At 45.0% G+C, this 72,089-nt stretch overlaps 1 protein-coding gene across 1 annotated transcript; it reads left to right on the forward strand.

Moving 5' to 3' along the window:
• Positions 1–14,716: 14,716 nt before the first annotated feature.
• Positions 14,717–24,041, forward strand: LOC123144223 (TBCC domain-containing protein 1). The gene is made up of 9 exons (XM_044563298.1): positions 14,717–15,340; positions 16,272–16,412; positions 17,742–18,131; positions 18,714–18,818; positions 20,097–20,237; positions 20,686–20,889; positions 21,015–21,107; positions 21,688–21,799; positions 23,605–24,041. The coding sequence occupies exons 1-9, from the start codon at positions 14,732–14,734 to the stop codon at positions 23,646–23,648; spliced, it is 1,839 nt and encodes a 612-aa protein (XP_044419233.1). The 5' UTR covers positions 14,717–14,731; the 3' UTR covers positions 23,649–24,041.
• The last annotated feature ends 48,048 nt before the right edge of the window (positions 24,042–72,089 follow it).

Below are 72,089 nucleotides of genomic sequence, written 5' to 3' on the forward strand. Positions count from 1 at the left end.
TCAAAGTCCATACTTTGTTCTCATACATGGATCCCATCTCAGATTTCATGGCCTCAAACCATTTTGCGGAATCTGGGCTCATCATCGCTTCCTCATAGTTCGTAGGTTCATCATGGTCTAGTAACATGACTTCCAGAACAAGATTACCGTACCACTCTGGTGCGGATCATACTCTGGTTGACCTACGAGGTTCGGTAGCAACTTGATCTGAAGTTACATGATCATCATCATTAGCTTCCTCACTAATTGGTGTAGGAGCCACAGGAACAGATTTCTGTGATGAACTACTTTCCAATAAGGGAGCAGGTACAGTTACCTCATCAAGTTCTACTTTCCTCCCACTCACTTCTTTCGAGAGAAACTCCTTCTCTAGAAAGGATCCATTCTTACCAACGAATATCTTGCCTTCGGATCTGTGATAGAAGGTGTACCCAACAGTAACTTTTGGGTATCCTATGAAGACGCACTTTTCCTATTTGGGTTTGAGCTTATCAGGATGAAACTTTTTCACATAAGCATTGCAACCCCAAACTTTAAGAAACGACAACTTTGGTTTCTTGCCAAACCACAGTTCATAAGATGTCATCTCAACGGATTTAGACGGTACCCTATTTAACATGAATGCAGCTGTCTCTAATGCATAACCCCAAAACGATAGTGGTAGATCGGTAAGAGACATCATATATCGCACCATATCTAATAAAGTACGGTTACGATGTTCGGACACACCATTACACTGTGGTGTTCCAGGTGGCGTGAGTAGTGAAACTATTTCACATTGTTTTAACTGAAGGCCAAACTCGTAACTCAAATACTCTTCTCCACGATCAGATCGTAGAAACTTTATTTTCTTGTTACGATGATTTTCCACTTCACTCTGAAATTATATGAACTTTTCAAATGTTTCAGACTTCTGTTTCATTAAGTAGATATACCCATATCTGCTCAAATCATCTATGAAGGTCAGAAAATAATGATACCTGCTACGAGCCTCAATATTCATCGGACCACATACATCTGTATGTATGATTTCCAACAAATCTGTTGCTCTCTCCATAGTTCCGGAGAACGGCATTTTAGTCATCTTGCCCATGAGGCATGGTTCGCAAGCATCAAGTGATTCATAATCAAGTGATTCCAAAATCCCATCAGTATGGAGTTTCTTCATGCGCTTTACACCAATATGACCTAAACGGCAGTGCCACAAATAAGTTGCACTATCATTATTAACTTTGCATCTTTTGGCTTCATTATTATGAATATGTGTATCACTACGATCGAGATCCAACAAACCATTTTATTGGGTGTATGACCATAGAAGGTTTTATTCATGTAAACAGAACAACAATTATTCTCTAATTTAAATGAATAAACATATTGCAATAAACATGATCAAATCATATTCATGCTCAACGCAAACACCAAATAACACTTATTTAGTTTCAACACTAATCCCGAAAGTATAGGGAGTGTGCGATGATGATCATATCAATCTTGGAACTACTTCCAACACATCGTCACCTCGCCTTTTACTAGTCTCTGTTTATTCTGCAGCTCCCGTTTTGAGTTACTACTCTTAGCAACTGAACCAGTATCAAATGCTGAGGGGTTGCTATAAACACTAGTAAAGTACACATCAATAACATGTATATCCAATATACCTTTGTTCACTTTGCCATCCTTCTTATCCACCAAATACTTGGGGTAGTTCCACTTCCAGTGACTAGTCTCTTTGCAGTAGAAACACTTAGTCTCAGGCTTAGGTCCAGACTTGGGCTTCTTCACTTGAGCAGCAACTTGCTTGCCGTTCTTCTTGAAGTTCCCCTTCTATCCCTTTGCCCTTTTCTTGAAACTAGTGGTCTTGTTAACCATCAACACTTGATGCTCTTTCTTGATTTCTACCTTCGTCGATTTCAGCATCGCGAAGAGCTCGGGAATTACTTTCGTCATCCCTTGCATACTATAGTTCATCACGAAGTTCTACTAACTTGGTGATGGTGACTAGAGAATTCTGTCAATCACTATTTTATCTGGAAGATTAACTCCCACTTGTTTCAAGCGATTGTAGTACCCAGACAATCTGAGCACATGCTCACTGCTTGAGCTATTCTCCTCCATCTTTTAGCTATAGAACTTGTTGGAGACTTCATATCTCTCAACTCGGGTATTTGCTTGAAATATTAACTTCAACTCCTAGAACATCTCATATGGTCCATGACGTTCAAAACGTCTTTGAAGTCCCGATTCTAAGCCGTTAAGCATGGTGCACTAAACTATCAAGTAGTCATCATATTGAGCTAGCCAAACGTTCATAACGTCTGCATCTGCTCCTGCAATAGGTATGTCCCCTAGCGGTGCATCAAGGACATAATTCTTCTGTGCAGCAATGAGGATAATCCTCAGATCACGGATCCAATCCGCATCTTTGCTACTAACATCTTTCAACATAATTTTTCTCTAGGAACATATCAAAAATAAACACAGGGAAGCAACAACGCGAGCTATTGATCTACAATATAATTTGCAAAATACTATCAGGACTAAGTTCATGATAAATTTAAGTTCAATTAATCATATTACTTAAGAACTCCCACTTAGATAGACATCCTTCTAATCCTCTCAGTGATCACGTGATCCATATCAACTAAACCATGTCCGATCATCACGTGAGATGGAGTAGTTTCAACGGTGAACATCACTATGTTGATCATATCTACTATATGATTCACGCTCGACCTTTCGGTCTCCGTGTTCCGAGGCCATATCTGTTATATGCTAGGCTCATCAAGTTTAACCTGAGTATTCCGCGTGTGCAACTGTTTTGCACCCGTTGTATTTGAACGTAGAGCCTATCACACCCGATCATCACGTGGTGTCTCAGCACGAAGAACTTTCGCAACGGTGCATACTCAGGGAGAACACTTATACTTTGATAATTTAGTGAAGGATCATCTTATAATGCTACCGTCAATCAAAGCAAGATAAGATGCATAAAACATAAACATCACATGCAATCAATATAAGTGATATGATATGGCCATCATCATCTTGTGCTTGTGATCTCCATCTCCGAAGCACCGTCATGATCACCATCGTCATCGGCGTGACACCTTGATCTCCATCGTAGCATCGTTGTCGTCTCGCCAACTATTGCTTCTACGACTATCGCTACCGCTTAGTGATAAAGTAAAACAATTACATGGCGATTGAATTGCATACAATAAAGCGACAACCATATGGCTCCTGCCAGTTGCCGATAACTCGGTTAAAAAACATGATCATCTCATACAATAAAATTCAGTATCATGTCTTGACCATATCACATCACAACATGCCCTGCAAAAACAAGTTAGACGTCCTCTACTTTGTTGTTGCAAGTTTTACGTGGCTGCTACGGGCTTAGCAAGAACCGTTCTTACCTACGCATCAAAACCACAACGATAGTTTGTCAAGTTGGTGTTGTTTTAACCTTCGCAAGGACCGGGCGTAGCCACACTCGGTTCAACTAAAGTGAGAGACACAGACACCCGCCGGTCACCTTTAAGCAACGAGTGCTCGCAACAGTGAAACCAGTCTCGCGTAAGCGTACGCGTAATGTCGGTCCGGGCCGCTTCATCTCACAATACCGCCGAACCAAAGTATGACATGCTCGTAAGCAGTATGACTTATATCGCCCACAACTCACTTGTGTTCTACTCGTGCATAACATCAACGCATAAAACCAGGCTCTGATACCACTGTTGGGGAACGTAGTAATTTCAAAATTTCCTACGCACACGCAAGATCATGGTGATGCATAGCAACGAGAGGGGAGAGTGTTGTCCACGTACCCTCGTAGATCGAAAGCGGAAGCGTTAACACAACGCGGTTGATGTAGTCGTACGTCTTCACGATCCGACCGATCAAGTACCGAACGCACGACACCTCCGAGTTCAGCACACGTTCAGCTCGATGACGTCCCTCGAACTCCGATCCAACCGAGTGTTGAGGAAGAGTTTCGTCAGCACGACGGCGTGGTGACGATGGTGATGTTCTACCGACGCAGGGCTTCGCCTAAGCACCGCTACGATATTATCGAGGTGTAATATGGTGGAGGGGGGCACCGCACACGGCTAAGAGATCAATAGATCAATTGTTGTGTATCTGGGGTGCCCCCTGCCCCCGTATATAAAGGAGCAAGGGGGGAGGCGGCCGGCCTAGGAGGAGGGCGCGCCAAGGGGGGAGTCCTACTCCCACCGGGAGTAGGACTCCTCCTTTCCTTGTTGGAGTAGGAGAAGGGAAGGGAGAAGGAGAAGGAAGGAAGGGGGCGCCCCCCCTCCCTAGTCCAATTCGGACTAGTCCATGGGGAGGGGTGCGGCCACCCTTTGGGGCCTTTCTCTCCTTTCCCGTATGGCCCATTAAGGCCCAATACGAATTCCCGTAACTCTCCGGTACTCTGAAAAATACCCAAATCACTCGGAACCTTTCCGATGTCCGAATATAGTCATCAATATATCGATTTTTACGTCTCGGCCATTTCGAGACTCCTCGTCATGTCCCCGATCTCATCCGGGACTCCGAACTACCTTCGTTACATCAAAACACATAAACTCATAATATAACCGTCATCGAACTTTAAGCGTGCGGACCCTACGGGTTCGAGAACTATGTAGACATGACCGAGACACGTCTCCGGTCAATAACCAATAGCGGAACCTGGATGCTCATATTGGCTCCCACATATTCTACGAAGATCTTTATCGGTCAGACCGCATAACAACATACGTTGTTCCCTTTGTCATCGGTATGTTACTTGCCCGAGATTCGATCGTCGGTATCTCAATACCTAGTTCAATCTCGTTACCGGCAAGTCTCTTTACTCGTTCCGTAATACATCATCTCGCAACTAGCTCATTAGTTGCAATGCTTGCAAGGCTTAAGTGATGTGCATTACCGAGACGGCCCAGAGATACCTCTCCGACAATCGGAGTGACAAATCCTAATCTCGAAATACGCCAACCCAACAATTACCTTCGGAGACACCTGTAGAGCACCTTTATAATCACCCAGTTACGTTGTGACGTTTGGTAGCACACAAAGTGTTCCTCCGGTAAACGGGAGTTGCATAATCTCATAGTCATAGGAACATGTATAAGTCATGAAGAAAGCAGTAGCAACATACTAAACGATCGAGTGCTAAGCTAACGGAATGGGTCAAGTAAATCACATCATTCTCCTAATGATGTGATCCCGTTAATCAAATGACAACTCATCTCTATGGCTAGGAAACATAACCATCTTTGATCAACGAGCTAGTCAAGTAGAGGCATACTAGTGACACTCTGTTTGTCTATGTATTCACACAAGTATTATGTTTACGGTTAATACAATTCTAGCATGAATAATAAACATTTATCATGATATAAGGAAATAAATAATAACTTTATTATTGCCTCTAGGGCATATTTCCTTCAGGCATTCCTGCCGAGTTGCTTGAGGAGGCACTTCTGCATGCAGAGCTAAAACGTTTCACCGGCATTTCTCAAGCCGAATGTCATTGTCAGGTAGTAGAAGGCTTCGAATGGTGTGATGAAGGCGGTCTTCAGGCGGTCTGCTGGGTTCAACTTGATCTGGTGGCAACCTGAGTAGGCATCCAAGAAACTCAACAGCTCGCATCCGGCTGTGGAGTCTATCACTTGGTCAATCCGAGGCAATGCAAACGGATCCTTGGGGCAGGCTTTGTTGAGACTGGTGTAATCAATGCACATGCTCCACTTTTTATTATTCTTCAGTACAAGGACTGGGTTGGCAAGCCATTCTGGGAAGAAAATTTCCATGATGAAGCCGGCTGCCAACAGGCGGGCGATCTCTTCTCCAACGATTGTTCTCTTCTCTTCCGACAGTCGGCGGAGGGGTTGCTTGACAGGCTTGGCATCTGCTCTAACATGTAGCTTGTGCTCGGCGAAATCCGTCGGAACACCTGGCATGTCTTTGGGATACCATGCAAAGATGTCCCGATTCTCACAAAGGAAATCGATGAGCTCGCTTTCCTATTTGCTATCAAGGTTGGTACCTACGATAGCGTGCCTTTCCGGGTGCTCAGGGTCCAAGGGAATCTTCTTTGTTTCTTTGGCCGGCTGGAAGGAGCCCTGGGTCTCTGAATCTTTGGGTTCTGATGATGGGCCCGACTGCTTGCCGGCCATGGCCACCACCTAGTCCAGGAGCTTCTTCTCAGCGGCAATCACAAGGTACTCGGCCAGCCGGCTGCTGGCTGCAGCACAGGCGGACGACTTCTCATAGTCTTCGTTTATCGTGATAATGCCCTTGGTTCCTGGCATCTTCATCTTGAGGTAGGCATAATGTGGCACTGCCATGAACTTGGCTAGAGCTGGCCGGCCTAAGAGCACGTGGTAAGGGCTCTTCAGGTCAACCACCTCAAACCAAATTTCCTCACGGCGGAAATGATTCTTGTCTCCAAAGATGACATCTATCTTGATCTTGCCGATTGGTGAGCAGGAAAGGCCAGGCACAATGCCATGAAATACAGTCCGACTGGGCAGCTGCTGCTTCTCTTTGATGTTCAACTTCCCCATGGTATCGCGGTAAAGGATGTTGATGCTGCTACCGCCATCTATCAGGATTCAGGAGAAACGAGCAGCTCGCCTCTTCGTGGCAAGGGTAGCATCCAACACCAGGGCATAAGAACCCGGAGAAGGCATCACTTCCGGGGGGTCAGCTCGGCTCCAGCTAATAGGCTTCTCAAACCAGTGCATGAATTCTGGAGTGGTCGAGGCAACTGCATTCACATCACGGTGCTGCTGACGTCGGTTGTGTCTGTCGTTGGCCACATTGGTGAAGACAACGTAAGCTCCATGTTCCTCAGGGAAATCATCTTGGACCGCGCCGACTACTGGACGGGCGGCCGGCTGCTGAGGAGGCGGAGCCGGCGGGCCAGCAGGCGGAGGAGGCAGTCCTTCTCCCTTGGCGGTGCGGACAAGCCTGTGGCACTTCCGAGTTGTATGGTTGGACGGCTTTGCGCCGCTGTGGAACTTGCAGGGGGCATCAAGGGTCTGCTCAAAGGAGAAAGAGGGCAGCCACGCCGGCTTGCCACCCTTCTGATGCTTGGGGAGGGGTTGTCCTTCAGGCGGCTGGTCCTCAACTGTCACCACCAGCCGGCTGGTGGAAGCCGGCTGGGGGGCTTTGCGCTTGTTGTCGTTCGGCTGCTGGCGCTGACTGTTGTCTCCAGCCGGCGTTCGAGGAGTCGGAGGGAGCACTTTCCCAGAAGCATCCACTCGGAGCTCCGACTTCATGGAGGAGTCGGCGGTAGCGTACTTGTCTGCTATGATCAGCAGCTCGTCGAGTGTAGCCGGCTCATCGCAGAGGAGTCGATGTTTGAGTAAGGTGCCTTCTCGGCACCCGGCAGTGAAGTACTCGATTGCTTGGACCTCATGCACCCCTTCGCAGGAGTTGCGCAGTTTAGCCCATCGCGTCAAGTAGTCGCGGGTGGACTCGTCAGGGCCTTGAACGCACAGCGAGAGCTGGTGGGGCTTGGGAGGCCGCTTGTAGGTGCTGGTGAAGTTGCGGACGAAGACTTCAATGAAATCTACCCAGTTGTTGATGCTGCGGGGCTTCAGGCTGTTCAACCATGTCCGGACCATGCCCTGGAGCATGAGCGGAACGTACTTCACGGCAACGCGCTTGTTGCCGTTTGCTATGCTGACGGCAGTTGAGTAGTCAACCAACCAATCTTCCGGCTTCATGGAGCCGTTGTACTTGGGCGTGTCTCTCGGGAGCGAGAACCCTTTGGGAAAGGGCTCGTCGCGGATGCGGGGGCCGAAACAAGACGGGCCCATCGCGTCTTCTTCTTCTAACGCCAGGGATCGAGCAAGGCGGTCGATCCGGTGGCATGCGTCGTTCTCTCCGACTCCTTCTCGGCGGCCCAGCCGGTCGCCGAGTGTCGGGTGCTTAACAGACGGAGGGGAGGCGCGCCTCTCCCTATGGGGAGGGGAGGAGGCGGATAGTCGTCCCGTCGATCCACACTCATGGGCGGCCATCTTGGTCGCGCTCGATGGTGAGGCGTGTGCGGCTGCGGCTAGCAGCCGGCTCTTTGTCTCGTCTGTCGCAGACGCCGCCTGTCGGCGTCCGAGATGTCGTGCCTTGATCTCGGCGAGGGGCGGGTTTTCAATCCGCTGGCCGGGTTCTTCCACACAGCAACCGGCTTCTTGCTGCGCGGCAACCACGCCGAGGAGCTGCTGGACGCGCTCCGCCATGCAGCATCGCTCGTCACCCTCCAGGTGGTCCAGCTCGTCTGCTGCCGCCTGGCCGGCTCGTATGTTTTCCATGGGCGTGGCATAGACAGGGCGGTCTGCCCCAAACATGCTGGCGACAGCAGCGCCGCACTACCGGACCGTGCCGATGCGGCTGGGCCCGCTAGCAGCCGGCGTGCTGCCAACAGTGCGGTCGATCTCGCGCTGGTAGGCCTCTGAGAGGCGTCTCATAGTGGCCAACTTCTTGGTGCTTTCGACGAGCGAGACGCGGTGGGCTTCCAGCATTTCAGTGTCGGTGTCTTCTGTGATGGGTGCAGACAGATCCCGCAGCGCTGCCTGCAGCGGGTCTTGGGCACCCCCACCAGAGGCTCCTTCGTGGCTGATGACGAGCACCTCCGTGACGGTGTTGCCGCCGCTGTCGGCGCGAGGGAGCGGGTCGTCGATGATCACCACGTTGGTGGGGAAGGCGTCAAGGGATGCGGTGTCGGAGTCGACAAGTATCGGGTCGGTGGAGCCGATCGACTCCAGGTCGGAGGCCGGCTCGTTGGCGATGTCGAGCTTGCCAAGGAGGTCGAGGAGGCAGCTCTCGGAGCTGGCTGCTCCCGTGTCGGGCGCGGGATCATCGGAGAGGCAGATCTCGCCGATGAGGTCAGCGAGGCAGTTCGCCGCGCAGGCCTCCTCCGCGCCCTGCAGCGCATCGGCGCAAACGCCATCAGGCGTGCCAGGCTGGCTGCGCTCGCCAGGGAGGAACAAGGTTCCCGTCCAGAAAAGATCTTCGGACGACGGTGCACCTAGCCCCACGGTGGGCGCCAAATGTCGGGGGTGTCGTGCGACATATGCCAAAGGATGGCTTATCATGGAGGGGGCTAATAATACGTCGCCGGTGCCAGGAAACGGGATAAGGCACAAACATGCCCGCCGACGAATCTTACCCAGGTTCAGGGCTCTCCTACGAGATAACACCCCTACTCCTGCTCTGCGGAGTCTCCGCATGATTACTCAAGCAACAATGGTGGCTACAAGCTTGCTCCTTGAGCTGTTTCTCTAAAGGGGGAAGAAGAGCAAGGCTAGCCATAACTTCCTGTGTGTGTGTGTGTGAGTGGGCTAAGGTCTGAACCCTTTGCATGGGTGCCCTGGGGGGTTTATATAGGTCTACCCCTCAGGGGTACAAAGGTAATCTGGCTGGGTGTAGGACCCGACTATTAGTGTCTGCGGTCGCCGGCTTCTCCGCCGGCCGCTGGGGCCCGCCGCCTGGTGGGCCCTGCTGGCTGTCTCGTACTTAGCCGACAGGTCGCGCCCGCTGCTGGCGGGTCCTGCCGGCTGCTTAGTACTGTGGCAATGCCACTGATGATGCATGCTTTGTCGGGGAAGGTGTGGCTACAGTACCGCCGCCTGGCGGGCGATCACTGTAGCCACTCCCTGTCTCTTCTAATTAATGGCACACAGACTTTGAGGGAGGGGGAGGGCCGCCTGCTGGGAGCCGGCCTCCCCCGTGCCGACTGATGGGAGCTTGCCGCCTTCTGGCTTCTCATGGACAGGTAGGGCCCGCCGCCTGGGGCCGTACCGACAGCCCGTAGTGGGAGCATGGCCTTCTCTGCCATGGGTGATGTCATGGACTGCGTGGCAACAGTGCCGCGCCGGGCGGGGGATGTCCGCCCAGTACGCCGCACTGTGGCCATGCTCTGCCTTGGATTCGGGGGTGGCAGGCTGCACTGTAGCCACGCCCCGTCTCGTCGTCATAATGTGGTGCAAACTTAAAGGGGCGGAGGGGCCGCCTGCTAGGAGCCGGCCTCTCTGGGGGCCGCCTGCTAGGAGCGGCCCGCTCGGCGATCGTCTGCTGTGCTTTGCTGCCTTCTGGCAGCCGGCCATATGGACCAGCCGGCCCCAAGGAGGCAGCCTTCGGTCTTTGATTCTTGAGGGGCGCAGCCGGCCCCGATGTCTTGAAATACCATGGGAGGCTGATGAGGCTACCTGTGGTCATTTACTCCGAAACTCATCATTCACATTTTATTGACTTATTCTTCTAACAATTAAGCACAATTTTTCGATCCATCATTTTCAACTTGTGCTTCCAAGTAGACACGTGTTGGGCCTCCAAGTGCAGAGTTTTGTAGGACAGTAGAAATTTTCCCTCAAGTGGATGACCTAAGGTTTATCAATCCGTGAGAGGCGTAGGATGAAGATGGTCTCTCTCAAATAACCCTGCAACCAAATAATAAAAAGTCTCTTGTGTCCCCAACACACCAAATACAATGGTAATTTGTATAGGTGCACTAGTTCGGCGAAGAGATGGTGATACAAGTGTAATATGGATAGTAGATATTGATTTTTGTAATAAGAACAATAAAAACAGCAAGGTAGCAATTGATAAAACGGAGCACAAACGGTATTGCAATGCTTTAAAATGAGGCCTAGGGTCCGTACTTTCGCTAGTGCAATCTCTCAACAATGCTAATATAATTGGATCATATAACCATCCCTCAACGTGCAACGAAGAATCACTCCAAAGTTCCTATCTAGCGGAGAACATAAGAAAAAATCGTTTGTAGGGTACGAAACCACCTCGAAGCTATTCTTTCCGATCGATCTATCAAGAGTTCGTACTAAAATAACATCAAATAATTTCAGATTCATAGTACTCAATCCAACACAAAGAACCTCAAAGAGTGCCCCAAGATTTCTACCGGAGAAACAAAGACAAGAACGTGCATCAACCCCTATGCATAGATTACCCCAATGTCACCTCGGGAATCCGCGAGTTGAGTGCCAAAACATATATCAAGTGAATCAATATGATACCCCATTGTCACCACGAGTATTCATTTGCAAGACATATATCAAGTGCTCTCAAATCCATAAAAGTATTCAATCTGATAAAACGAAATCTCAAAGGGAAAACTCAATTCATCACAACAAGATAGAGAGGGGGAAACACCAAATGATCCGACTATGTTAACAAAGCCCGCGATACATCAAGATTGTGATATCTCAAGAACACGAAAGAGAGAGACTAAACACATAACTACTGGTACAAACCCTCAGCCCCGAGGGTGGACTACTCCCTCCTGTAAGTGCATCTAGTGCCCCTTAGTGATTTTGGTGTATTGAAGACTTATAGGTTAAGGGACTAATGCGTTTGTGAGTGTACACAGATCTATAAGTCTATGAGGAGTTTGATAATTACAGAGAAAGTCGACCCCTAAAAATGAAGTTCTTCGACTGAAGACTTTGGATTTCTGAAGACTTTGAAGGTGAAGAAATTGGTGTGACCTTGAAGACTTGGTATTCATTTGAGGAATATGAAGCGTGAAGACTTTTGTTTTCGTAGTTTCATTTTCTCTTTCTTCAGTCTGAGTACTTCTGCAAGTAATTCTTCGCTAAGGAATTTCCTCACCCGCAAATTCCTCAGTGAAGAATTCATAAAAATCGCCTATTCACCCCCCTCTAGTTGATATAACGCACTTTCACCTCCTCATCGTGGTGGCCGCCGGGATGATGAAGATGGCCACCGGTGACGATTCCCCCCTTCGACGGAGTGCCGGAACGGGGTCTAGATTGGTTTTCAGTGGCTACATAGGCCTGCGGCGGCGGAACTTCTGATCTAGGTTAACCCCGAGGGTTTTTGGAATATTCGGGAATTTATAGGGCGAAGAGGCGATGCGTGAGGCCACCGAGGTGGGCACAACCCACCTGGGCGCGCCTGGGGTGGGTTGTGCCCCCCTCGGGGGCACCCCCCAAGTGCTGCTCTGGCCCATTGGATGTCTTCTGGTCTATAAAAAATCCATAAAAAGTTTCGCAGTGTTTGGACTCCGTTTGATATTGATTTCCTGCGATGTAAAAAACAAGCAAAAAACAGTAACTGGCACTGGGCACTGGGTCAATAGGTTAGTCCCAAAAAATGTTATAAAGTTGCTATAAAATGATTGTAAAACATCCAAGAATGAAAATATAACGTCACAAATACTTCATAAATTATAGATACGTTGGAGACGTATCAGTCTCGGATTGAGGGTAACATGAATGAAGCAGACGATATTTATCCAGGTTCGAGCCCTCTTCATGGAGGTAAAACCCTACGTCTTGCTCTTGTTTATATTGATGAAGATGTATCGAATACATAGTTGATCTACCTCGAGATTGTAATATGTGGTTTAACTCTAGGGCTAGGTGAATGATTTTGCGTTGATGTCCCTCCTGCGGGCTAAACCTTCTGGCTTATATACACGCCAGGGAGGATATCTAGGGTTACAAGGTAGGTATCTAGGAGCAAGGCGGCAGCAAAGATCTTGGAGTATACGTCAAGTCTTTGGTGGAGGTAGTCTCACGCCTCCTGTGTACGGCCTCCTGAATCCATCTTGACCACGGATGAGGGTCCATCGGCCCAACCCTTAGAGAATGGGCCGACTAGGTTAGGACCCCCCAATCCAGGACACCGACAATATGGATACTTGGCCAAGGTAGCATGAGAAAGCATTTAAAAGTAGCAAGCAATTACCATGTCTTCTTCATCGCAATCACTAGGGTTCATGCGATCAACATTGGCCAAGCAACTCGCCCATTTTTGGCATTAGGTGTCGATGGTGGCTCATCGGTGGCGAATAGAATCCCTCGATCGATAGTGGCCACTTGTGTTGCATCCGTCGAATAAATCTTTGACGCGGTTCCAATATGTGGCCGCGGATTGGTCACTTTCCACGGATGCATCAAGAGAGACTTGCTTCCACGCCGTACAAATCAACACATCTTCGACGTTCGAATAATTTGTGGTTCTTCCCTTTCACATCATCAATGAAGCCCTCCTCTTTCATGTCAGGATTCTCATCATCAAGTTGAGTATCATATTCTTGTGATGCATACTGCTGAGAGACAAAATCTTTGTTCGTGACATTTGTCATGATCAAGACTACAAATGCACATACACACAATCTCACATTCTATTCATATGAAACATGAGAAAATAACAATAAAAAAGAAGAAATTCTTTTTTTACCTATGCGACATTTCGTCGAGCACGTTGGAGGTGGTGGCCGTGGGCATGGACGGGTCCTCCTAGACGGCCGACGGCGTGACTTGTGGTGGTGGGGGAGCAGCCGTGCCATCACCAGGCACACTCGGCGGCAAGTGAGCAATCGAAGCAGCCGCGACCGCCTTGGTCTTATTCGGTCGGGATGAAGCCGCAGCGGGGTTGCGAGGCGGCCGCTGTCGGGCCGCCCCCACGAGGTTTGGCCACGGTCGCCTTCTTCGCCGGTGGCGCACCCATTCCAAAGGCGACCACGGGACGGTGGGAGCAAATCCGGCGCGGCGAGTTGGGGGAGGCATAGCGGCGGTGGCGGAGTTGAAAAAGGTGGGAGACACGATGGCGGCCATGGCGAGGTGCGTAAGACCGGTGGCGGCCGCGGGGTTGGGGGAGTCGACCATGCGGTCTGGTGATGGCTGGTGGGCTGCGGGAGGCGGGAGGGCGGGCGTGCGACAAGAAATTTCCGCATGGCAGTTGGGGGTTCGCGCGACGCGTGGCTGTTTTACTTTTACTCACGCGGTGGCTGGTGATGTATATTTGCATCGCTTGGTGATTATTTTACATCTAAAGAGTAAAACCTGAGATTTTTTTTTTGCATCTACATCATGTGTTGGAGGGACGTTGTTAGGCCTTGGTGATGCATATTTCGGTTATTTTTACATGGGTGTCATAAATAAAAATAAATAATGTCGACAGCAAATTCAACCATGGGTGTCATAAAAATCTACAAATCTTCTTAGACTGGTCATAGTGGGGAGTAACTTAGACTAGTAACATGCATATGTTACGAGTCCATGTTACTATCTCTATAGTGCATACTATCATACATTAGTATTATAGGTGATCTCATTTATTGCCATGCATGACACATAGTAGCATCATATTTATTATGTTACGATATCTATCTATGTTACTATAACCATCTCTCTTCTTTAATTACCTGCCACATAAGCATGTTTACGAGTCCCAAGTGCATGATACTACTTATGTTATCCCCACTATGACCAGCCTTATAGGAACCGGCTCCTCTACTGTGCAGCGGGCACGGCAGAGATGCTACAGTACCCCGAGACAGCGTAAATACAGAAGGCACGGCAGGGTGACTGTAGCCCAAATTACTGTTTGCACATTGTAGCAGAAATGTACTCTTTCGGTTCGGTTCTGTAGCATTCGCACTGTTTGCGCACTGTACCAAATAGATCTGAGCCATTTATACTGCATCTAACAGCTGATAGATGCCCAAAGGCAGGGTACTGTAGCGTCCCTGCCGTGCTCCCTGCACGGTAGAGGAGCCGGTTCCAGCCTTATAACCATGGGTGTCATAAAAATACCAAATCCAAGATCGATCGTACTTCAAAACTTCCGTTAAGGACAGTAGCAGATCGAACTGTGTTATAAGATCCATGCCCGAAATTAGAAAATCCCGCAATTTACCCACAGGAAAAAAATGGGGAAAAAAAGGCGCATCATGGAGGCACAGGCACCGAACCATTTCAGCGTCTCCACGGTCGCATCGCACTCCCACGGCCTCGCTCTCGCAAATCTCTCAGATCTCCTCCTCTTTCCTCCCTCCCCCGCTTCTGTCGCGGCCATGGTTGACGAGCCCCTCGACCCGCCGCAGCCGACGCCGGCGGCGGCGGCGCCTCCCGCGCCGCTCCTCCGCCCGCGGCGCGAGGCGTTCGAGCACGGCCTCCTGCCCATCCCCAAGCTCATCTTCCCGGAGGGCACGCTGGCGCAGACCCTCTCCCAGCTTAAGGAGAAGCTCGCGCCCGCGGCCGCCGCCGCGGGAGACGGGCGCGTGGGCGCCGCGGCCCTCGCGGAGGCGCTGCAGATCCCGCCCGACCAGGCGGCGCTTGCGATCGGCATACTCGCGGCGGTCCTCCCCGCGGAGGACCCGACGCTAGACGCCGGCGGGGGTGGTGCTGGCGCCGACCTCCGCGACGTTCTGCTCTTCCTCTACATCCAGTCGTACAAGCGCCTCGTGCCGCGCCCGCACAAGGACTCGCCCGCCGTCGCCGACGTCTGGCCATCCACCTCAGCGTTCGACGGCTACCTGTCCGCTCTCTCTCCGATCCAGGTCAGGACGCGGTTCCGTTGGTTCGAATGCTCCCGTTAGAATTTTGCTGCTCGCATAGAAGTATATAGAACAACGTAGATGGGAGCTGAAAGGATTAAACCACTTGACGTTTACCAATTGCCATCCGCTTGGAAACTACATCCTATATTATCAACAATGGAACTGGGACATTGAATCAAGCAACGAAACAATTGTGTGTTGCCTTTTGCGTGGATGGATTATTGATTGCACAGAAGTCGTGCTATTCTGGACAAACATGCATTGCTAAGTCCAGTGGTGCATATCGCTGCCATGGGAAACCTAGTATTAAATTTACTTCTAGATGAGCTGCCATATTGCCTACTATCATCCTGTATTCATATAAAACTAGTGTGACTTGCCAAAGCATGCCAAATGTTTTCTAGAGGAAACTGGTGACACGTTTCATCAGACATTTCTTTCATCACCTTCAGTGCTCCAGCAATTGTATCCTTGAACTTTCTACTGCGCTAGTTAACTGTCAACATATTAATGGGGACTTGGAACTCATGTCCCAAACATCTCCGCACAGGCTCTGCTTAGAATAAGAGGTATCTTGCAGTGATATTCATCTAAGCTTGTGTCCATAATCCCATCTTGGAATGCGTTGAGAGCCGCCTGCACTTTTTTTTCCTATATAAATCTGTCATTTGGGGGTTTCTTATCTGTTCCAGTTCCATATTTTGTATTTTTGTAGCAACCATGGCTTATGTTACATGTTTTCTTGTATAATAGACGTTCTTTTTGAGTTAATCGTTATCGTTTGAAAGGGTGCCAATTGCCCTTAGCCCATATCAGTCGTACCATATCGGCACCCTTGTAATTTCTTTTCTTTTGCAAATACAACTAGTTAGCTTATCTTTTCTTTTGACATCATCCTCACTTAGTGCTTCGTATGTCTATTGTTTGGCAGCTTGTACGCAGTAATAGCCGTCGCTTTATACCTTCTCAAGCAGATGAAGAAATTCACCAGTTATCTTATCTGCAAAAGCATATGGCTAATATTCTCACTCTATTGGCTGATTCTGTTGAGGGGGAGGGGGATGATTCTCTGGTATGTCATCTTCTCTTTAAGTTACTCAAATTGTTACTATTCATTATATATTGATCATTCTTCATTCTCCACCTTATTTTTCTAGGTGAGTGAAATATTACTTGGCCTCCGTTTGCTGTTGTTGAACTGTGCCGTATTGTGTTGATTGTATAATCTGCTATAGAAGATTTAGCCACAAAGCTAGGCAAAATCGGGTCAAACAAACACTAAAATAGGCAAAATGGGTTTTGCAAACGAGATTATCATTGACTGTAGATCCACAATGCCAAATACAGCCTTACAGTTCTTACCTCCAATCCTCCATATAGGTTATGAAGTCTGTTAGGTGTTAAACGTAGAGGCATACCAATTCCGTGGATAACTGGTATCGTTGAGGGGTAGGTGCTCCCGGAAATCAATCTGAAGTCAGGCAAATCGCTCCAACCGAGCGGTGTCAGGCACCAATAGCGGCGAGGCGCTGTTGTCCTGCTCGTGCTCTGCTTCGCTCGTTGTGGCGACAGGCACCAACAGCAGCGACGACAGGAACAAGGCGCGGGGAAAAGAAGACCCACGAGTCCGTCGGGACGACGCGGCGGCCACCGACGACGACAGGAACAGGCAACCGCGTCCTGCTCTCTGTTTATGTTGCTCCGCTGGCTACTAGCCTGCTGCCTGCTGCTAGATCGCCTCCAAGCAGTTGCTGCACGCCATGGGAGAGGATAGACGACTGGGACGCGAGGTACTGAGGTACAGCCGGCGCCGGAGAGCGAGAGAGGTGTTTTGGGCGGCGGCGGCGGCTCAGATAGAGAGAGGGAGAGGTGCGGGAGGGACGCGGCGCTGAGGGGGAGAGGCACGCGAGAGAGGTGGTTCCGCGTGGTCCGCTCCTTTTCGAGGAACGCCTTAGGTGTTAACTATAACCAGAGAGGGCTTAGAACCATCCAATGGAAAACATGTCTACAATAAAATTGTATCAAGCAATTTGAAACAAAAGAATCAAGGGATAGAACAAACCCACTGACATAACGTCTGCAGACACAAATGCTATAAAACACATTTAAAGCAAAAGCGTCAATGGTAGCACACAGTTGATTCAGTTAAATATATTACTTTAAGTGAGTTCTTGTCTTTCATGTGCAAACTGAGAATAGATCTATTTTCTTCCTCACATCTGAGCACACTATTCTGAAGGTAGTTCTTTGTTGGAACTTGACAAAGGGGCTTAGTTTTCGACTACAAATAATCGGCTAGCTAGTGTTTATTTTCAATGGAGGAAATATGAAAGACGATCTTGATGTTATGCTGCTAAAATCTGATGATATGATAAACTGTATTATGCCATCTTTTGTGCAGGTACTAACAATGGAGACTTTTGAGCACCTTGGATTTCTAGTGCATTTTTCGGAAGGAACATCCCTAAGCCAGGCAGCCACATTTTTTGCAAATTCTGATCCAGACATGCCGGCTGCTCCAGTATCTGCTGCTCAGGTCCATGATTGGATTTTGCAGAATATTGTTTCTTCATTGGAGTTTTATACTGAGAAATCTACAGCAAAGGAAGGGAGCCAGCAGATAGCGTCTGATCTTGATGTTACCATGGCAGATGCCAATACAAGTCATCCAAGGAACAGCACACCTACTGTTGCCAATCCCGCATTCCATAGAAATTCTACATTTGTGGAGGGTTTCTCCAAAACTTCTGTTGTCAAGCATGCATCTGATGTCAAAGGAAATTCAGTGAAGGTATAAATCGTAGTTATTTTAGTATTAGTACCAGAATGCTTTGTTTAATACTCCTTCCAAGATACTTATTTTGGGACGGAGGGAGTAACAGGTAGCCCAGTTGGATGTTTGAAAGGAATGAAGAGATTTAACACGTTTAATCCCAACATGTTCGCATTGTCCCACCCCAGATGCAATGTAGTGTTGATCAAGAAATTTTGTATGTGTCTAGTGTCATAAGTGATTGCATGGTTGAATTTTCTCCTGGGGCCACTGTAACCATAGTCAAGAATCTTTTGATCACTGGATTTGCAGTGAAGCATTGCTTTCTCTTAGAAGGAAAGAAGTACTATGTAGCCAGGTCTGTATTATTAACGGAATAATCATGCAAAGTTGCATTACTTGGGTCAGGATATATATACAAGGTTAAAGCAGACGAGAAATATGCAGGCCGTTGATCTGATCTGGAAAGAACCAATATAAAATCTCCTGTTGTGCTGGACACTTTGGAACACCCTCTATCCTCTCTAATTGTCAGTGTTGAAATATGTTTTGTGTAAATTATCAGCATTGTTTAACACGTACTGCAAACTGTATGTGTAGGTTTTGAACTGCCATGATTCCGTTATTTATATATTAGCACCGGTGAAGTATGCTACTGTGTATGGATGTTCTGATACTACCGTTGTTCTTGGTGCTGTCGGCAAGGTATGCATGCATGGCATTTGGTCATTCCTCACCCCCTCTGTTAATGTGTATTCAATTTGCTTTGAGGCAATTTGTGTCTTGGTAGAGCTAAATAGCATAATATCTGCTTCAGTATACACTGTGTTCTGTGCATGCAAATAACCATTAGCCACATGCAACACATATGGATTATGGACTTGAAATACTTGTATGATCAATCTTAGTTCCTATGTTCTCCCTACTAATCTTGACTCGTCTTGTTCTTGTTTGACATGAACCTCATAGTGGCTCTCCTTCTAACGATAGCATCACACAGGCAGTTGGCGTGATGCCAATGATGGTGGTATGATACTGTTCGTCACATGAAGAGTTCATGTGATTCCACCAACAGTGACGTGATTTGTCCAAAGAAGAGTCGGTGTGCGATGTCAATGCCAAACGTGAACCGACTTGTCAAGATTAGGGGGAGAATGTTGGAGCTAGTATTATCTGTTTAAATATTTTGAGTCCTTGCATGCTACATATGACTAATCGTTAGCTCCATGCATAGAAGCTAGCGTGTCTTGGACTGTGTAATTAGAACTAATTCCACAGGTGTTTGTGCTGCATGTGGTCTAGTGTGGATGTATCTAGACGTATTTAAGTTCTAGATACATCCATTTTTATCCATTTCTCTCCGTCCCAAAATTCTTGTCTTAGTTTTGTCTAAATACGGATGTATCTAGTTACGTTTTAGTGTTAGATACATCCGTATCTAGACAAATCTAAGACAAGAATTTTGGGACGGAGGGAGTATTATATATGATATGTTTGGATGCAACAACGAAACATAACAGCCTACGACCTACATGTTACGTGTCTGTATTTTCAGTCACTGGTGGACAGTAGCCACCTGGATTCTGCTTTTGCAGCATTGCAGAAAATTCACTTGTTTGTTTTGGAATTGGGGAACCGTTTTTCATTTTGTCTAATGATCGAGTCAACCCTATCACTGAGAGGATAGATGAATATTCATTATTTTTGGCTTTTCGTCCCCATGGAAAAAAAACTAGATGGTGAGAATAATGGCAATAGAGGGGTGGTTCATATTGTTGTGGACCATTGCTGGAAAATTCTTATGACACGGATAAAAATTTCAAGAAGTTATTTGAGTTGATATGCTGTATAAGTAGCAAAGAGGAAAAATGGGAAATATGATCGCAGATGGATAATTGGTGTCTTGTTGGTCATTCGATTTTTGCTATTTTTGCCTCAACTCTGCCAATTACATTTCAAGAATATAATGTTTCGTGTTGTCAGGTTATAAAGGTGGAGCATTGTGAAAGAGTGCATATTATTGCAGCTGCAAAACGAATCTGTATTGCCAACTGTCGTGAGTGCATCTTCTACTTGGGAGTAAATCACCAGCCTCTTATCGTGGGGGACAACCATAAATTACATGTGAGGTTCTGCTACTCTTTCTGTTCTAAACTGTTAGTCAGGACTAGCTGCTGCGTAGCAATTAAGTGGCGTATGATGAACAGTTGTAAATTATTAACAATTCATTGACATGTCTAGTCATCATGTGTAATAATACACCATGAATGAATCATACATCATTTGTGCGGTACATACTGTGTATGTCACTACACCTAGAACTAAGATCCGTAAACTGTATTTATGAGTGAAAATCTGCTGCTCTGTTACTATTAAGTGAAAAAGGAAGATTAATCGCCAATTGTATACGAGTAACCATTCATGACTGCCGAATACTCTGAATACATAGGTTACAGTTGGAAAAGGTGTGACAGTCAATGTTGTGAACTTCTCGACACGATAGTATAGTAACAGTAATGCTTTAATTTTTAAATTTTGACATTGTGAAATTTCTCCATTCATGTATGAACAGATTGCTCCATTTAATACTTACTATCCAAGATTGGGTGAGCATCTGACACAAGTTGGTGTAGATCCCTCTACCAATAAATGGGACCAACCTTTTGTATTGGGAGTCGTTGATCCGCATGATTCATTGTCCCATCCTGCTGGGGTTTCTGATGTTCAAGCCGAATCTGCTACTTGTGTAGATCCTGATCTATTCACAAACTTTTTGGTATGTTAAGTACACTGTAAGCTTTTAGCTATAGCATGATAGTATGCTTCTCGGGCCTTGTTTGTCTTTTGACAATGATTTTCTCTTGTATAAAAACAACTAAACATGACTACTTCCGTCTGCAGATTCCTAATTGGTTTGAGGATGAAGTACAAGAGCCTACAAAATGCAATCCTTTTCCATTGCCTGAAATTTATCAGGCATCGCAAAGCAAGAAGGTACATTAACTTCGATAAACTTCCCTAGAATGATGTTTCTATTATAATTTACTCAATGCTAAGGCTGTCTAGTGTGATTCACACTGCCTCATGGCCATAATGCAAATCAGTATTGATTTGTTAATGTTGTTTGGGTACAGTTTGTTCACTTCTCTATATTTTACTAGCACAATGCTCGTGCGTTGCTACGAACTGCTTAAGAGCATAATTTTGAGTTGGAGTCACATTTTTACAATTTTTATTTGTTCATTCTGCTAGTGTTGGTCTCACATGAAAGTAGTAGTATACTTGTTTATTTGTTTTAGGTCTCACATATAAGTAAAAGCACATTTTTTTATTTATGTATCTTGGAAGGTTGCTAGTCGAGTACTCTTGCTAGTCCCACAAGTGGGTAAGGGTGTATTTTTTATTGATGAAGGTTGTTGGTTCTACATGTGGATAAGGGTGTATTTTTTATTGATGAAGGTTGTTGGTCCCACATATGAACTCACCACCAACTCCAATCTTTATAAGTAGGAAAGATTTACTGTTTAGTATTCCTAAAAGTCACATGTTCCTAAACATGCCATATCATCTTCAGCAAGCTGTTCTGGAAGATTCTAAAAAAACTATTCGGGAGCTGCAACTTGACGAAAATAGGAAAAAGGAATTAGCAAGCGCCCTTCACTCGCAGTTCAAAGATTGGCTATATGGTAATTTTTCATCTGTGCATTCAGTTATTTCATAGCACGTACATATCACTTCTGCCTTTTATATGTCAGTAGTTACACTTGGTGCTTTATCTCCATGTCTCCATCTGTTTCATTATTGTGGTGACGGGGTAAATACCACATAAGATAGGATGCAATGCAACCTTATTTAACTATTTGGAATGCAGTCCAATCTTATTTAACTATTTCGTTAATGCCCTTGGAATGCAACTGGAAGGAAAACAGGACCGGAATGTCATGTCTTCTTGGATTCCTATGAAAATTCTTTAAAGAGGCCTTAAGTTTTTTTTTTGAAACCGAGGCAAAAGATTTGCCTCATCCATTAATTAAGGAGAAGAGAACATAGGTTTGCGAAAAGTTAAAAGAAAATTACACGGGGACTACTTTCCTGGCATAATGCTACTCAGGTGCTTTACGCCAGCAAGTGCCGAAAGCTTTGCCTCTTCTTTGATACTTCCTCCATTACAAAACATAGATGTTTTGAGAATTTTAAGACAGACTAAGGAGGTGGCTGGAATCTCCTTTATATCCTTCGTTTTTCTGCTAGTGACCGAACAGCCAACATTAGAGTGGAGGAGGGGCACGGTAAGAGAACATGTTGGGAAATGTGGACAAGTGACTCAAAACGTCAAGTATTTTGGAAAAATGTTACTCCTTCCGTCCCATAATGTAAGACGTTTTTTGACACTAGCTAGTGTCAAAAAACGTCGTATATTATGGGACGGAGGGAGTAGCTAGCTAGGACGTCACTTAAATTGGAAGAGAGGTAGTATTTACCAAAATGGCGGGTGGTGGCATAGATTTCTCTTGGAACACATGAGCATTTTGCTCGTTTCAAATGATCCAATTGGTTAGCATGGCAAGGGAGGTCATTGGCTCGCAGTTGATGATGTCGCTAGACGTCATGTTGATCCGCCAATTCTTGATTGAGTGCTTCGCCGCTCACCGAGCTAAATCAAGCGCTCCAAGGCCTAGCCATTCCTTGACCATTCTCCAAACATGCAAGTTCTTTTACGCTGGCTGGGAGGATTTCTGCGATTCCAATCTCAATACCAGTCAACCAATCAATAGTACTCCCTACAACAACAACAACAAGCCTTTACCCCAAACAAGTTGGGGTAGGCTAGAGCTGAAACCCATAAGATCTTGCGACCAACTCATGGTTCGGGCACATGGATAGCAAGCTTCCATGCACCCCTGTCCATAGCTAGTTCTTGGTGATACTCCAATCCTTCAGATATCTCTTTATGGACTCCTCCCATGTCAAATTCGGTCTACCCCGACCTCTCTTGACATTCTCCGCACGCTTTAGCCGTCCTCTATGCACTGGAGCTTCTGGAGGCCTGCGCTGAATATGCCCAAACCATCTCAGACGATGTTGAACAAGCTTCTCTTCAATTGGTGCTACCCCAGATCTATCTTGGGGTACTCCCTCCGTTTCTAAATATAAGCCTTGTTAGAGATTTTTTTTTGGAAACGGAGGCAGAAGCTTTGCCTCATCCATTAAATAAGAGAGAATAGAGTTTCAATAAGGCTATATACGGATGTATATAGACTTATCTTAGAGTGTAGATTCACTCATTTTGCTCCGTATGTAGGTCGTATTGGAACTGTAAAGACTTATATTTAGGAACGGAGGCAGTACAAGTTATGTCGGTATAAATGATACACCGCTGCACTGTACTTTTGTAGTCCACAACATTTACTGTATTTTCCATCAGTGCTCAATGGAGTATGGCTGATTGTGTGCATTGAGTAATGCAAACAATATCGGTTCATGTTTGCAGCTACAGGCAACATCCGCCAGCTCTACTGTCTGCAAGGCGACTAACCATGCAATCAGCTGCTTTCGTCAACAGAGGTGTGCATCCGCAAGACTGTTCTTCATCCTCTTTGCTGGCTAGTTGGTGCGACTCCTGAAACATTCGGCGGCACGTCGTCGAAGCTGACCTTACTCCCAGGAGTGGTTTCCGCCTGCTCTTCAGCCTTGTAGAACCGAAAGAAAACTGTAAAAAGGAACAGGTGTTGTTGCCTCTTCTTTCTTTTCTCTTTTGCAAAGTAGCTTGATATGTTTCCCCCAATATCTTTAGGTCGTTAGGATATTTGGTCTTGGTTTCCCGGTGGTTGCACAGTTTTTTTTTTTGGGCTCTCCAGAAGTTCCACGGATACTTAACAGGCATTGTTAACCACTCAACTTTGCAAAAGAAATGAACATTTGAAATCCCATCATTGTATTTCTGATTTCTAATAGTACTCATATGCCGATAAATAAAATACTAATATTCAACACTAACTTCTAACGGATTGCTATAGCACACGTAAGTGCCATTTTTTTTTTGAGTCGGCACACGTTTTTTTTTTAGTCCTTGAGTTGGCACACGTAAGTACTGCGGTGCTGTGAGGGAGGAATGCTTGCTAAGCCGGAAAAAAAGCCCATGCCTCGGGCTGGGTCGCAACTTGCCTGCTCCCGTCTCCCGAACCAGCCCTCCTTTCTCTCTGAGATCCTCTGTGTCTTACGTACATCTGATGTTCTACATGTGCAGTCTGGTTGCAGGGCCTCTTTTAGTACGCAAGATTTTGAAAACATAGAAATAAGGGAAAAAACAAGAATATGTATAAATAAACGAAAATGATAAATCTCAAACGTTTGGGATTTGACCATGGCAAATCGATCGTTTGTTGTATGACAATTTTAGTGACGTGAGGATGATAAGTTTAGTTGACTCATAAGGCAATTTTCTGGCAAAAAATACACTGAGCACGGATTTGCTATGAATGTTCGGGTGTTGGGTCCTAAACAGGTGTGTAAAGCAGAGTATTGAACACATGGGAATTTTGCAACCGTGTGTGTTTGGTTCATAGGAATAGGAAGATACACATGAATCATGATAAACACAGTCAAATCACATGAAAAAAACTATAATTAGGATGTTGTGTCGTCTAAAAGAAAAAAAAGGATGTTACTGTGTCACTAAAGGTCACATCTCGTATTTTGTGTGTATGAATTCTAGAAAAGGGTCCTAAGTGGATTGTAAATTCTTCTTTCTTCAAAACTGAGATGAGAGGAAATTTTCATCAATTTTTCATTTGTTACACTCTTCCGAACTAACCGTATGAACCATGTCATCAAAAGAAAATATTCATTCATTGTTCCTATAAACCAAAGAGGCCCTTAACTTTTGCTAGGACAATTACCTTTCCGTGGCTTGATTTTTTTATTCTTCAAAACTGATTGAGTGTTTCAGCACATAATGTTTTCTGATACAATTTTTCTGTAGCATAACATTATACCACAATCGTTGCGGCAATTTGATTATCATATGCATAGAGTGTTCCAATCATGGGGTATCTCGTCGTACTGATTTCTGTTTTTCCTTCCATCAATCAATCAAAAAGAAAAAGGTATCGATATGGGTTCGGGTCGTACTCATAGGGCCACGGCCCGAATGCCATGCAAATACGTACCGCTGCCTATCCAGTTTAATCACCCACGCGCGCTGCGCCTGGCGCACACTACTACCGGCAGCGTTGTTCATGCACGATTTTTCTTTTGGATCAATGCATGCATGATTGAATGCATGGGCGTTCACGTACGTATTTGTTGCATACCGCGCCCTGTCTTTCCAGCTTGTCAATCGTCGTTGGCTTGAACCAGGGTTGCCTCAAGGGTTTTTCCCCGGAAAACTAGGAGCCCTCGTTACGGGCGGCTAGGGTTTCGGTGGAGACGGAGGCGGCCGCTGTCATCTCGCCGGCGGGTCGCAACACTCCTAGGGTTGAGGATGGCCTCGTCCTCGGATCCCAGCAAGGGGAAGCAAGGGGCTGCGCCGGACAGGTCGGCGAGGGCTCAGATGGAAGAAGCCATGGGTAGATTGGATCTCACAGAGGAGGAAGCCAGCCCCCTGGTAGTGGACGATCTTGAGGAAGGACCGCAACAGAAGTGGGCGATTGCTGGGAAAATTCTGCACCGCAAAGTATTCCACATCCAGACGATCGCAAACGCATTGAGGCCGGCTTGGGGAAACCCTAGGGGTTTGTTCTTCAGGCCAGCAGGAGAGAATATTTTCGTGGCGGAGTTTGAAAATCGCCGCGATCACGATCGTGTGCGTGAAGGATCTCCGTGGCACGTCAGTAGGCACGTAGTGATTCTAACTGATTTCGATGACAGCATGCGTCCGTCGGGGCTCAGTTTCGACAAGCTTCAATTGTGGGTTAGGGTTCTAAACCGTCCCTTCAACATGCAGAACGAAGTCAGGGGACTGGCGGTGGCCAAGCAAATTGACAATACTTTGGCGTCAGTACAGTTTGATCCTGTTGGGGGGTTTCTCAGAGCACATGTGACTATTGATGTATCAAAACCCCTGCGACGTTGGATCTTGATTGATTCTGCAAAGAGAAAGAGTAGAGATTGGTACGATGTGTAGTATGAACATGTGCCAAATTTCTGTTTCTCGTGTGGTCGTCTTGGCCACGCTGATATGGTTTGTCCTACACCTGGTACCCGAGATGAGAAAGGAGATTTGCCGTTCAACACGAGTCTGCGAGCACCGGAGGATAGCAAACCTAGTGGCTCAGGGGATAGCTCATCAAAGGACCATCAGAGCTCTAACAATAGTAGGACTGATGCGGCTGCCCAAAAGAATAAGGCAAGTGGATCAGCTGAGGTTACCTCCCCCAGGAAGAATCGAGAGAACTTCAATAAGCATAAGGGAGGCCCCCAGCAGAATCAAGTCTACCGTAGGGTGGAGAGTTTTGCTTTGGCAAATTCTGGTAAGGAACAAACTGACAAAACAGCAGCAGCGCCAATGGATATGGTTTTGTTCAATGCAAAGGGCAGGATAATTCAGAAGGAACTGAAGGTCGGGGCGAAGCTTCGGTAGAACCTGATGCAAAGAAAAAGAAACCAACGCCTCCAACATCTGAAGACTCGGCAGCGGCTGCTAGTCAGCCTTGCCGGGGCCAATGAATTATCTAAGCTGGAACTGCCGGGGGCTTGGGAACCCCGAGGCAGTTCGAGAGCTTCGCAAGATTGTGAAGCAAGAAGGGCCTTCCCTGGTTTTTGTTATGGAGACAAAGATTAGGGCGACAAGGGTGGAGAATCTAAAGCATTCACTTGGGTTTGCGGGATGTTTCGCGGTTGATAGTACTGGTCTCAGTGGTGGAATTGGATTGTTTTGGTCCAAGGATGTAACGATTGAACTAAAAAACTTCAGTTCTAGTCATATAGATGTTATGGTCCGGAAAGCTGATGGTACTGCTCCGGCATGGAGATTTACCGGGTTCTATGGAGCCCCAAGAAGTGAGGAAAGGCATCACAGTTGGAGGTGTTTACGCACACTGCATGCTATTCAACATCAGGCATGGTTGTGTGTCGGCGGTTTTAACGAGACGGCGTACGGCACCGAGCACTTCAGTCGCGCTGCTAGGCCGGAGTGGCAGATGCGTGCGTTTCGGGAGGTGTTGGAGGACTGCTCTTTGCAGGACTTGGGCTTCTCTGGTGTACCTTTTACATGGGATAATAGACAGGCAGGTGGTCTTAATGTGAAAGCCCGCCTTGATCGTGCTGTAGCAAATGCTGAGTTTCTACAACGTAATGAGAATTCACGTGTACGCCATATTAGTTCTGTAGAATCATACCATTGCTTTGTTTTGATTGAAACTCGTGATTCATTGAATAAAGGGGGACCACGACAGTTTCGATATGAGAATGTGTGGCAGACTCATGCTGACTATGATAGTGTTGTGATGGATATGTGGCGTCGGAACCATACTGGGCAGGGTCTTGCATCGATATCGGCTACTTTGCAATGTATGCAGAGGGAGCTGGGGTCTTGGGGGGCACAAGAGTTCGGCTGCCTCGCAAAGACAGTAAGGAAACTTCAGAAAAAACTTGAAATACTCCGAAAACAGTCGGTTGGGAGAGGGCCCACCGAGGAGGAGAAAGTAACGGTGGTTAAACTGCGGGAGGCACTCCGGCAGGAGGAAGTATGGATGAGACAGAGATCGAGGGTGCCGTGGCTGCGACAGGGTGATCGGAACACAAAATACTACCAGGCTCAAGCAGCCCAGAGGAAACGTATGAACAGAATTTCTAACCTTCAGAGAGCTGACGGCACAATGTGTGCTACTGAAGAGGAAGATAAAACCGAGATTCAGTCGTTCTATCAAGCATTATTTACGACTCAAGGCTTCCATGAGATGGATGAACTGCTGCAATATGTTCCTGAACGGGTGTCTATGGAGATGAACACCTCCCTGGATAAACCCTTCGAGGCTGATGAAGTGAAGACGACATTGTTTCAGATGTCACCGTCCAAAGCGCCGGGTGTGGATGGATTCACTGTGGGTTTTTTTCCAGAGGCATTGGGAAGTTATTAAAGATGATCTGGTGCCAGCTATTCTGGACTTTGTTAATGGAGGGGAGATTCCGTCGGGATTTAACAATACGTCAATTACTCTTATACCCAAGGTACGGAACCCCCAGTCTATCTCATAATACCGTCCTATATCCTTGTGTCCGGTTCCCTATAAAATTGCTTCGAAGATGATCACCAATCGTCTCAAGCTTTTGATGGATATAGTTGTGGGGGAGGAACAGAGTGCGTTTGTTCCCGGTCGCCTAATCACGGATAACGTACTTGTGGCTTTTGAAAGCGTACATACGATGAGGAGAAGAAAGAAGGGGAAAAAATATTCGTGTGCAGTTAAGTTAGACATGATGAAGGCCTACGATCGAATGGAGTGGCATTATTCGGAAGCAATCATGTTGAAACTTGGCTTCAGTGCAACTTTTGTGAGGTTGATTATGAAGTGTGTCTCATGGGTGAGATACACCGTTCGTGTTAATGGCGAGTTGATGCCTTTTTTCACCCCCTCAAGGGGATTTCAGCAGGGGACCCAGTCTCACCCTTCTTGTTCCTGCTTTGTGCGGAAGGGCTGACATCTTTACTAAAGTTTTATGGAGGAGGCCACATTGACAGAGGTATACGCGTGTCGTACAGAGCTCCATGGGTCAACCATCTTTTGTTCGCCGATGATTGCTTAGTCTTTATCAGCGCAACAACAGAAAGTGCGGATAGACTGAATAGAATTTTACTCATCTATGCTTCCTGCTCGGGGCAGTCAGTCAATCGCGAGAAGAGTGCTGTGTTCTTTTCTCCTAATACACCTGCTAGTAGAAGAGAAGCTCTCAAACAAATTCTTGGCGTTTTGGTGGAAGCTTTCAGTGACAGATACTTGGGTCTCCCGACCGCGGTCGGGAGGATCACTAGTGGTACGTTTGATCATATCAGGGAGAGCTCACGTAGCAAAATGAATGGATGGGCGGAACAGCTGCTAGCTTGTGCGGGCAGAGAGATTCTTATAAAATCAGTGATCCAGGCCATTCCTACTTTTAGTATGAGCTACTTCCTATTGACTAAGAAGGTATGCAAAAAGTTGACATCTTGCATGGCAAAATTCTGGTGGAGCGGTTCCCTTGATAGACGATCTTTGCACTGGATATCATGGGACAGTCTCGCATCCCCAAAGGTTAACGGTGGTATGGGTTTCCGAGATCTACCATTGTTTAACTTGGCATTACTTGGGAAGCATGGGTGGAGGTTCATTACAAATCCGGGATCCCTGTGCAGCCGCGTTATGAAGGGTCGCTATTTTCCTGATGGAGAGTTCATGGATGCTGTGGTGCCACGCTCGTCGTTGGCTGTATGGTGGGCCATTGTTGCTGGCCGTGAAGCTCTCCAGGAAGGACTTGTGAAGCGTGTGGGGACGGGTTCTACCATCTCCATATGGGAAGACAAATGGATTCCGGGATTGTCAACTCTTCAACCGACAGTCATACCGGGGGACACTACTCTGTCCTGTGTGAGTGAACTTATAGATGAAGAGAACTGGACATGGAAGAGGGACTTGATTCGGGATTTTTTTATTCCCCCTGAAGCGGAAGCAATACCAAATATACCACTTCGTAATGGCGGCGGGGAGGATTTTTGTAACATCCCAAATTTTCAATTTGGAATGTTATACATTACATCATTATGCATAACATATTTTATTGCATTTTGTTTTGCGATCCTAGAAATTCTACGCAACTCGAGGACCCACGGAGAGAGTTGGGGATTTCGTTATTTTCATATTTTGGGTTTTCTCAAATTATGAAAATAGGATCATTTGTTTTAATTATTTTTCTCTCCGAAAATATTTCATATCAAAATATATGAGAGGGGATAAAATGACTTCTCCACAAATAATGAAATATTGGAGGAAAAATATTAAAAAAACAAATATTTGATTTTATTTGGATTTTATTTGATTATTATTTGAATTAGGAAAAATACGCATTTTTCAAAATTGCATTTAGGCCCCAAATAAATGTTCATCTTGTCCGGCTTGATTTTAGAAGTCGGGGAAAATTTGTTTCAGGATTTTTGGAGTCCGTTTAGTATTTCTTTTATTTGTTTTTCTACGCGAAATTATTAAAAAAAACGCGAACCGACCTTGGGCCGTATTCGTCCAGGACTCCGCCCGGCCAGGCCTTTATAAGGCGCCGCCCCGAGCCCGTCAGCCCACCCGAGCCCCGCGCCAACCCTAACCCTAACCGCCGCCGCCGCCGTCGCCGAGCCGCCGCCGCCCGCCGTCCCGCCGCCCGACGCCGGAGCCGCCGCAGTCGACCCGCCGGACGCCGCCGCCCCGTCCCGCCGGACCCCACCGCCGACCCGCCGGACGCCGCCGCCCCGTCCCGCCGGACCCCGCCGCCCCACCCGCCGGACCCCGCTACCCCACGCCGGAGGTAGCCGCCGCCCCCGCCGCCGGCGGTTTTCCTCGAGAGAACCGTACGGTTTTTCGTTCGGTTTTGTTAAAAAAACCTAGATCTGTTTTTTTTCGGTTTCGTTTATTTAGCAGACGTTCGTCCGTACGTTCATTTTAACGAACGATTTTCATTTTTTTCGCAGGCAGCAAACGTGTTGGGGAACGTAGCAGAAATTCAAAATTTTCTACGCATCACCAAGATCAATCTATGGAGTAATCTAGCACCGAGGGGAAGGAGAGTGCATCTTCATACCCTTGAAGATCGCGATGCGGAAGCGTTGCAAGAACGCGGATGAAGGAGTCGTACTCGTAGCGATTCAGAACGCGGTTGATTCCGATCTAAGCGCCGAACCACGGCGCCTCCGTGTTCAACACACGTGCAGCCCGGTGACGTCTCCCACGCCTTGATCCAGCAAGGAAAGAGGGAGAGGTTGGGGAAGACTCCGTCCAGCAGCAGCACAACGGCATGGTGGTGGTGGAGGAGCGTGGCACTCCAGCAGGGCTTCGCCAAGCACCGCAAGAGACGAGGAGGGAGAGGGGTAGGGCTGCGATATGAGGGAGATGTTCTCGTGTGTATGGCAGCCCCAAACCCCCACTATATATAGGGGAAAGGGAGGGGCTGCGACCCCACCTAGGTTTCCACCTCTAGGGGTGGCGGCCAGCCCTAGATGGGACTTGGAGGGGCGGCCAAGGGGGGAGAGAGGGGGGGCGCACCACTAGGTGGGCCTTAGGCCCATCTGAGCCTAGGGTTTCCCCTTTTCCCTTCTCTCTTCACCTTGGGCCTTGGTGGGGGGGGCGCACCAGCTCACCTGGGGCTGGTCCCCTCCCACACTTGGCCCACGCAGCCCTCTGGGGCCGGTGGCCCCACCTGGTGGACCCCCGGGACCCTCCCGGTGGTCCCGGTACATTACCGATAGCACCCGAAACTTTTCCGGTGACGAAAACAGGACTTCCCATATATAAATCTTTACCCCCGGACCATTCCGGAACTCCTCGTGACGTCCGGGATCTCATCAGGGACTCCAAAAAACATTCGGTAACCACGTATATCTATTCCCTATAACCCTAGCGTCATCGAACCTTAAGTGTGTAGACCCTACGGGTTCGGGAACCATGCAGACATGACCGAGACGTTCTCCGGCCAATAACCAACAGCGGGATCTGGATACCCATGTTGGCTCCCACATGTTCCACGATGATTTCATCGGATGAACCACGATGTCGGGGATTCAATCAATCCCGTATACAATTCCCTTTGTCAATCGGTATGTTACTTGCCGGAGATTCGATCGTCGGTATCCCGATACCTTGTTCAATCTCGTTACCGGCAAGTCTCTTTACTCGTTCCGTAACACATCATCCCGTGATCATCTCCTTGGTCACATTGTGCACATTATGATGATGTCCTACCGAGTGGGCCCAGAGATACCTCTCCGTTTACACGGAGTGACAAATCCCAGTCTCGATTCGCGCCAACCCAACAGACACTTTCGGAGATACCTGTAGTGTACCTTTATAGCCACCCAGTTACGTTGTGACGTTTGGTACACCCAAAGCATTCCTACGGTATCCGGGAGTTGCACAATCTCATGGTCTAAGGAAATGATACTTGACATTAGAAAAGCTCTTAGCAAATGAACTACACGATCTTGTGCTAGGCTTAGGATTGGGTCTTGTCCATCACATCATTCTCCTAATGATGTGATCCCGTTATCAACGACATCCAATGTCCATGGTCAGGAAACCGTAACCATCTATTGATCAACGAGCTAGTCAACTAGAGGCTTACTAGGGACATGGTGTTGTCTATGTATCCACACATGTATCTGAGTTTCCTATCAATACAATTTTAGCATGGATAATAAACGATTATCATGAACAAGGAAATATAATAATAATAACCAATTTATTATTGCCTCTAGGGCATATTTCTAACAGTCTCCCACTTGCACTAGAGTCAATAATCTAGTTCACATCGCCATGTGATTAATACCCAAGAGTTTACTAGAGTCAATAATCTAGTTCACATCACCATGTGATTGTAATGAATCCAACACCCATGGGGTTTGTTCATATCTCGCTTGTGAGAGAGGTTATTAGTCAATGGGTCTGAACCTTTCAGATCCGTGTGTGCTTTACGAATATCTATGTCATCTTGTAGATGCAGCTACCACGCGCTACTTGGAGCTATTCCAAATAACTGCTCTACTATACGAACCCGGTTTACTACTCAGAGTCATCCGGATTAGTGTCAAAGTTTGCATTGACGTAACCCTTTACGACGAACTCCTTTTCCACCTCCATAATCGAGAAAATTTCCTTAGTCCACTAGATACTAAGGATAAGTTCGACCGCTGTCATGTGATCCATTCCCGGATCACTATTGTACCCCTTGACTAACTCATGGCAAGGCACACTTCAGGTGCGGTACACAGCATAGCATACTGAAGATCCTACGTCTTAAGCATAGGGGACGACCTTCGTCCTTTCTCTCTCTTCTGCCGTGGTCAGGTCTTGAGTCTTACTCAATACTCACACCTTGTAACACAGCCAAGAACTCCTTCTTTGCTGATCTATTTTGAACTCCTTCAAAATCTTGTCACGGTACGTATTCATTTGAAAGTACTATTAAGCATTTTAGATCCATCCTTATAGATCTTGATGCTCAATGTTCAAGTAGCTTAATCCAGGTTTTCCATTGAAAAACACTTTTCAAATAACCCTGTATGCTCATCAAAAATTCTCATAAACTTTGGAAATATGTCAACAACATATACTCATCAAAAATTCAATAGTGCTCCCACTCACTTCTTTGGAAATATAAGTTTCTCATAAACTTTGTATAAACCCAAAATCTTTGATCATCTCATCAAAGCGTATATTCCAACTCCGAGATGCTTACTCCAGTCCTTAGAAGGATTGCTGGAGCTTTGCATACTTGTTAGCATCTTTCAGGATTGACAAAACCTTCTGGTTGTATCACATACAACCTTTCCTCAAGAAAATCGTCGAGGAAACAATGTTTTGACATCCTATCTGCAAGATTTCATAAATAATGCAGTAACTGCTAATATAATTCCAACAGACTCTTAGCATTGCTACGAGTGAGAAAATCTCATCGTAGTCAACTCCTTGAACTTGTCGAAAAACATCTTAACGACAAGCCGAGCTTTCTTAGTGGTGACACTTACCATCATTGTCTGTCTTCCTTTTAAAATCCATCTGTACCCAACAGCCTTACGACCATCAAGTAGTTCTTTCAAAGTCTATACTTTGTTTTTATACATGGATCCTCTCTCGGATTTTATGGCCTCGAGCCATTCGTCGGAATCCGGGCCCACCATCGCTTCTCCATAGCTCGTAGGTTCATTGTTGTCTACCAACATGACTTCCAAGGCAGGATTACGTACCACTCTGAAGTAGTACGCATCCTTGTCGACCTATGTGGTTTGGTAGTGACTTGATCGAAGTTTCATGATCACTATCATAAGCTTGCACTTCAATTGGTGTAGGTGCCACAGGAACAACTTCCTGTGCCCTGCTACACACTAGTTGAAGTCATGGTTCAATAACCTCATCAAGTCTCCACCATCCTCCCACTCAATTCTTTCGAGAGAAACTTTTCCTCGAGAAAGGACCCGTTTCTAGAAGCAATTACTTTTGCTTCCAGATCTGAAATAGGAGGTATACCCAACTGTTTTGGGTATTCTATGAAGATGCGTTTATTCGCTTTGGGTTCGAGCTTATCAGCCGGAAACTTTTTCACATAAGCATCGCAGCCCCAAACTTTTAAGAAACGACAACTTAGGTTTCTCTAAACGGTGTCGTCTCAACGGAATTGCGTGGTGCCCCTTTTAAAGTGAATGCGGTTGTCTCTAATGCCTAACCCATAAACGATAGTGGTAATTCGATAAGAGACATCATGGTATGCACCATATCCAATAGGGTGCAGTTATGATGTTCGGACACACCATCACACTGTGGTGTTCCAGGCGGTATTAATTGTGAAACACTTTCCACAATGTCTTAATTGTGTGCCAAACTCGTAACTCAGATATCTCTATGATCATATCATAGACATTTTATCCTCTTGTCATGACGATCTTCAACTTCACTCTGAAATTACTTGAACCTTTCAATAATTCAGACTTGTGTTTCATCAAGTAAATACACTCAACATCTACTCAAATCATTTGTGAAGTAAGAACATAACGATATCCACTGCGTGCCTCAACACTCATTGGACTGCACACATCAAATGTATTACTTCCAACAAGTTGCTCTCTTGTTCCATCTTACTGAAAACGAGGCCTTTCAGTCATCTTGCCCATGTGGTATGATTTGCATGTCTCAAGTGATTCAAAATCAAGTGAGTCCAAACGATCCATCTGCATGGAGTTTCTTCGTGCATATATACCACTAGACATGGTTCGCATGTCTCAATCTTTTCAAAACGAGTGAGTCCAAAGATCCATCTACATGGAGCTTCTTCATGCGTTCTATACCAATATGACTCAAATGGCAGTGCCACAAGTATGTGGTACTATCATTACTATTTTATATCTTTTTGGCACGAACATGTGTATCACTGCGATCGAGATTCATTTTAGGTGCAAGACCATTGAAGGTATTATTCAAATAAACAGAGTAATCATTATTCTCCTTAAATGAATAACCGTATTGCGATAAACATAACCCAATCATGTTTATGCTCAACGCAAACACCAAATAACAATTATTTAGGTTTAACACCAATCTCGATGGTAGAGGGAGCATGCGATGCTTGATCACATCAACCTTGGAAACACTTCCAACACATATCGTCATCTCACCTTTAGCTAGTCTCCGTTTATTCTGCAGCTATTATTTCGAGTTACTAACACTTAGCAACCGAACCGGTATCTAACACCCTGGTGCTACTAGGAGTACTAGTAAAGTACACATTCATATAATGTATATCCAATATACTTCTGTCGACCTTGCCTGCCTTCTCATCTACCAAGTATCTAGGGCAGTTCTGCTTCAGTGACCGTTTCCCTCATTACAGAAGCACTTAGTCTCGGGTTTGGGTTCAACCTTGGGATTCTTCACTAGAGCAGCAAATGATTTGCCGTTTCATGAAGTATACCTTTTTGCCCTTGCCCTTCTTGAAACTAGTGGTTTTACTAACCATCAACAATTGATGCTCCTATTTGATTTCTACTTTTACGGTGTCAAACATCGCGAATAGCTCAAGGATCACCATATCTATCCCTGATATGTTATAGTTCATCACGAAGCTCTAATAGCTTGGTGGCAGTGACTATGGAGAACCATCACTATCTCATTTGGAAGATTAACTCCCACTCGATTCAAGCGATTTTGGTACTCAGACAATCTGAGCACATGCTCAACGATTGAGCTTTTCTCCCTTAGTTTGCAGGCTTAAGAAACTTGTCAGGGGTCTCATACCTCTTGACGTGGGCACTAGTCTGAAATCCCAATTTCAGTCTTCGGAACATCTCATATGTTCTGTGACATTTCAAAAACGTCTTTGGTGCCACAATTCTAAACCGTTAGCATTACGCACTGAACTATCATGTAGTCATCAAAACGTGTATGCCAGATGTCTCGCAACATCTACAGACGACGCTGAGGTTCAGCACACCGAGCGGTGCATTAAGGACATAAGCCTTCTGTGCAACAATGAGGACAATCCTCAGTTCACGGACCCAGTCCGCATAATTGCTACTATCAACTTTCAACTAAATTTTCTCTAGGAACATATCTTAAACAGTAGAACTAAAGCGTAAGCTATGACATAATTTGCAAAGACCTTTTGACTATGTTCATGATAATTAAGTTCATCTAATTATTTAATGAACTCCCACTCAGATAGACATCCCTCTAGTCATCTAAATGATACATGATCCGAGTCAAACTAGGCCGTGTCCGATCATCACGTGAGACGGACTAGTCATCATCGGTGAACATCTCCATGTTGATCGCATCTACTATACGACTCATGTTCGACCTTTCGATCTCTTGTGTTCCGAGGCCATGTCTGTACATGCCAGGCTCGTCAAGTCAACCTAAGTGTTTCGCATGTGTTCCGAGGCCATGTTTGTACATGCTAGGCTCGTCAACACCCGTTGTATTCGAACGTTAGAATCTATCACACCCGATCATCACGTGGTGCTTCGAAACAACGAACCTTCGCAACGGTGCACAGTTAGGGGGAACACATCTCTTGAAATTTTAGTGAGGGATCATCTTATTTATGCTACCGTCGTTCTAAGCAAATAAGATGTAAACATGACAAACATCACATGCAAATCATAAAGTGACATGATATGGCCAATATCATCTTGCGCCTTTGATCTCCATCTTCGAGGCGCGGCATGATCACCTTCGTCACCGGCATGACACCATGATCTCCATCATCGTGTCTTCATGAAGTTGTCTCGCCAACTATTACTTCTACTACTATGGCTAACGGTTAGCAATAAAGTAAAGTAATTACATGGCGTTTTTCAATGACACGCAGGTCATACAATAAATTAAGACAACTCCTATGGCTCCTGCCGGTTGTCATACTCATCGACATGCAAGTCGTGATTCCTATTACAAGAACATGATCAATCTCATACATCACATATATCATTCATCACATCCTTTTGGCCATATCACATCACACAGCATACCCTGCAAAAACAAGTTAGACGTCCTCTAATTGTTGTTGCATGTTTTACGTGGCTGCTATGGGTTTCTAGCAAGAACGTTTCTTACCTACGCAAAAACCACAACGTGATATGCCAATTTCTATTTACCCTTCATAAGGACCCTTTTCATCGAATCCGATCCGACTAAAGTGGGAGAGACAGACACCCGCTAGCCACCTTATGCAACTAGTGCATGTCAGTCGGTGGAACCTGTCTCACGTAAGTGTACGTGTAAGGTCGGTCCGGGCCGCTTCATCCCACGATGCCGCCGAATCAAGATAAGACTAGTAACGGCAAGTAAATTGACCAAAATCGACGCCCACAACTACTTTGTGTTCTACTCGTGCATAGAAACTACGCATAGACCTAGCTCTGATACCACTGTTGGGGAACGTAGCAGAAATTCAAAATTTTCTACGCATCACCAAGATCAATCTATGGAGTAATCTAGCACCGAGGGGAAGGAGAGTGCATCTTCATACCCTTGAAGATCGCGATGCGGAAGCGTTGCAAAAACGCGGATGAAGGAGTCGTACTCGTAGCGATTCAGATCGCGGTTGATTCCGATCTAAGCGCCGAACCACGGCACCTCCGCGTTCAACACACGTGCAGCCCGGTGACGTCTCCCACGCCTTGATCCAGCAAGGAGAGAGGGAGAGGTTGGGGAAGACTCCGTCCAGCAGCAGCACAACGGCGTGGTGGTGGTGGAGGAGCGTGGCACTCCAGCAGGGCTTCGCCAAGCACCGCAAGAGACGAGGAGGGAGAGGGGTAGGGTTGCGACATGAGGGAGATGTTCTCGTGTGTATGGCAGCCCCAAACCCCCACTATATATAGGGGAAAGGAAGGGGCTGCGCCCCCACCTAGGTTTCCACCTCTAGGGGTGGCGGCCAGCCCTAGATGGGACTTGGAGGGGCGGCTAAGGGGGGAGAGAGGGGGGGCACACCACTAGGTGGGCCTTAGGCCCATCTGAGCCTAGGGTTTCCCCTTTTCCCTTCTCTCTTCGCCTTGGGCCTTGGTGGGGGGGCGCACCAGCTCACCTGGGGGTGGTCCCCTCCCACACTTGGCCCACGCAGCCCTCTGGGGCCGGTGGCCCCACCTGGTGGACCCCCGGGACCCTCCCGGTGGTCCCGGTACGTTACCGATAGCACCCGAAACTTTTCCGGTGACCAAAACAAGACTTCCCATATATAAATCTTTACCTCCGGACCATTCCGAAACTCCTCGTGACGTCCGGGATCTCATCAGGGACTCCAATCAACATTCGGTAACCACGTATATCTATTCCCTATAACCCTAGCGTCATCGAACCTTAAGTGTGTAGACCCTACGGGTTCGGGAACCATGCAGACATGACCGAGACGTTCTCCGGCCAATAACCAACAGCGGGATCTGAATACCCATGTTGGCTCCCACATGTTCCACGATGATTTCATCGGATGAACCACGATGTCGGGGATTCAATCAATCCCGTATAAAATTCCCTTTGTCAATTGGTATGTTACTTGCCCGAGATTCAATCGTCGGTATCCCGATACCTTGTTCAATCTCGTTACCGGCAAGTCTCTTTACTCGTTCCGTAACACATCATCCCGTGATCATCTCCTTGGTCACATTGTGCACATTATGATGATGTCCTACCGAGTGGGCCCAGAGATACCTCTCCGTTTACACGGAGTGACAAATCCCAGTCTCGATTCGCGCCAACCCAACAGACACTTTCGGAGATACCTGTAGTGTACCTTTATAGCCACCCAGTTACGTTGTGACGTTTGGTACACCTAAAGCATTCCTACGGTATCCGGGAGTTGCACAATCTCATGGTCTAAGGAAATGATACTTGACATTAGAAAAGCTCTTAGCAAACGAACTACACGATCTTGTGCTAGGCTTAGGATTGGGTCTTGTCCATCACATCATTCTCCTAATGATGTGATCCCGTTATCAACGACATCCAATGTCCATGGTCAGGAAACCGTAACCATCTATTGATCAACGAGCTAGTCAACTAGAGGCTTACTAGGGACATGGTGTTGTCTATGTATCCACACATGTATCTGAGTTTTTTATCAATACAATTTTAGCATGGATAATAAACGATTATCATGAACAAGGAAATATAATAATAACCAATTTATTATTGCCTCTAGGGCATATTTCTAACAAAACGTTCATTCTTTAGCCTGTTCGTCCGTTTTTCTTTTTCTCGGATTTTCCGCGATTATTTCTGATCGCGATTTCCGATCTGTTTTTCGTTCTAGTATAACTTTTCGCTCGTTTATCGGAATCAGGCGATTCAAGCGCCTAGAGTTTCGTCTCGAAACCCTCTTTCTGTTTAACCAACTCAAACAAGTTTTTGCTACTGTAAAATTTGACTTAGGTCCAGATTAGTAAACGAAGCTTGTTTCTTTCGCCGTTTTACTTTCGTTGCTTCGTTTGATTTGATTCTTTTTGCAAACCGGAGTTCTTAAGTTGAACTTTCTGGTTAGATATCTTATTTGAGTTTTACCTGTGCATTAGATGAGTACTTATTGTATGCTTGTTTGTTTGCGATAGAGTGCCCGGAGTGCGCCGCTTGCTACTTAGAATCCCTAGGTTTCACGGATCATCAGCAAGGCAAGTAACACTTTGATCATACCTCTTTTCATACCCAGTTTTATTGCATTAGATCAATCCTCAAACAATTGCATGATTAGGATCTGATTAAATTGTGGGTTGGGAAGTAGCTGATGAGGTAGAATCTATTGCCCTGTTTATTACCAAACCCTTGGGAGTTACTTCTACGTTTGCTTATATTGCTATGCTATGCTAGTAGACGTGGATTGGGTGAGTGTATCCATGACAGATGTGAGATTGTTAATTAAAGGTTCAATTTAAGGTGGCTACTTAAACACACATCTGGGTGGATTGAGGCACCTGGGTATTCTAGCGATTGCCTGTTTTTTTTATGGACCGCCACCCAGGCTCAAAGGGATCATGAGATTATTCATGCTAGAAACTTCCGTGTGCAGCCACAAGCTATTATGGGCTCTAGCATAGTTGATTAAGTTGTGTGAACTCTTACAGTGGTAGACTAGCAGATGTAGGGGTTGTAGGTGGTACTGTCTACCCGATCGTAAGGTGCAAACGCTTCTGAAAGACTATGTCTCGGTCATCCGTTTCTCAAACATCATGTAGTCCGAGAATCTCAACGGAGGAGATCGAGTCTTGTGGGGAAAAGTGCGCAAACCTCTGCAGAGTGTATAAACTAATCATGGTTAGCCGTGTCCCCGGTTATGGACAACTTGAGTATCTATTACTTGGATTATCATGTGAATCTCATCATGTTACTTTAATTAATTTTGTTGGGATTAATGTTGAAACTTAATTGGGATTGAGATGGTGTCACCCATTCTCAATGTTTAACAACCACCAAGATAGTAAATAAAATTTATTCCTTTGCAGTAGGGAAAAATTGGCTTTTCGCAAAACTGTAACCATAGAGCTTTCCACCAGCCAAATATGCATGTAGTATAGCATTATTCTGTTCATTACTCTCTATGTGTTACATTGCCAGCATATTCCATCTGCTAACCCGTTTTCGGGCTGCAACATTTCATGTTGCAGACTTTTCAGACGACGAGTAAGGTGCCTTAGGTCGTGGTTCTATACTCAGTGATGCCGTTGGAGTTGATGGACTCGCTTATCTTCCAAGTCTTCCGCTGTTATCGTTTTTAGATGGCCTTAAGCCATATTTATTGTATTAAGTTCTCTTTTGAGACATTCGATGTAATAAGTGTGTGATTGCTACTCTGTTATAAATCCTTCGAGTACTGTGCATGTCAGCATTACTGATTCAGGGATGAGCCGTCTGAGGTCTGATCGCTAGAAGATGGTATCAGAGCACACGCTGACTGTAGGACACGACCACTAAGCTTAAACCCTAGATCACTATTCTCTTCTCATTTCTGACTCCTCTCCATTTTTCACTCTTTTAGGATGGCGGATGCAAAGAACAAGTTCATGCAACCAGATGAAGATACACCCTTTGGACGCCACTTGAAGGAAGTCACTAGATACCTGAACATCGGAATACCTAGCTTCACCGGAACCTACAACGCCACACTACCAGAAGAGGAGCGTTGGATGATTCAAGTTCAAGTTCCAGGAAGGACGTTCATGCCCGTCACCGAGCCCATAGAGTTTTCCTTTGATGCACCAACCTGGAGTCTAGGAAAGAGCATGGCAGCCCACATCACCATGGGACGCATTGGAGAAGTTTACCACAAGGAGCTTAAGGATACCATTTACCAGATTTGTGGGCGCCGAGATGAGCAATGGGAGATGATCAGCACCAAGAAGGATAGATCAATTGCAGCATTCACCCAGGAGCAAAACCAGCACATTCGTCGCCAGGAGAACCAAATGTGCGCAGGCATGGCGGATCTGAAGAAGGCATTGACCAAGATCACGGAGCTGGAGGAAGAACTCAAGGCTACACGCGAGGATTATATGGAGGAAATCGTCGCACTGGTGGAGAAGAATGACGACCTGGAAAAGAAGATCGGAGTATTCATGGGAGACCCAGCACCAGGAGGAGAAGAAGATGATTGCGCTTGCCCGAATAACTACATCATCATCGACGACACCGACTCGGACCCCAGTGAAGATGACTTTGTTGATGAAGCTGGAGCAGATATCATGCAGTCTTTGACCGATCAAAATTTCTAGTAGACCACCATAATCAGTAGTAGTATTCCCCCATGTATATAGTATAGTCCGAGCACTTTGTGACGATAGTTAGATCGATTGTATGCCTTGTTTGAATTGATTTGAGTGATATTGATTGTGTTTGTCCCATGTGCATATGGGTAGTGTTTTCTCTCTAGACCTCATTCTATTCTAAATTCTCATCTTTTCTAAACCCATCAGATGCCTCCGAGGCGCGACACCGGATTTGTTTTCCCACCGGAGATCACTCAGTTGATTCAGCAGCAGAATGTCTTGATGCAAGCACTAGTACAGAACCAAGGCAACAACAACAAAAACAACCCACCACCACCACCTGTTGATCATTTGACCCGTTTCTTGAGGCTAAATCCGCCGGTGTATTCCAGTAGCACCGAGCCGATTGTTGCAGATGATTGGCTCCGCAAGGTTGGAAGGAAGTTGACCACTACAGGATGCACAGATGCGGAGAGAGTGCGTTTTGCCGCACACCAGCTTGATGGACCCGCAGCATCGTGGTGGGAGAATTACACAGCCACCCACCCTATTGACACTGTCACATGGGACCAGTTTCAGCAAGCTTTCCGTACTGCCCATGTTTCAGCAGGAGCTATGGCCATGAAGAAGCGTGAGTTTCGCAACTTACGCCAAGGAGGACGCACCGTAGGCCAGTATGTGGAGGACTTTAGTAAGTTAGCACGTTATGCCCCAGATAACGTTGCTACAGATGCAGCCAAGCAGGAGAAGTTTCTGGAAGGGCTGAATGATGAGCTGAGCATGCAGTTGATGGTAGCAACCTTCAACAACTACCAGGAGTTGGTAGATAGAGCTCTCATGATTGAAGGGAAGCAGCAGCAGATTGAAAGCCGCAAGAGGAAGTATGGACAAGGGAAGTACAATTCTGGAGCTCATCAGAAGCCACATTTTACCCCGAATTCGGGAGGACCTTTTCAGCATACCCATGGAGCAGGAGGTTCGCACAACCATAGTGGACCCAAGAATGGGAATGGGAATGGAGGAAGCAACAGACAGAACCGTACCAACCCATCAACCCCAGCTAAGAGAGATCTGAGCCAAGTCACTTGCTACAAGTGCCGGAAGACTGGACATTATGCTAATGAGTGTCCTGAAGCTAAGAATGGAAATGGCGATGGAAGCTCTGGGAAGAAGCCCAACCCTTTCAACAAAGGACATGTGAACCACGTGAATGTGGAGGAGGTTGAAGCACAGCCCGATGTAGTAATAGGTAAGTTTCTGGTTAAGTCATTTACTACAATCGTTCTTTTTGATACTGGTGCATCGCATTCATACATATCAAGGGGATTTGTGGATAAGTTTAAGTTGCCCACCAAAGTTCTTAGAACACCTACGTTAGTAACCTCGCCAGGAGCAGAGTATATGGCAAGCCAAGGATGTTTTCAGATGCCATTGGCCATAGGTAGGCATGTTTTCCCCTCAGACCTAATAGTTTTGGAGTCGAAAGGTTTGGATGTGATTTTGGGAATGGATTGGCTATCGATGTATGGAGGAAACATCGATTGCGCCAGTAAGACGATCCTGCTTACTACTCCAGAAGGAAGAAGGATTAAGTATGTATCCCGGCATGTGTCGAAGAGGACTCAAGTGAATTCCTTATCAGGAGTTGTACAGGAGGAAGTGCCAGTGGTGAAGGATTTCCCTGACGTATTTCCAGAGGAGTTGCCAGGCATGCCACCGGATAGAGACATTGAGTTTTTGACTGAGCTTTTACCAAGCACAGGGCCAATATCTAAGAGACCGTACAGGATGCCCGCAAAGGATTTGGAGGAGATTAAGAAGCAGATTAAGGAGTTGCTGGATAAAGGCTATATTCGCCCAAGTTCTTCACCTTGGGGATCGCCAGTGCTTCTAGTGGAGAAGAAGGATGGATCGTTAAGGATGGTTGTTGATTATCGAGGACTGAATGAAGTGACCATCAAAAACAAGTACCCACTGCCGATGATCAATGATCTGTTTGACCGCTTACAAGGAGCTAAGGTATTTTCCAAGATCGATCTGCGGTCAGGATACCATCAGTTGAAGATTCGAGAGCAGGATATACCTAAGACGGCTTTTACCACCAGGTATGGGTTGTACGAGTATACTGTTATGTCATTTGGTCTGACTAACGCACCTGCCTATTTCATGAACCTGATGAACAAGGTGTTTATGGAGTTTTTGGATAAGTTCGTCGTGGTGTTCATTGATGATATTTTGGTCTACTCCAAGAATGAAGAGGAGCATAAGGAACATTTGCGTTTGGTACTTGAGAAGCTCAGAGAACATCAGTTATACGTCAAGTTCAGCAAATGTGAGTTTTGGTTGAAGGAAGTTGGATTCCTCGGACATGTTATATCCGGAGAATGAATAGCAGTAGACCCCACCAAAGTTGACACTATGACAAACTGGGAATCACCCACATCAGTTGGAGAGATCCGGAGTTTTCTTGGACTTGCAGGATACTACCGGAGATTCATTGAGAATTTCTCGAGGATTGCAAAGCCCATGACGGAGCTGTTGAAGAAGGACACCATGTTCAACTGGACTGAGGAATGTGAAGCTAGTTTCCAGGAGTTGAAGAAACGTTTGGTTACATCGCCAGTATTGATTCTGCCAGATCAACGCAAGGATTATGAAGTATATTGCGACGCTTCTCATCGAGGACTTGGAGCAGTGCTAATACAGGAGGGAAGAGTTGTTTCATATGCCTCACGACAACTTAAACCCCATGAGTTGAATTATGCTACACATGATTTGGAGCTAGCAGCCGTAGTGCATGCGTTGAAGACATGGAGACATTTTCTCATCGGAAACCATTGTGAGGTGTACACGAATCACAAGAGTTTGAAGTACATTTTGACGCAGAAGGAGTTGAATCTCAGGCAAAGGAGATGGTTGGAGCTCATTAAGGATTATGATATGAGATTGCATTATCACCCAGGGAAGGCTAACGTAGTAGCTGATGCGTTGAGCCGCAAGAGCCATGTCAACACACTCATGACTGGAGAGTTACCCAAGGAGTTAGCAGAGGATCTTCGTGAACTATGTTTGGAAATAGTTCCGAGAGGCTATGTAGCAGCATTGGAGATTCAGTCTACTTTGATGGATAAGATCAGAGAAGCTCAGAAGACAGACAAGGAGATTGCTGAGATAAAGGAAAGGTTGAGTAAAGGAAAAGCCAAGGGATTTCGTGAGGATGAGCACGATACCTTATGGTTTGAGGACTGCGTTTATGTGCCCAATGATCCGGAGATTAGGAAGTTGATTTTGCAAGAGGCCCATGATTCACCATATTTGATTCACCCAGGAAATACCAAGATGTATCTGGATTTGAAGGACAGTTTCTGGTGGACCGGAATGAAGAAGGATATTGCGGAGTATGTAGCAGTTTGTGATGTATGTCAGAGAGTGAAGGCAGAGCATCAGAAGCCAGCAGGATTGCTACAACCATTGCCGATACCCGAATGGAAGTGGGATAAGCTAGGCATGGATTTTATCACGGGATTGCCCAGGACTCGTTCAGGCTATGACTCGATATGGGTTGTAGTCGATCGTTTGACGAAGGTAGCTCATTTCATCCCAGTAAAGACCACTTATACCAGTGCTAAGTTGGCAAAGATATACATGACCAGGATCGTATGTCTGCATGGAGTTCCGAGGACCATTGTATCAGATAGAGGAACCCAGTTTACTTCAATATTTTGGAATCAGTTGCACGAAACTTTGGGTACCAGGCTAGAGTTCAGTACCGCTTTTCATCCACAGACAGACGGACAGACCGAGAGAGTCAATCAGATTTTGGAGGACATGCTGAGAGCTTGTGCGCTAGATTATGGATCCAGTTGGGACGACAATTTGCCATATGCAGAGTTTTCTTACAACAATAATTACCAATCAAGTTTGAAGATGGCCCCTTTCGAAGCTCTGTACGGAAGGAGGTGCAGGACACCGTTGTTGTGGGACGAAGTTGGAGACCGTCAGTTGTTTGGACCAGATTTGATTAAAGAGTCTGAACAGAAGGTGAAGTTGATTCACGATAGGCTCAAGGTAGCCCAGTCCAGGCAGAAGAGCTATGCGGATTCTAAACGCAAGGAGACAGTTTACGAAGTCGGAGACAGAGTTTATCTTCGAGTATCACCACTTCGAGGAGTGAAGCGCTTTGGAGTTAAAGGAAAGTTAGCGCCACGTTTTGTAGGACCATACAAAGTTTTGGAGCGTATGGGAGAAGTTGCTTACAAGTTGGAATTGCCCGAAGGATTGTCGGGAGTTCACGATGTGTTCCACGTATTCCAGTTGAAGAAGTGCCACGCGAAGATGGCTAAGATACCACTGAGAGATACAGTACCCCTGGAAGCGATTCAGTTGGATAGTAATTTGACCTACGAGGAGAAACCAGTTAAGATTCTCGAATATGCCAGCCGAGTCACCCGCAGCAAGGTTATCAAGTTTTGCAAAGTTCTGTGGAGTCACCATACCGAGGATGAAGCCACCTGGGAGCGAGAGGAAGATCTACGGAAGGACCACTCTCACCTATTTTCTAGCCAACCCGAATCTCGAGGGCGAGATTCATCTTAAGGGGGGTAGGTTTGTAACATCCCAAATTTTCAATTTGAAATGTTATACATTAGATCATCATGCATAACATATTTTATTGCATTTTGTTTTGCGATCCTAGAAATTGTACGCAACTCGAGGACCCACGGAGAGAGTTGGGGATTTCGTTATTTTCATACTTTGGGTTTTCTCAAATTTTGAAAATAGGATCATTTGTTTTAATTATTTTTCTCTCCGAAAATATTTCATATCAAAATATATGAGAGGGGATAAAATGACTTCTCCACAAATAATGAAATATTGGAGGAAAAATATTAAAAAACAAATATTTGATTTTATTTGGATTTTATTTGATTATTATTTGATTTAGGAAAAATACGCGTTTCTCAAAATTGCATTTAGGCCCCAAATAAATGTTCATCTTGTCCGGCTTGATTTTAGAAGTCGGGGAAATTTTGTTTCAGGATTTTTGGAGTCCGTTTAGTATTTCTTTATTTGTTTTTCTGCGCGAAATTATTTAAAAAAAACGCGAACCGACCTTGGGCCGTATTCGACCAGGACTCCGCCCGACCAGGCCTTTATAAGGCGCCGCCCCGAGCCCGTCAGCCCACCCGAGCCCCGCGCCAACCCTAACCCTAACCGCCCCCGCCGCCGCCGCCGAGCCGCCGCCGCCCGCCGTCCCGCCGCCCGACGCCGGAGCCGCCGCCGCCGACTCGCCGGACGCCGCCACCCCCGTCCCGCCGGACCCCGCCGCCGACCCGCCGGACGCTGCCGCCCTGTCCCGCCGGACCCCGCCGCCCCACGCCGGAGGTAGCCGCCGCCCCCGCCGCCGGCGGTTTTCCTCGACAGAACCGTACTGTTTTTCCGCCGGTTTTTCGTTCGGTTTTGTTAAAAATAACTAGATCTGTTTTTTTCGGTTTCGTTTATTTAGCGGACGTTCGTCCGTACATTCGTTTTAACGAACGGTTTTCGTTTTTTTTCGCAGACAGCGAATGTTCGTTCGTTAGCCTGTTCGTCCGTTTTTCCTTTTCTCGGATTTTCCGCGATTATTTTTGATCACGATTTCCGATCTGTTTTTCGTTCTAGTATAACTTTTCGCTCGTTTATCGGAATCAGGCGATTCAAGCGCCTAGAGTTTCGTCTCGAAACCCTCTTTCTGTTTAACCAACTCAAACAAGTTTTTGATACTGTAAAATTTGACTTAGGTCCAGATTAGTAAACGAAGCTTGTTTCTTTCGCCGTTTGACTTTCGTTGCTTCGTTTGATTTGATTCTTTTTGCAACCGGAGTTCTTAAGTTGAACTTTCTGGTTAGATTTATTATTTGAGTTTTACCTGTGCATTAGACGAGTACTTATTGTATGCTTGTTTGTTTGCGATAGAGTACCCGGAGTGCGCCGCTTGCTACTTCGAATCCCTAGGTTTCACGGATCATCAGCAAGGCAAGTAACACTTTGATCATACCTCTTTTCATACCCAGTTTTATTGCATTAGATCAATCCTCAAACAATTGCATGATTAGGATCTGATTAAATTGTGGGTTGGGAAGTAGCTGATGAGGTAGAATCTATTGCCCTGTTTATTACCAAACCCTTGGGAGTTACTTCTACGTTTGCTTATATTGCTATGCTATGCTAGTAGACGTGGATTGGGTGAGTGTATCCATGATAGATGTGAGATTGTTAATTAAAGGTTCAATTTAAGGTGGCTACTTAAACACACATCTGGGTGGATTGAGGCGCCTGGGTATTCTAGCGATTGCCTGTTTTTTTATGGACCGCCACCCAGGCTCAAAGGGATCATGAGATTATTCATGCTAGAAACTTCCGTGTGCAGCCACAAGCTATTATGGGCTCTAGCATAGTTGATTAAGTTGTGTGAACTCTTACAGTGGTAGACTAGCAGATGTAGGGGTTGTAGGTGGTACTGTCTACCCGATTGTAAGGTGCAAACGCTTCTGAAAGACTATGTCTCGGTCATCCGTTTCTCAAACATCATGTAGTGCGAGAATCCCAACGGAGGAGATCGAGTCTTGTGGGAAAAAGTGCGCAAACCTCTACAGAGTGTATAAACTAATCATGGTTAGCCGTGTCCCCGGTTATGGACAACTTGAGTATCTAGTACTTGGATTATCATATGAATCTCATCATGTTACTTTAATTAATTTTGTTGGGATTAATGTTGAAACTTAATTGGGATTGAGATGGTGTCACCCATTCTCAATGTTTAACAACCACCAAGATAGTAAATAAAATTTATTCCTTTGCAGTAGGGAAAAATTGGCTTTTCGCAAAACTGTAACCATAGAGCTTTCCACCAGCCAAATATGCATGTAGTATAGCATTATTCTATTCATTACTCTCTATGTGTTACATTGCCAGCATATTCCATGTGCTGACCCGTTTTCGGGCTGCAACGTTTCATGTTGCAGACTTTTCAGACGACGAGTAAGGTGCCTTAGGTCGTGGTTCTATACTCAGTGATGCCGTTGGAGTTGATGGACTCGCTTATCTTCCAAGTCTTCCGCTGTTATCGTTTTTAGATGGCCTTAAGCCATATTTATTGTATTAAGTTCTCTTTTGAGACATTCGATGTAATAAGTGTGTGATTGCTACTCTGTTATAAATCCTTCGAGTACTGTGCGTGTCAGCATTATTTATCCAGGGATGACACTGATGCACAGAGACTTGACCGTCTGAGGTCTGGTCGCTACAATTTTCTTGATTGGGCTCATGAAGTTAATGGAAACTACTCTGTCAAATCTGCGTACCGTGCTCTCGTGACTCGCAAAGAGTGTGCAGCTCTAGAGGAAGGGGCGGCTACGAGCACCTCACAGACGGAAGGACAGATGTGGAAGCGACTATGGAGGCTTAAGGTGTTGCCTAAAGTGCGCGTATTCTGGTGGCGAGTTGTTAGAAAGATTCTGCCAGATGAATGCACTCTTCGGCATAGACATATACAACCACTTTTTTTAGAAAAGGAGGATGACCCCCGGCCTCTGCATCTGGGAGATGCATGCGGCCACTTTATTGATTATTCTCAAGGACCTTACAAAGTATTACAACAATATGCCTGAATCCGCCATCTTGGCTACATATGCCACTACTCGTATCCATATGATGAAGGGTGCTAGCTGGGCCAAATACCCAGACCACTCACCTAAGCATATCATCAAAAGCCAGAAGCCCCAGCCGAGCCACATACCGGGTCTAGGGCATAAACTGGTCTGACGCACTCACAAGTGTCGTCGCCGCCATCTTCCACATGTCCGTCTTCAGACCAGATATTGAGGCTTTTACCTTGTCAGGCCACTCTGCCATCGACGCCACCATGACGCCGGACAACTACCTCCTCCTGCGTGAGTCCACCATCGCGCATCGGGCGCCGAGTCTCCACTGCGCCACGCCGCCGAGATCCGCCGTCATCAATGTGTAGGATGAAGCACCGCCCCACCAAAAAATACGCCCACTGGTCACTCGATCCCGTGTACGCCTCCAAGAATGACGCCCCCAAGGAGGAAACGACACCAATGTGCCGCCGTCATCCGATCTACTGATCTAGGATTTCCCCCGGAGGTAGCGGATAGAGGTCTGGAGCTTCGCCACGGCGATGCCTTCAAGAAGGTAATGACACAAAAGAGTGCCGCCAAGGCCGGTCTTGGCATCAAGCCGAGAACGAGGTTTTCACCCGGATCCGCTCGAAGAACCTCCATCAAGCATCGTGTGCACAGGGCGCCGCCGATCTGAGCCGCCACACATCGAGCAAGCCGCACCGGCCAGATCAGATCTGTCCGGAGGGAAAACCACGCATGGCGACGACCCAACCCCCAGGCTCTCCATGCCGCCACCGCTGATCCGAGGTCAGATGGTCCATCGCCGCAGACCCGGCCGCCGCCGCCGAACGAAGCCAAGGCCGCTGCCCGACGCAGGGCCGGCCGCCGCACCCGCCACCATCGCCTCCCTAGGCCGAGGCCGCCGCCGGTCAAGGCAGGCCCGCCACGCCACCAAGGCCAGATCGGCCGTGCCACCACACGCCGCAGGGCTCCGCACCGCCCCCATGGCGCAGGAGAGAGGAAAGGCCCCCGCCACCGCCGTCAGCCCCCGAGCTATAGGCCGGCGGCGTCCTTCGGCGACGGCGGATGGAGGGACAGAAGGAAGGGGAGCCCCCAGCGGCTAGGGTTGGGATCCCGCCCGAGTCGCCCGAGCGGGGGCGACGCGGGGGGAGCGGGGCGAGATGGAATCCGTCCCCGTTTTGACATATACAACCACTTAGTAGATGCAAAGTGTGTTTGGCAATGGATGAGGATTTGATGCACGCCTTAGTGCATTGCACTCATGCGAAGATGTTCTGGGAAGAAGCTTATGCCTGGTTGGGTGTGAGTCGGCCACGGCTACACCCGGACACGTGGGCTCGTGACATTCTGTCTGACCCACAGTTCACGGACACTCAGAGGGCGCAGATGATTTCCGTTATGTGGGCGATCTGGCATTCTAGAAACAGAATTACGCACGACGGTGAGAAACTGGGCCCGTTGACAACTGTTCGGCGGATTAAGGAAGACATGTCCGTCTTGGAAATACCGAGTTCTGCTGCTGCTATCTTACCGGGGTACAGACGGGTGCCTCCGGAACCGGGGGTGGTAAAAATCAATACAGATGCAGCAATGCGTTCGGTCTTGGCTCAGTGTGGTGCAGGAGGAGTTGCTCGTTCTGACACTCGTTTGCTGGGAGCTTGGAGCAAACCCCATCACGGGGTTACGGATCCGTTCTTTGGTGAGACGATGGCGCTAAGAGATGGAGTTATCTTTGCAAGACTGCGCGGGTTCTCACATGTGATTGTGGAGACAGACTGCCTGGAGGTAGTGAACCTCTGGAAATCTCGCCATAATAGTCGCTCTGTTGTGGCATCTTTATTTGTAGAAATTGGTGAGCTAGCTGCCAACTTTACTTTTTTTTGTATTCAACATGTAAACAGGTCAGCCAATCTACCGGCCCATCTTTGTGCTAAACATGCATGTTCACTGATGGCAATCGAGAGTTGGACTGACACTAGACCTTCCTTCCTGCTCACTAGCCTGTTGGCTGATGATGCTAGGAGTGCCTCAGTTGAATAAAGCTCGCAAGTTTGAACGCAAAAAAAAAAAATCGTCATTGGCTTGTGTTGGGACGTATACGTACGAACGTGGCCCGGTCGCGTGGTGCACAGGCGCGTCGGAGCCATGCATGGATGCTCCCTCGGGGAGATCGGTTATAATAACACCAAGTCGCAGCAGAATCGGCCTGACAGGCTAGATCTACGGGCACGTTGTGGGGGCCGATAAACGAAGTCCGGAGGGGCTTCGTATCTGCTCTCTGCTCGTCAGACATGCATCACACTCGAGGTCGTAGTAGTACGTAACTAGAACATGAAGGCGCGCGTTGTCGCGCTCGCCAATATTAACAAAAGAACAAAATATTTGAGCAAATTTAGTCATTGAAAAAATTAAAGAAAATTGAAAGGTTCAAAATTACAGTGTTGAATGTGGATTTGGGATGATAATTTTGAATAATTCAAATTATGGAACGGATCGACGACTCACGTGGTCGTCACTGGCGTGCAACAATCACTTGCACCATCGGTGTTCTCCAAGAGCACGAGGAGATCTTGTTGGAGGTATTAGAGTTACAGGGCATCCTATTAGGAATGTCAATTTGGGAAATCCATGGGCTTGAAACATGAAACAAATTTGAGTTATTTCCGCCAGTCTTCAGCATGTGTATTCAGGTCAGTGGCAGATCTTTTTGAAGGTGGAATGATCGAGAGTCACTTGCTAATACCTCTGCTAGAGTGATGGCACTTGAAGGAGGACAATACCAAGATGAGGTCTTTGGTGAACAAGATGCTAGATCTAGGAAAAAGAAAATAATTGTATGTATTCATCCATCTGTTTATTATGATCATCGGCCTTGTGAGCAACAAGGGGCTCTTTCTTTCCCGTTACAAAAAAAGGATCACAACAACAAAGAGAAGCATTTTGACTTGGTTGCTTCTGAGACCTAGACATCTCGTGTTGGGTTGATACTTTCTAGTTCAAGCATACAAAACCAGGCACAATAACTTACTGAATGTATATGGTGACAGTGTGAATGTATACCCTTAACTGTGTGAAAGTGTTATTCTGCTGCTGCGATGCAGATAGATCAAGCCGTGCTGGAACCTGCTAGGAAGAAAATATATTTTATTAGACACAAACAGTCATCGGCTCCTTGATCGTGTACTCGAGAATCTTTAGGCGTTTTATGCTAGTGGGGTATGTCGTGTGGCACAGATGGAATATGAACACTAAAAAATAGAGGACAGCCGACGACAGAAAAGGATACGGTGACTGGAATAAAAAGTGAAGAGATAGCCCACAATACACAGCAAGTTAAAAGGTGCAAAGGATTAAAAATTAGGAGGAGAAAGAAGAACCACCGGTCCGGAAGCCTTTTCTGCAAATGAAGCTCTGATCCGACACCCGGTAATTACTGTCATGAGAAAATTCTAACAGGTGACTCCTCATTCCTGAACAAGTATAAATATGTAAGCAAGGAATTTCACTGATGAACAGCAGGAGGTCAGACACGAGAAATAAGGTGGAAATGAAAGTAATGAAACGTAATACAAGCTGGATCATGCACGCGTTCCCGACCCAGCCTCTTCGCTACCGGAAATTTCAGGCGGCGCCGATTAATTGATGGGCTGATTATCCATGATCTTCCTCCCGTAATCGTCCTTGGTCAGAGCCTAAGGAGGAAGAAGAGAAGGCGCCCAGGCCCACATGCACGTGGAGAAGCGCGGAAGCGGGAGGAATGGCGACGGGGCGGGAAGGCAGGCGCGCCGCCGCTGCGGGGAACGAGCGGTCCCTTGGGATGGGATGGGCCTTTGCGCGCATTCGGCCTCTGAAGGGCCCAATTAAGCAGAGCACGTTTAGCTCGACCTGCGGAGCAGCGGCCCGATTACGTGTGTCGTGTAGGTCGCTGACGCAGTGAAAACGCTGGGCGCTGGGTGGGTGAATAACGGAACAATCTGGGACGTTTTTATGTTAATCTGACGGCTGACAACGTCAAATCGCTGTGGTGGCTCGTAGGTGGCTCTGTTATACTGTTTTGTAATGGGCTAATGGCTGAGGACTCCGACGCATTCCGCTAACTGTTTTTTTTCCCTGTAAAAAAACTGTTATTTTTTCCCTGTAAAAAAACTGTTATTTTTTCAGTTACAACAGTTTTTTTTTGAGAATCTTCCGTTACAACAGCTAAGTGAGTAATGTAAAGAGGAATTAGCCCGGTTTAAAGCAGGTCATAGTGGAAAATAGATTAGACTTGTAACATGCATATGCACCAGCTAATCTATGCTAGAGCAACTCTAACCGGACGATCCATTTCGTCCCCAAAGTCCGTTTGGATCATCGCGGACAAAAACGATGGCCCAACGCGTCGACCCATTCCCAAAACCCGTCCGCTTCGCGTCCGCCCGGATCCATTTTCGACCCAAACTTGCGCCTGAAATGCGTCGGCGCAGACACGTCGCGCGTCCCCTCTGTGTGCGTCGCGGTCCCACATGACGGCGGGCCAACAACCGAACGCGGTCATATTAATAGCGGCACCGACACCGGGCCCACGCGTCATCCAGTGGAAGCGTCCTTTTTAAATCCATGCGTGCGCGGGGGAGGGGGGTGGGGGCTCATCCACTTACACTTCCGTCCACATCCCACCACACCCTCGTGCTTCCTCGCCGACAAGCGAAACTGTAACATCCCAAATTTTCAATTTGGAATGTTATACATTAGATCATCATTGCATAGCATATTTTATTGCATTTTGGCAAATCCTCGATAAATTCTAAGCAACTCAAGGACCCTCGGAGAGAGTTGGGGATTTTCCCGGTTTTTCATATTTGATTTTTATCAAATAATAAAACGAGAATTTTTGGTTTTAATTATTTTTCTCTCAGAAAAAATATTTCATATTAAAATAAATGAGAGGAGAAAATATGACTTCTCCACAATAATTGAAATATTCGAGGAAAAATATTAAAATCAAATATTTGATTTTATTCGGATTTTATTTGCGATTCTAATTGCATTAAAAAATTTGCACGTTTCAAAACTGCATTTTTGGGCCAAAAAAATGTTCATCTTGTTCTAATTATTTTAATTAGACGGGAAAAATTTGTTTTAGCATTTTTGGATTTTTATTTCTTTTTCTGCGAATTTTTTTTAGATTCAGCGAATTAAAAAAAAGCCAAGCGCGCCGACTGGGCCGAAGCCTAGCCGACGGCCCAGCCTGCCCCGCGCCCGTCTCCCTCCCAAGCACGGCTCCCGCGCAGCCGCCGAGTCCGGCTCGAGCACGCCGCCCGCCGCCGCCTTGCCCCCTCCTCCACGCCACCCCCTCCCCCTCCTATAAGTACCCCCCGCCCCGCCACCTCTCGTCACCCCGCCGCCCCAACCCGCACCCGCCGCCGCCGCCAGGAGCGCCCGCGCCGCCGCCGAAGACGCCGCCGCCCGCCGCCTCCCGTCGCCGCCCGAGCCCCGCCGCCCTCGCCGCCCCTCGCCCGACCCGCCGGAAGCCCCGCGGGAGCTACTCGCCGAGGTAGCCGAACGCCGTCGCCGTGCCCGGTTTCTAAAAAAAAACACCCCGGTTTTTTTTCTAAACCCTAGTTTTTTTATATATAGATCGGTTTATTTTTTTTCAGTTTTATTACTTAGTGAACGTTCACCGATTCGTTCGTTTTAATGAACGCGTTCGTCGGTTTGACGCTGTTAACGAACGTTCGTTCGTTTAACCGTTCGTCAGTTTTCTTTTTGTCGGATTTTTCGCGATTATTCCAGATCGCGATTTCTGATCAGATTTTCGTTCTGGTTTAACTTTTCGCTCGTTTATCGGAATCAGGCGATTCAAGCGCCTAGAGTTTCATCTCGAAATTCTCTTTCCGTTTAACCTACTCAAACAAGTTTTTGCTACTGTAAAATTTGATTTAGATCCAGATTAGTAAACGAAGCTTGTTTCTTTCGCCGTTTGACTTTCGTTGCTTCGTTTGAGTTGAATCTTTTTGCAAACCGGAGTTCTTAAGTTGAACTTTCTGGTTAGATCTTTATTTGAGTTTTACTTGTGCATTAGATGAGTACTTATTGTTTGCTTGTTTGTTTGCGATAGAGTACCCGGAGTGCGCCGCTTGCTACTTCGAATCTCTAGGTTTCACGGATCATCAGCAAGGCAAGTAACACTTTGATCATACTTTTCACTACCCAGTTTTATTGCATTAGATCAATCCTCAAACATTGCATGGTTAGGATCTAATTAAATTGTGGGTATTGGGAAGTAGTTGAGGTAGTACCTATTACCTGTTTTATTATCAAACCCTCGGGAGTTATTTCTACGTTTGCTTATATTGCTATGCGATGCTAGTAGACGTGGATTGGTTTTGAGTGTATCCATGACAGATGTGAGATTGTTAATATATGGTTAAACTTAAGGTGGCAACTAAAACTCACATCTGGGTGGATCGAGGCACCTGGAGAACCCAGTGCTGCCTGTATTTTTGGATATCCCGGAGTACCCGTGCGATCATCCTATGGACCGCCACCCAGGCTCAAAGGGATCATGAGATTATTCATGCTAGAAACTTCCGTGTGCAGCCACAAGCTATTATGGGCTCTAGCATAGTTGATTAAGTTGTGTGAGCTCTTGAAGAGGTAGACTAGCAGATGTAGGGGATGTAGGTGGTACTGTCTACCCGGAGTAGAGAGTTAACGCTTCTGAAAGACTGTGTCTCGGTCATCCGTCTCTCAAACATCATGTAGTGCGAGAATCAAGCGGAGGCGATCGAGTCTTGTGGGGAAAAGTGCACAAACCTCTACAGAGTGTACAAACTAATCATGATTAGCCGTGTCCCCGGTTATGGACAACTTGAGTATCTAGTACCTGGATTATCATGTGATTCTCATCATGTTACTTTAATTAATATTGTTGGGTTAATGATGATACTTAATTGGGATTGAGTTGGAGGTACCTTCTCAATGTTTAACAACCACCATGATAGTTAAATAAAATTTATTCCTTTGAAGTAGGGAAAAATTGGCTTTTCGCAAAACTGTAACCATAGAGCTTTCTACCAGCCACATAGGGGGATAGATTGGTAGGAAAAGACCATCGCTCGTCCCCGACCGCCACTCATAAGGAAGACAATCAATATATAAATCATGCTCCAACTTCGTTACATAACGGTTCACCATACGTACATGCTACGGGAATCACAAACCTCAACACAAGTATTTCCACAGTCCACATTTACTCACTAGCATGTTCTAATATCACCATCCTCATATCTCAAAACAAGCATAAGGAATCAAACTTTTCATAGTTTTCAATGCACTTTATGAAAGTTTTTATTATATCCCTCTTGGATGCCCATTATATTAGGACTAAATTCATAACCAAAACAAATTACCATGCTGTTTAAAACTCTCAAAATAATATAAGTGAAGCATGATAGTTCATCAATTTCTTCAAAATAAAACCACCGCCGTGCTCTAAAAAGATATAAGTGAAGCACTAGAGCAAACGACAAACTACTCCAAAAGATATAAGTGAAGATCAGTGAGTAGTTGAATAATTGTGCAACTATGTGAAGACTCTCTAACATTTAAGAATTTCATATCTTGGGATATTATTCAAACAACAAGCCAAACAAAATAAAATGACATTGCAAGGATAGCACATATCATGTGAAGAAGCAAAAACTTAGGCTCAACCAAAACTGACCGATATTTGTTGAAGAAGAAAGGTGGGATGCCAACCGGGCAACCCCAAGCTTAGATGACAGATACTTCTTGAAATATTAACTTGGGATGCCTTGGGCATCCCCAAGCTTGAGCTTTTGTGTCTCCTTAATTCCTCTTATATCACGGTTTTCCTAAATCTTAAAAACATCACACACACAAAACTCAACAAGAACTCGTGAGATAAGTTAGTATAAATCAATGCAAGATCACCAAGATCAATCTATGGAGTTTACTAGCAACGAGAGGGGAGGAGTGCATCTACATACCCTTGTAGATCGCGAGCGAAAGTGTTCAAGAGAGAATAACCCGCCTAACATGGAAGATAAGGACAGCCCTAGTTGAAACATGAGCTATTCGAGCATACAAAGCAGAATTTCATTTGAAGGTTTAGAGTTTGGCACATACAAATTTACTTGGAACGGCAGGTAGATACCGCATATAGGAAGGTATGGTGGACTCATATGGCATAACTTTGGGGTTTAAGGAATTGGATGCACAAGCAGTATTCCCGCTTAGTACAAGTGAAGGCTAGAAAAAGACTGGGAAGCGATCAACTAGAGAGCGACAACAGTCATGAACATGCATTAAAATTAATAAACAATGAGTGCAAGCATGAGTAGGATATAATTCACCATGAACATAAATATCATGAAGTCTATGTTGATTTGTTTCAACTACATGTGTGAACATGTGCCAAGTCAAGTCACTTGAATCATTCAAAGGAGGATACCACCCTATCATACCACATCACAACCATTTTAATAGCATGTTGGCACGCAAGGTAAACCATTATAAACTCCTAGTTATTAAGCATGGCATAAGCAGCTATAATCTCTAATTGTCATTGCAAACATGTTTATTCATAATAGGCTGAATCAGGAACGATGAACTAATCATATTTACAAAAACAAGAGAGGTCGAGTTCATACCAGCTTCTCTCATCTCAATCAGTCCATCATATATCGTCATAATTGCCTTTCACTTGCACGACCGAACGATGTGAATAATAATAGTGCACGTGCATTCGACTAAGCTGGAATATGTGAGCATTCAATAAATGGGAGAAGATAAGGCAATATGGACTCTTGGTTAAATCAACAATAATGCATATAAGAGTCACTTCAACAATTTAATCATGGTCTTCTCCTATCGACCCCCAAAGAAAAGAAAAGAAATAAAACTACTTACACGGGAAAGCTCCCAACAAGCAAAAGAAGAACATGAAATCTTTTTGGGTTTTCTTTTTAATTACTACTACAGCAAGAAAGGTAAACTAACTAAAAGCTACAACTTTTTTTTCTTAAGGTTTATCAAACACACAAGAAGAAAGCAAGAAAAAGAAAATAAACTAGCATGGATATTACAATGAAAGAGTATGAGCACCGACATCTAGCAATGAGTGTGTGAATATGTAACATCCCAAATTTTCAATTTGGAATGTTATACATAGATCATCATTTGCATATCACGTTTTGTTGCATTTTGACAAATCCTCGATAAATTCTAAGCAACTCAAGGACCCTTAGAGAGAGTTGGGGATTTTCTCGAATTTTCTTATTTGATTTTTCAAACGAGGATTGGGATTTTTAATTATTTTTCTCTCCGGAAAAATATTTCTTTTTAAATAAACGAGAGGAGAAAATATGACTTCTCCAAAATATTGAAATACTGGAGGAAAAATGTTAAAAATCATTATTTGGAATTTATTGGATTTTTATTTGCAATTTTTATTGCATTTAAAAATATGCATGTTTTCAAAATATTTATTTTTGATTTTAAAAATGTTCACCCTATTCTAGATTTTCTAACTAGACGGGGAAAATTTATTTCATATTTTTCCAATTTTTATTTATTTTTCTACGCAATATTTTACGCGGAACATATTTTAAAAAAAATACGCGCCCGCGCTCACTGGGCCGAGCCCAGTCGACGGCCCGCCCGCGACCTCTCCTTCCTCCCCACGACGCCGCCGGAGTCCGGGAGCGCCACGACGCCGCCGCCACCTCGGTGCCCCCTTCCCCAAGCCCCCAACCCCCCCTCCATATATACCCCCCCTCCGTTTTCGCCACCATCGCCGCCGGAGGACCCGCCCGCCGCCGCCGCATCTAGCCGCCGCCGCCGGAGCCCCGCCCCCTTGCCGCCGGAGCCGCCGCCCCCCGCCCCCCCGAGCCGGAGCCCCGCCGGAGCCCCTCGCCGGAGAAGCCCGACGAGGTACTGCCCGTCCGTTGTGACCGGTTTTCTGAAAGAAAAAAACCTTTTGTTTAAAAAAAACCCTAGACCGGTTTTTTTCGGTTTTCTTATTTCACGAGCATTCACCGAACCGTTCATTTTAACGAACGCGTTCGTCGGTTTTTCTCTGTTAACGAACGTCCGTTATTTAACCGTTCGTCCGTTTTTCTTTTTCGTCGGATTTTTCTCGTTATTTTCTCAGATTCGATTTCTTATCGAATTTTCGAATCTGTTTAACTTTTCGCTCGTTTATCGGAATCATGTGATTCAAGCGCCTAGAGTTTCGTCTCGAAATTCTCTTTCCGTTTAACCTACTCAAACAAGTTTTTGCTACAGTAAAATTTGACCTAGATCCAGATTAGCAAACGAAGTTTCTTTCTTTCGCCGTTTGACTTTCGTTGCTTCTTTCGAGTTGATTCTTTTTGCAAACCGGAGTTCTTAAGTTGAACTTTCTGGTTGGATCTTTCATTCGAGTTTTACCTGTGCATTAGATGAGTACTGATTGTATGCTTGTTTGTTTGCGATAGAGTACCCGAAGTGTGCCGCTTGTTACTTCGACTCGCTAGGTTTTGCGGATCATCAGCAAGGCAAGTAACACTTTGATCATACCCCGTTCATACCCAGTTTTATTGCATTAGATCTCTTTCCTCAAACACATTGCATTATTAGGATCTAATTAAACTGTGGGTATTGGGAAGTAGTTGAGGTAGTACCTATTACCTGTTCTTTATCAAACCCTTGGGAGTTACTTCTACGTTGCTTTTATTATTGCCATGCTATGGGTAGACGTGGATTGGGTTTGAGAGATATCCATGACAGATGTGAGATTGTTTAATAATGGTTCAACTTAAGGTGGCAACTAAAAACTCACATCTGGGTGGATTGAGGCACCTGGAGAACCCAGTGTTGTCTGTATGTATAAGGTCCGCCACCCAGGCTCAAAGGGATCATGAGATTATTCATGCTAGAAACTTCCATGTGCAGCCGCAAGCTATTATGGGCTCTAGCATAGCTGAGTAGGTTACAGGATCTCTTGAAGAGGTGGACTAGCAGATGTAGGGGAAAGTAGGTGTACCGGTCCATCCAGAGTAGAGAGTGATTGTTTCTGAAAGACTGTGTCTCGGTCATCCGTTTCTCAAACATCATGTAGTGCGAGAATCAAGCGGAGGCGATCGAGTCTTGTGGGGAAAAGTGCACAAACCTCTGCAGAGTGTACAAACTGATCATGATTAGCCGTGTCCCCGGTTATGGACAACTTGAGTATCTAGTACCTGGATTATCATTTGAATCTCATCACCGTGATACTTATAATTAATTTTGTTGGGTTAATGATGTTACTTAATTGGGATTGAGTTGGAGGTACCTTCTCAATGTTTCAACCACCATGATAGTTAAATAAAATTTATTCCTTTGCAGTAGGATAAAATTGGCTTTTCGCAAAAATTGTAGCCATAGAGCTTTCCACCAGCCATATATGCATGTAGTATAGCCTTATCATTGTTCATTGCTCTCTATGTGTTGCTTTGCCAGCATATTCTATGTGCTGACCCGTTTCGGGCTGCAACGTTTCATGTTGCAGACTTTTCAGATGACGAGTAAGGTGCCTTAGGTCGTGGTCTTATACTCAGTGATGCCACTGGAGTTGACGGACTCACTTATCTTCCAAGTCTTCCGCTGTTATCGTTATTAGATGGCCTTAAGCCATGTTTATTATACTTAATCTCTTTGGAGATATTCGATGTAATAAGTGTGTGATTGCTACTCTGTTATAAATCCTCCATTTGTACTGTGCGTGTCAGCATTACTGATCCAGGGATGACACTGGTGCACAGCAGCACAGGCCATTTGAGGTCTGGTCGCTACAGAATATAAATGTAATGTCGGTGAGAAATATGTACTCCCCCAAGCTTAGGCTTTTGGCCTAAGTTGGTCTATGGCCACGGATGGCCTGGTGGATGTCCATAGTTGTAGTTGGGGTCGTACTGATAAGCAGCGGCTATTGCATCGTGGGCTGCAGCTTGGAGGCGAGCTGCCCTCGTCCTCCTTTCGTACTCGTTCGCCTCCTCTCTGGTTATAAAATGTCTCCCCTTTGCCTAAAAGTCAAAGAGAGTAGGGGCAGGGAGAACAATATTGACGGCGTGACGCCTGTCAAAGATTAGTCGGTACTGGAGAGGTGGTTCATTCCTCTCGACAAACTGATGGTGAACCATAGCATTAAGGTCTAGATAAGTAGGAGGCAATTCAATATCATCATCACGTATGGTTACATCAAGAAAATCAGCTAAGCGGGTTGCATAAATTCCACCAAAGAAATCTCCATTAAATCTATTATGATGCAACCTACGTGCAACAATGGCTCCCAAATTATAAGATTTATCTCCTAACATAGCACTCCTACGAACACTGAGGTCAGGGACACACATGTGACATGCTTCATCTTTACCATTTATGCACCTACCTATAAAGAGAGCAAAATAATGTATAGCAGGAAAATGAATGCTCCCTATGGTAGCTTGTGCTATATCTCTAGATTCCCCCACACTTATACTAGCAAGAAATTCTCTAAATTCAGATTTGCGAGGTTCACTAGTACTACCCCATTGTGGAAGTTTGCAAGCAGTGGTAAAATCCTCTAAGTCCATAGTATAAGAATTTTCATAGAGATCAAACAGGACAGTTTGAGAATTGCGTGAAGATGAAAATTCAAACCTCCTCACAAATGAACTAGTGAGATAGTGGTACTGGCGGCACTTTTCTGCCTCGAAGCTCACAAGATCAGCGTTACGCAAATACGCGTTAAATTCTTCCTTGATTCCCGCTCGATCCATAAAGTCTTCTGAATGCCATTCACAAGGCCGCATTGGAGCGTTCCTTGGTGGCTCATCATCGGCATCGCGCATTGCGAGCCTGGGTCCTTGCTTCCTTGAAGGACCACCTTGGTACATTTTCCTAAACATATTTCTTCCTCTGAAAAATTTCTGAAATTTTTAGTAACTTCAAATAAAAGTGAACCAAGCTCAACAAAATTGATAGCAACTACTCCTACAAGTGCCTAGAGACTATATCATGCATTAGAACTACTTCGAACCATATAAATTTGACATGCAAGCTCAAGAACATGGTCACCTAGGCAGCACAAATTTGCAATGAATAAAGCACTAGAACAAAAACTAATTGGACCAATGGAGGAGTCACATACCAAGGAACAATCCCCCAAAAGCAGTTTTGTGAGAGGTGCTTTGAGCAAGGAGATCAAAAATCGCAGCAAAATGAGCTAGAACTCGTGCTTGATCTGGATGGTGATTTTTTTGGGAGGAAGAAGTGTGTGGTGGCTGGCATAAGTGGAGGGGAGCCACCGTGGGCCCATGAGGCAGGGGGCGCGCCCTGGACCCTCGTGGCCAGGTGCTTTCTCCCCCTGCTGTGATCTCAGTGCGAGATATTCTCAAATATTCCAGAAAAAATCATATTTTAATTTCAGGGCATTTGGAGAACTTTTATTTTCGGGGTGTTTTTATATTGCATAGATAAATTAGAAAACAGACAGAAAAATACTAATTTTACTTTATTTCAACTAAATAACAGAAAGTAGAGAGAGGGTACAGAAGGTTGTGCCTTATAGTTTCATCCATCTCATGCTCATGAAAAGGAATCCACTAACAAGGTTGATCAAGTCTTGTTAACAAACTCATTCCGAATAACATGGAACCGGAGAAATTTCGAATAACACTATGTTACCTCAACGGGGATATGCACATCCCCTATAATAAGAATATCATATTTCTTCTTGACAGTAGGAAGAGGAAATTCAAAACCTCCAAAAATAATCGATGGAAATTTTCCAATAGAGTTGGTACTATGAACTTGAGGTTGTTTCCTCGGAAAGTGTACCGTATGCTCATTACCATTAACATGAAAAGTGACATTGCCTTTGTTGCAATCAATAACAGCCCCTGCAGTATTCAAAAAAGGTCTTCCAAGAATAATAGACATACTATCATCCTCGGGAATATCAAGAATAACAAAGTCCATTAAAATAGTAACGTTTGCAACTACAACAGGCACGTCCTCACAAATACCGACAGGTATAACAGTTGATTTATCAGCCATTTGCAAAGATATTTCAGTAGGAGTCAACTTATTCAAGTCAAGTCTACGATATAAAGAGAGAGGCAAAACACTAACACCGGCTCCAAGATCACATAAAGCAGTTTTAACATAATTTCTTTTAATGGAGCATGGTATAGTGGGTACTCCTGGATCTCCAAGTTTCTTTGGTATTCCACCCTTAAAAGTGTAATTAGCAAGCATGGTGGAAATTTTAGCTTCCGGTATCTTTCTTTTATTAGTAACAATTTCTTTCATATACTTAGCATAAGGATTCATTTTGAGCATATCAGTTAATCGCATACGCAAAAAGATAGGTCTAATCATTTCAGCAAAGCGCTCAAAATCCTCATCATCCTTTTTCTTGGATGGTTTGGGAGGAAAAGGCATGGGTTTCTGAACCCATGGTTCTCTTTCCTTACCGTGCTTCCTAGCAACAAAATCTCTCTTATCATAACGTTGATTCTTTGATTGTGGGTTATCAAGATCAACAGCAGGTTCAATTTCTACATCATTATCATTACTAGGTTGAGCATCATCATGAACATCATCATTAACATTTTTATTAGGTTCATGTTCATTACCAGATTGAGTTTCAGCATCAGAAATAGAAATATCACCTTCATCAAATCTATAGAGAGAATTTACCTTTACTACCTGTGTCGGGTTATCAAGACCATGAGTTTCTTCAGTAGGTAATGGATTAAGATCATATATTTCTTCAATAGGAGGTAAATTCTTAACATCTTCAGCTTTAATACCCTTTTCTTTCATAGATTTCTTTGCCTCTTGCATATCTTCAGGACTAAGAAATAGAACACCCCTCTTCTTCGGAGTTGGTTTAGGAATAGGCTCAAGAGTTGGCTCAGGAAGTGTCCAATTATTTTCATTGGTCAACATATTATTCAATAGAATTTCAGCTTCATCCGGTGTTCTTTCCCTGAAAACAGAACCAGCACAACTATCCAGGTAATCTCTAGAAGCATCGGTTAGTCCATTATAAAAGATATCAAGTATTTCATTTTTCTTGAGAGGATGATCAGGCAAAGCATTAAGTAATCGGAGAAGCCTCCCCCAAGCTTGTGGGAGACTCTCTTCTTTAATTTGCACAAAATTATATATATATCCCTTAAAGCAGCTTGTTTCTTATGAGCAGGGAAATATTTAGCAGAGAAGCAATAAATCATATCCTGGGGATACGCACACAACCAGGATCAAGAGAATTAAACCATATCTTAGCATCACCCTTTAATGAGAACAGAACTATTTTTAGGATATAAAAGTAGCGAGTTCTCTCATCATTAGTGAATAGGGTGGCTATATCATTTAATTTAGTAAGATGTGCCACAACAGTTTTAGATTAATAGCCATAAAAAGGATCGATTCAGCCAAAGTAATTATATCAGGATCAATAGCGAATTCATAATCCTTATCAGTAACAAAGATAGGTGAAGTAGCATAAGCAGGATCATATTTCATTCTAGCATTCAGAGTTTTTTGTTTTAACTTAGCTAATAATTTCTTAAGATCACTTCTATCATTGCAAGCAAGAAAGTCTCTTTTAGTTTCTTCATCCATAACATAGCCCTCAGGCACAACAGGCAATTCATATTTATTAGGGGGAGAGTCTTCATCATCACTATCTTCGATATTATCAGTTTCAATAATTTCATTCTCTCTAGCCCTAGCAAGTTGTTCATCAAGAAATTCACCAAGTGGCACAGTAGTATCAAGCATAGAAGTAGTTTCATCATAAGTATCATGCATAGCAGAAGTGGCATCATCAATAACATGCGACATATCAGAATTAATAGCAGAAGCAGGTTTAGGTGTCGCAAGCTTACTCAAAACAGAAGGTGAATCAAGTGCAGAGCTAGATGGCAGTTCCTTACCTCCCCTCGTAGTTGAGGGATAAATTTTTGTTTTCTCGTCTTTCAAGTTCTTCATAGTGACCAGCAGATATAAATCCCAAGTGATTCAAAGAATAGAGCTATGCTCCCCGGCAACGGCGCCAGAAAATAGTCTTGATAACCCACAAGTATAGGGGATCGCAACCGTTTTCAAGGGTAGAGTATTCAACCCAAATTTATTGATTCGACACAAGGGGAGCCAAAGAATATTCTCAAGTATTAGCAGTTGAGTTGTCAATTCAACCACACTTGGATAACTTAGTATCTGCAGCAAAGTATTTAGTAGCAAAGTAATATGATAGTAACGGTAACGGTAGCAAAAGTAATATTTTTGGGTTTTGTAGTGATTGTAACAATAGCAACGGGAAAGTAAATAAGCGGAGAACAATATGTGAAAAGCTCGTAGGCATTGGATCGGTGATGGAGAATTATGCCGGATGCGGTTCATCATGTAACAATCATAGCATAGGGTGACACAGAACTAGCTCCAATTCATCAATGTAATGTAGGCATGTATTCCGAATATAGTCATACGTGCTTATGGAAAAGAACTTGCATGACATCTTTTGTCCTACCCTCCCGTGGCAGTGGGGTCCTAGCGGAAACTAAGGGATATTAAGGCCTCCTTTTAATAGGGTACCGGACCAAAGCATTAACACATAGTGAATACATGAACTCCTCAAACTATGGTCATCATCGGGAGTGGTCCCGATTATTGTCACTTCGGGGTTGCCGGATCATAACACATAGTAGGTGACTATAGACACTCAAGATAGGATCAAGAACTCACATATATTCATGAAAACATAATAGGTTCAGATCTGAAATCATGGCACTCGGGCCCTAGTGACAAGCATTAAGCATAGCAAAGTCATAGCAACATCAATCTCAGAACATAATGGATACTAGGGATCAAACCCTAACAAAACTAACTTGATTACATGATAAATCTCATCCAACCCATCACCGTCCAGCAAGCCTACGATGGAATTACTCACGCACGGCGGTGAGCCTCATGAAATTGGTGATGGAGGATGGTTGATGATGACGACAGCGACGGATTCCCCTCTCTGGAGCCCCGAACGGACTCCAGATCAGCCCTCCCGAGAGGTTTTAGGGCTTGGCGGCGGCTCCATATCGTAAAACGCGATGAATCCTTCTCTCTGATTTTTTTCTCCCCGAACGTGAATATATAGAGTTGGAGTTGAGGTCGGTGGAGCAACAGGGGGCCCATGAGGCAAGGGGCGCGCCCTCCACCCTCGTGGACAGGTGGTGGGCCCCCTGGCCTTGATTCTTTCGCCAATATTTTTAATATTTTCCAAAAATAAGTTCCATGGAGTTTCAGGTCATTCCGAGAACTTTTGTTTCTGCACATAAATAACACCATGGCAATTCTGCTGAAAACAGCGTCAGTCCGGGTTAGTTCCATTCAAATCATGCAAGTTAGAGTCCAAAACAAGGGCAAAAGTGTTTGGAAAAGTAGATACGACGGAGACGTATCAGTTTGCTGGGTGCATGCATAGCAGGCTTCTGTCCTGGCGGCGCGCGCAGATGTTTAATGTAAGGGACGGCCCAACGAAACCACGGCCCAACGGTCGAACAACGACACCACCCAACGCGGCCCCACTTGTCAGATCAAACGGACGACACAGTCCAACATGGCCCCACTAGTCAGAGTTAACGGTCAAGCCTTTGACCCGACGGCAACGTCCGTTGTGCCCAGTTATGAGGGTTTCTGGCAAGGGAGTGGGGAAAATTGAGCAAAAGTTAAGAGCGCGGGGATGAATGAGTAGAGCTAAGGGACCAAGGGCACAGATGTAAAAAACCCAAGAATTTAACCTTCGAAGGTGCCCAAGCCTTCCAAACCATAAGGTCCATGGGGAAGAGGGTCAAGCCTAGAAACTAAGCCTTGTAGGCGGATCTCGCCATGTATATCCCGTCATTTGCATGCTTCCAAATGATATCATCTTCCATTTGCATATCAAGGCAGAAGTCATGCAAGAGCATCCAAAGGTTGAAGAATTTCGAGATGTGGTTGACAAAGATAGTGGTGTCTTGCTTTATTTTGAGGATCCAAGCATTCCCCTTGAGAGCCTCATGCACCCTCTAATTCTTTCTTGTCGAGGCCTAAAAAATTAGCGGTGCAATGTCCTTGGGCTTGCAACCAAGAAGCCAAGGGGAGTCCCAAAAAGGCGTTTTGGCGCCATCCCCGACGGTGATAGTTGTAGATGCATAGAAGAACTCGCGGTCCTAAAAAGCAAAGACTCAAATCATACAAGACGCTCCAAGCAAAACACGTATCATATGGTGAATAAAAATATAGCCTCAAGTAAAGTTACCGATAGACGAAGACGAAAGAAGGGATGCCTTCCCGGGGCATCCCCAAGCTTAGGCTTTTTCACATCCTTGAATATTACCTTGGGGTGCCTTGGGCATCCCCAAGCTTAGGCTCTTTCCACTCCTTATTCCATAGTCCATCAAATCCTTACCCAAAACTTCACAACACAAGACTCAACAAAAAATCTCATAAGCTCCGTTAGTATAAGAAAATAAATCACCACTTTTGGTACTGTTGTGAACTCATTCTTTATTAATATTGTTGTAATATCTAATGTATTCCAACTTTTCCATGTTCATACCCCCGATACTAGCCATAGATGCATCAAAATAAGCAAACAACACGCGAAAAACAGAATCTGTCAAAAACAGAACAACTTGTAGTAATCTGGCTAGTTCGCATACTTCTGTAACTCCAAAAATCAGGAAAAAAATAGGAATTCCTAGGCAATTTGTATAAAAATCTACTGTAAAAAATTCAGAGTTTTTCGACGCTTCTGTGATTTTTTAAAATTCTGGGACTGAGCGCAAAGTTTCTATTTTTTCAGCAAGATCAAATCAACTATCGTCGTAGGCTATCCCATTGGTCTTTCTTGGCACAAACACTAATTAAAACACAAAACCACATCTAACCAGAGGCTAGATAAAAAATTATTGCAAAACAAGACCTAAAAAGCAAGAACAAAAATAAAATTGGGTTGCATCCCAGCAAGCGCTATTGTTTAACGCCCCTAGCTAGGCATAAAAACACGAATAGGTCTAAGTGTTATCATCTTTGGCATGCAATCCATAAGTGGCTCTCATAATAGATTCATAAGGCAATTTAATTTTCTTTCTAGGAAAGTGTTCCATGCCTTTCCTTAATGGAAATTGAAATCTAATGTTTCCTTCTTTCATATCAATAATTGCACCAATCGTTCTAAGGAAAGGTCTACCAAGAATAATAGGACATGTAGGATTGCAATCTATATGAAGAACAATGAAATCTATGGGCACATAATTCCTATTTGCAACAATAAGAACATCATTAATTTTTCCCATATGTTTCTTAATAGTGGAATCTGCAAGATGCAAATTTAAGGAACAATCATCAAATTCACGGAAACCTAACACATCACATAAAGTTTTCGGAATCGTGGAAACACTAGCACCCAAATCACACAAAGCATAGCACTCAAAATCTTTAATTTTAATCTTAATAATAGGTTCCCACTCATCATAAATTTTTCTAGGAATAGAAACTTCCAATTCAAGCTTTTCTTCAAAAGATTGCATCATAGCATCAACGATATGTTTAGTAAAAGCTTTGTTTTGATTATAAGCATGAGGAGAATTCAACATGGATTGCAACAAGGAAATATAATAAATTAAAGAGCAATTATCATAATTAAATTCCTTGGAATCCAAAAGAGTGGGTTCATTGCTACTTAAAGTTTTGACCTCTCCAATCCCACTTTTATCAATTTTTGCATCAAGATCTAAAAACTACGAATCATTGGGACGCCTTCTAACTGAAGTTGACTCATCTCTAGTCCCATATTTATGAAGAATTGCATTGGAAAACAAATATTCAATAGGAGTCACGTCAATCACTTTAAGATCTTCATCATTATTTTCACGGAAACTAGAAGAACACGCTTTTATAAACCAATCTTTCTTAGCACGCATCTTAGCGGTTCTTTCTTTGCACTCATCAATGGAAATTCTCATGGCTTTGAGAGACTCATTGATATCATGCTTAGGTGGAATAGATCTAAGTTTCAAAGAATCAATATCAAGATAAATTCTATCCACGTTCCTAGCCAAATCATCAATCTTAAGCAGTTTTTCTTCAATCAAAGCATTGAAATTCTTTTGCGAACTAATAAATTCTTTAACACTATTCTCAAATTCAGAGGTCATCTTATTATAATTTCCATAATAATTTTTGTAGGAATTACCATAATTATTAGAGGAAATTACTAGGAAACGGCCTAGGATTAAAATTACCTATATACGCGTTATTACCAAAATTGTTCCTACCAAGAAAATTCACATCCATAGATTCATTATTGTTTTCAATCAAAGTAGACAAAGACATATCATTAGGATCAATAGGAGCACTCTTATTAGCAAACAGTTTCATAAGCTCGTCCATCTTTCCACTCAAAACATTTATTTCTTCAATCGCATGCACTTTTTTACTAGTGGAAGATCTTTCGGTATGCCATTGAGAATAATTAACCATAATATTATTTAGGAGTTTAGTAGCTTCTCCTAAAGTAATTTCCATAAAAGTGCCTCCCGCGGCCGAATCTAAAAGATTTCTAGAAGCAAAATTCAATCCAGCATAAAAAATTTGTATAATCATCCACAAATTCAAACCATGAGTAGGTCAATTTCTAATCATCAATTTCATCCTCTCCCAAGATTGTGCAACATATTCATGATCAAGTTGCTTAAAATTCATAATATCTTTCCTAAGGGAGGTGATCTTAGCGGGAGGAAAGTACTTGGAAATAAAAGCATCTTTACACTTATTCCATGAATCAATACTATTTTTAGGCAAAGATGAAAACCAAGTTTTAGCACGGTCCCTAAGTGAGAACGCAAATAGCTTCAACTTAACAATATCATTATCCACATCTTTTTTCTTTTGCATATCGCACAAATCAAAAAAATTATTAAGATGGGATGTGGCATCTTCATTGGGAAGGCCGGAAATTGATCTTCCATAACAAGATTCGGCAAAGCAATATTAATTTCACAAGATTCCGCATTAGCATCGGGAGCAATCGGAGTACTAATAAAATCATTGTTGTTGGTATTGGAAAAGTCACACAATTTGGTATTATCTTGATCCATCGTGACAAAGCAAGCAATCCAACACACGAGCACACAAAAAGCAAACGAAGAATACGAACGAAAGAGGGGCGAAGAAAAGGCGAATCTTTTCAAAAATTGTTTTAGAAGTGGGGGAGAGGAAAACGAGAGGCGAATGACGAATAATGTAATGCGAGGGGTGAGAGTTTATGATGGGTACTTGGTATGTCTTGGCTTGGCGTAGATCTCCCCGGCAACGGCGCCAGAAATCCTTCTTGCTACCTCTTGAGCTTGCTTTGGTTTTACCCTTGAAGAGGAAAGGGTGATGCAGCAAAGTAGCGTAAGTATTTCCCTCGGTTTTGAGAACCAAGGTATCAATCCAGTAGAAGACAACGCGCAAGCCACCGAATACCTGCACAAACAAACACCAACCTTGCACCCAACGCGATAAAGGGGTTGTCAATCCCTTCACTGTTATTTGCAACGTGAGATCTCATAGAGATGGATAAACGGTAAAGTAATATTTTTGGTATTTTTGATTTATGGAATGAAAAGTAAAAGATTGCAAAGTAATGGAACAACGACAGAAATTGGCAAGTTGACGGGAAACTAATATGATGTAAAATAGACTCGAGGGCCATAGGTTTCACTGGAGGCTTCTCTCAAGATAGGAATTATTACGGTGGGTGAACAAATTATTGCCGAGCAATTGATAGAAAAGCGCAAAGTTATGACGATATCTAAGGCAATGATAATGAATATAGGCATCACGTCTGTGTCAAGTAGACCGAAACGATTCTGCATCTACTACTATTACTCCACACATCGACCGCCATCCAGCATGCATCTAGAGCATTAAGTTCATAAAGAACGGAGTAACGCTTTAAGCAAGATGACATGATGTAGAGGAATTAACTCAAGCAATATGATGAAAACCCCATCTTTTTATCCTCGGCAACAATACAATACGTGCCTTGCTTCCCCTACTGTCACTGGGAAAGGACACCGCAAGATTGAACCCAAAGCTAAGCACTTCTCCCATTGCAAGAAAAACCATTCTAGCTGGCCAAACCAAATCGATAGTTCGAAGAGACTTGCAAAGTTATCAAATCATGCATATAAGAATTCAGAGAAGATTCAAATAATATTCATAGATAAGCTGATCATAAATCCACAATTCATCGGATCTCGGCAAACACACCGCAAAAGAGTATTACATAGAATAGATCTCCAAGAACATCGAGGAGAACTTTGTATTGAGAATCAAAGAGAGAGAAGAAGCCATCTAGCTACTAGCTATGGACCCGTA

Source organism: Triticum aestivum, chromosome 6D, assembly GCF_018294505.1.
Source record: "Triticum aestivum cultivar Chinese Spring chromosome 6D, IWGSC CS RefSeq v2.1, whole genome shotgun sequence".
Taxonomy (NCBI): Eukaryota; Viridiplantae; Streptophyta; class Magnoliopsida; order Poales; family Poaceae; genus Triticum; species Triticum aestivum.

Coding starts and splice junctions, on each gene's coding strand:
- LOC123144223 (XM_044563298.1), top strand. CDS start 14,732: ATGGAGGCACAGGCACCGAACCATTTCAGCGTCTCCACGGTCGCATCG. Junction 20,890..21,014: donor ATCTATTCACAAACTTTTTG/GTATGTTAAGTA, acceptor TTCCGTCTGCAG/ATTCCTAATTGGTTTGAGGA. Junction 21,108..21,687: donor AGGCATCGCAAAGCAAGAAG/GTACATTAACTT, acceptor TATCATCTTCAG/CAAGCTGTTCTGGAAGATTC.